Below are 71300 nucleotides of genomic sequence, written 5' to 3' on the forward strand. Positions count from 1 at the left end.
AGTCAAACTACCGTGCTATGTGCCCTTACAGACACCCCAAGGGAGGAACGTTTGTTTCCTTGTCTCTTTGTGAAGCCCTGCAAAAACATAAGGTGTCTTGGGACACTGATCCTGCAACATGTACGTGCTGAAGTGCAGTCAGTAGATTTGTTGTAGTTATTACAAAGCATTATACGGTGAGCCCAGCCCACGGCAACTGCAGAGACAGGATTTTGGAAGCTACCGGTGAACTGGGACACCATCCGTGCCAGTTAAAAACAGCTAACAAGAACTTGGTACTGACTAGTAGGAAATTACTGGATTTTGTTTGACTACCTTCAGGCAAAAATATTTAACTCTCACACTAAGGAAATATGCAGATGTAAATATGTAAGAAGAATCACAGTAGAAACATGACCGTTCCTCAAAATTTTAAAAATAGAAATAAATATGCTGATGAATAGCTGGTAAAACTGTAACAGTACTCCAAATACTTAAGTGCCCTGGCAAAGTAAATCCCTGAATGTCTCCTTTTGATTACACAGGGGATTAGGTCACGACTACAGACACAGACCACCATGGAAGCAGAAACCTCTCGTTCCCTAAACAAAACGGCCGAGGAGATGCCGAACTCCTCCAGACACCCTTCGGCGAGGCCCAGCGGGTTCCCCTCTCCCCACCAGAGCCCGCGGCGGCGGGGCAGGCGCTGCTGCCAGCCCGGGGCTGGTGCACTGAGCCCGGGCGGGGCGCCGGGCAGCTCCCGGCGGGCAGCCCGCGTTCCACCGCCCCGAGAGAGGGACTAAGAGCTGCGGGGCCGACACCACCGCCGGTGCCGGGGGAAGCTCTCCGGTGCCCGCAGATAACGGGTGACGGGGCCGGCGGGCGCGCGCACGGCCCCGCCAACGCTGCCAACGCTCCCAGCGCCCCCCGCGCCTCCTCATTTGCATACTCTTACCTTTGTGCCCGGCAGCGGCCAATCAGCGGGCGCGGCGGCTGGCAGCGGGCGCCGCTCACCTGCTGCGGCCGCGCCCGCTCGCTGGCGGCGCCTCTCCGCCCCCCGCCTCTCGCCTCCCGCTGCGCGGTTCCCGGCGGCGGCAGCGGCGCGATGGTGTGCGGGGGCTTCGCCTGCTCCAAGAACTGCCTCTGCGCGCTCAACCTGCTCTACACGGTGCGTGGCCGCCGCGCTGAGGCGAGGCGGCGGGAGAGGCGGGGGCTGCCCCGGCGGGGTCCCCCGGCGGGGTCCCCTTCGCCCTGCGGGTTCTGCCGCAGGGTGGGGTGAGGAGGTGTCGGGGCTCAATCCGGCCTGAGGCGGCCGCCGCTCGGCGGGCTGGTGCTGAGGGGCCGGGGAGACGCCGCGCCGGGGCCGCCGCTCGGTCGCGGCCTCCGGCTGAGGCGGGGGGAAGGTGGCAGCGGTCAGGCCGGGCTTTGTCACGGCGGGGACGTGGCTCCCTGGGATCGAAATCCAGGGCGGTCGGGCAGCGGTGACACGGGCCGGGGTCTCATTTCCTGCGCCCCCCACAGCTGGGCCGCGGTGGGGGCGGCCCCGTGGCGAGGGGAGGCCCGGGCCGCCGCTGCCCTTTCTCCCCTGCCTGCAAATGTCGCTGCGCCAACCCAGGCGTGAGCGAGGGAGAGTTTATTTTGTTATTCCCCAACCAGGGAGTAGCACCGACTTAAGTGCAGATCGGTGAGTGACAAGTGCCGTGTCGGTGCGTTGGGCCCTACGGGGCCTGTACAAAGCACATTGGAGAGGGAGGGGGATGCGCTGGAGAGGCCCCGTGGTGAGGGGCTTCCCGGCTCTCTCCTGGGACCGACCAGCGGGTTACAAAGTCTGGCTCCTTCGGGGTGGTGGGAACATGTGTGTGGGGAAAACTAGGAATATACTAAACTGAAATAATGGAATTTCTGGGAGCTCCGTGCAGGTGCCTGCTTTTGTTCAGGCAAGTTGGAGGACCTGTTTTCAACAGAGAACAGCAAAATCTCCACTTGTGGTACAGCTGTGGGTTTTTCTTTTCGTTATTTATTTTAAAATGACACAGAAATAGAAAGAAACAGGGCTACATGTAATGACTTCTCACAGCACATCCGGAGAGGTAGTATGTCTTCTAATGTTTCATGTTAACAACTGTGCTTGGGAATGACTTTCAGCAGACTGAAACTGGAGTCAGCCAGATCTAGTAGGCAGTTGTATCAGTGCTTTTCTGAAAGCACTGTCTGATCTCATACCGAAGGCAAGACAGGAGGCTTCTAGCTGGCGGTTACTGTACCTGATGGTGACCACTAGGACAGAGTGCAGATGGATATAGAAGCCGCCTGCGTTAAAGCCAGAGTTGATCGTTATTATATTCTTCGGACCATGAAGTGACCCTCGTTCCCTTGGAAAAGAGCAGAACAAAAACCTTAATACAGGAGAGGCTGTGCTATTATATTATGCATGTACTCCCTTGGAGGAGCTTGTGGAGTATGACCCTGAGAAGTCTCTGTAGCATGCCTGGGGAGCCCAGCCTGCTCACTGTGAAAGTCACCCAGGATCACAGTGATACCATGGTTTGCCCATGCTAGCCCCAGCCAGAATAGAGGGGAGCAGGTAAGCGTTGCCCTTGGCATCTGTAGCTGGAGGTAAGTTTAGCATATACGGATTCTCATGATTAAGATAACTTAGAATCATAGAGTAGCCCAGTTTGGAAGAAACCTCACAAGATTATCTGGTCCAGCCTTTCATGGGGTTGCCTCATCCTGGTGGAGGGGTTATACCTTGATTGCCCCATCCTGATTTCTCTTTTCCATAAATCAGAGATTAATGCAAGACGTTGTTATTATCTCTTGTGTGACAGAAGAGTGAGAGAAATGTGGATCTTTCTAACATAATACAAACACAAATATTTTGATGTCGTGTGGACAGCAGATGTCCTTTTTTTTTTTTCCTGAAGGTACCAGCACTTAGTCCTACAGCCATATATTAACCAGATCTAAGGGGTCTGGTTGGTGTCTTGGGTGTATTTACCCTCAGCAAGGGTGGATTGATCTTTGAGACCTTTGTAGTTCTCTTTGTGATACCTGTACAAGGCACCCATGATCCTAGTCTTGTGTATCCTTGAGCAGAATTTACTTTGTGGGTGTCAACTTGCTATTCTTTCATCTGACCTATGCAGAACATAAGTTTTTGCTGAAGGGAAAGAGTGACTTCTTTGAATTATAGTAACTGCAATATCCAATTGCTATCGCTTGTGTTGCTTATTAGTTATAAGCAAGTTACAGGACTAATGCTTTTAAATTCTGAGTTGCAGAAATAACATTTAAGGTGTTGTGTTGGCCTGCTGGAGTTCATCCAGCAAAATGTGTGGACTTCTGTGTTCCTCAGTTAGACAGAAACCTGACAATACAACACATAGGTTGCAACAGCACAATGAACGATGGACTTATTTTTTCCCAGCTGGAAAAAAAAACGCAGAAGACAACCAGAGCAAGAACTTAATCATCATCTTTTTTTAACAATGTTAATTCAGAGTAATAATTAGTGGGGAGCAGTGAAGGTAAAAAGGGATATTAGCTTAAGTAGATAACACTTCTTGATTGTTTTTTGAGCTAGCATTGATGTTTCTGTATCCTGTGCTTGGGATGTTAAGCCTCAGAACTGTATATTGGGGGTTATAGTTTATATTCTGCTTTTCTTTAAAACACTCCTGGTATAGGATATTTGAGCTTCATTTTGTTTGTTTGGTTGTTGTAATGATGTCTTCTTTTACTTTTTATGTTAGTGCACCAAGAAAAATATATGTCCTGGCAGTAATAAATCAGTTACTGCTATAAGGCAAGAAACCAGAAACCCACTAACCTAATTGCTCACTTAACGTTCTTTTCAGATGGCATCTTCCTGACGACTTTCGGTTCTTCTCTGAACTAAGTTAATGTCCTTAGGCCATGGTTCTATTTTAAAATTTATTTTATATGAGTAATTCTGGCATCTGTGCTGCGTCATGCTACCTTCAATCTGGTTCCTTATGGGTATTGTAAAAGTAGAGGAAATTAATTGACTGTTTGTTGAGTCAGTGTGTATATAATGATGTGTATTGCTAGAATAAAGTCTTACATGGAAGAGCTGTCTGCATACAAGGACATTTAAAATATTAGTTTTGGTTATCTGACCAATTTTGTTGTTATTTATTCGATCATATTAACATTTCCCATCAAATGACAAATCCCTGCAAACTGTTTAAAAAGCCTGTCCACAGAGTTCAGCCAAATTCAAGGATGTGTATGTAAAGCAAGACTTCTAATCTTGCAGGTATAAGAACCCTAGATGCTGGCTCCACCAATATTTTCTCACTTGAACCAGACAAGGATTTCCTTAGGTAGACAGCGTTCTTTCCAAGCAAGTCTCGAGTAATTGTGTCAGTGTGAACAGTTGATATCTTATTTCAAATCAGATTCTCAGAAAGGAAAGGGAAATCCCTAAGTCATAGCTCGTGATGAAACATTGGAGTGGTAGCTAGGTTGCAAGATTAAATATTTAAATGAAAAAAAAAACCCAAACAAGCGACAGTTCATTTGCATGGTGTTTGCTGGTTTTGTCAATTATTGCTACAGCAGCAAACATGAACTGTTTGTTCTCAGTATGTAAACATCTTGCCTTTGTTTTGATAAGCAGGCTTTCAGTTTTTCTTACACTGGAGTGGCCACTTGATTCGAAATAAAACATATGGTACCTTTACCATTAAAAGTGTGTATTTTTTAGTAGTACAGAGGTCATTCCATAACAGCATCCATCTTTCCTCTTAACAGTAAAGAGTACTTTTATAAAAATAATTTACTTTTTTTTATAATGCTTTGCTCTCTGAACTTTTTTTTCTAGACTGCCTGTTAAGTGCCCTGGTTTTGGTATCACTTTCCAAAGCATTGTATTTGAAAGGTGTTGTGGTTTTTTTGTTGTTGGGATTTGGGGTTTTTAATTTGGTCGTTTGGTTTTTTTCCTTCCCTATTGCTGCCTGTTGTTTTCTGGGTGCAGTTTTTATTGGAAGTGCAATTAGTTCATTTCTGCTGTCTTTATTGAAATTGCTTTTCCTGTATTATGGAAGTATGCACAGATGAGGATTCTCAGATTTGGGCAGGACATATTTGGCACAGTAGGGTTTTTAATAGCGTTTGTCTTAATTGCAGCATTCCTGATGCAGAAGTGTGAGCATGTTGCATCTTTGTGCAGATCTGCCAGATCCATCTCTGTTCTCTCTGCATAGGGGAAACCTGGTGTCTGAGGCACAGGCAACATCTGGATTTTCCTAGGAAAAGGGAATGTGACTGTTTTCCATGTTTTCTGATAGTTCCTGACCACAGTAATAGCCATGTGGAGCCAGGTAGTAGCAGACAGGAATTATAGAAACACAGTTCTTGCCTCATGTGCCAGTCAATTTCACAGTGGTGAATAAACCTGCGATCTCGGAGTTTAATTCCATTTTGGTTTGTATAAGCTTGTTTTCAGCTGTAAGAAGTGACCAGTAAGTATCCTGCTGTGTGCTGAGCCTGATGGTCTGTGGTCAGCGTTCGGGAGAACGGTGTCAGGAGTCTGCCCCAGCACCAGCCTGTGCTGGGATGGTCTATCTCATCCTCCTACCTGGATGCTCAGCAGAGGGAGCAGGTTGCCCTGGAGCCATTTCTGTCTTTCCCAAGGACATTTTTAAGGCGGCAGTATAAGCTGTGCTATCTGGTATTGATGTATAAATAAAACCGTGGTACAGAAGGTCGTAGGTATGTGGCAGGAAAGGTTAATGTTGGTCATGTCAATTTAGTCTCAGGGATTTTTGTTTTCATTGGCTTTTTTTGGAAGGATTCTATGCTCATGCTGGAGAATACTGAAGAGTGACCACAGCAAAAATATATATTTTAAGACTTTTTGTCAGTGCTTGGGAATGCCCTCAGCTATACTGTGTGCCAGTTTATAGCCAAAGTGACTGTAGTTTGTGGTAGCAGGTCAGAATTGAGACATGTACAGGGTCTTTAGACCACATATGAGCTTGTTTTGGGTTTTTTTCACTTGTCTGGCACAGAGTGCATAGTGGTGTTGGAGCCTGGAAGGCAGACTGCCTTTGGTGACAAAACTGGAGAATGATAGGACACAGAAGAAGGAGGCTATATGGAGCATGGTATGTTTTGATACCACTGATGTTTGCAGCCATCCTAGTGGTGCAGGTGGACACTTTAAAACCAGCACAATTATCGAGAAGCCCTTTGAATGCCCTGTAGTAGCTTTGTAGCTTAAATTACTAGTTGTGCTCTTACTGCTCCTTTTTTTCATGTTGAGGGAGATATGTGTGTGGAAGAAGCATCTATGTTCCTGAGAACGTTTCACAACTTCTTAAAGAACAATGAACAAACAAGCAAAAGTAAACATTGCAGAAGATAATTGTTCCTGCTACACAGCAGAAAGCTTGCATTTCCAAGGAGCAGGGAGTACAAAACGGGTTAAATCTCACTGCCATTTTAACGTGAAAGAAGCTTGTTACACGGTCAAAACCAATTTGTTCGTAATTATTTGGCCAGTAACATGAAGAACTCTGAACTAGACCGTCAAACTGAAAGAACTGGCTTTCATGATAAGAGACAAGAATTCTGCCTTTCACATAAATTGCTTGTTCTACGTCATGTGTCTCACAGCTGTTCAGTAACCAGACTACTCCTCATTTAACTAAGTTGCCTAAACATGCAAGATTTTGCTGTTAGAAATCCTTTGTAGGTACCCAGAGCTTTCCTTACTCCTCAGCTTTTACTGTACTTTCAGTAAAGCCGAAGAAGTACTGTAAGGTGATGAAGTTGCTTACAACTCGGCTAGCTTACAGCTGTGATGGAAATCAATTTAGCTTAGGCTTAGCTTGCTAAATATGTACCACTTTGTACTGCCTGCTGTTTTAATGTGTTTTTGGATCAAGTGCAGGGGACCAGAAGAATTGTCTTCTAGATTCTCTATGTTTGTGCAGAAATGATTGGCCAAGTTGAAGGGGAGGCTGGTAGAAATGTCTGCCTTCAAAATGCATACCATTTGAGGTTTAAACTTGAAAGCCCTCTTAAAAGAAATGGAATATGAACTTACATGTGGGGAGAGAGAAAGAGGTTAGGGAGGATGTGTTGCTTCATGTGTGTAATCTGTCTGGTTTGAGTTCCTGTTCCATATCCAGCCTGACGGCTATTCTGTAGATATTTCCGTTGCTGATACCAGTGTAGATGCTATATAATCGCTTTACACGGGAATGGTGAGGCTGTATCTCTTGAAATTTAAGTTCTGAAGTCCATTGTTTACTAAACTCCTCTTTGGGCTGAGGCTACAAGAAAACAGTGGGAACACTGGCTTCTGCACATGACTTCCTTCCTAGTGAGCACTCCAAGCTAGCTGAAATGCCGAAAAGTTGCTAATTAATCAGAACAGCAGGTTTGCTTGTGGCTTGCTATTGAAGGAAGGAGGAAATGGGTTTGACATTTGAATTGTTTCTCAGTGGCGTTATTGAGAGAAATAATATGTCAGAATCTTGGTTTCTTTTTGTAAAGTAGACTTTAAGCTTGTGCATAGTACACAAGGGGTAATTATGAAGAGTAATGCAGTTTTCCAGTACAGGAGTGAGGGAAATGAGCAGCTATGTGCACAGGAGAACTTCAATTTAAAGAATAGACCAAATTAGTGGGTTTTTGTTGTGTTTTGTTTGTTTGTTTGTTTGTTTTAGGTGGAGTAGTAATTTATGCAGCAGTAAGGGGAAAGAAAACCCCGACAAGTATGGTAAAAGCTAATGGTTTAATCATGTTAATCAGAAGTTAACTGGAGAATAGGGCAATCAAACTTCTGATGACTTTACCTCCGTGACAAAGAAATTCTCCTTTGTCTAGAAATTGTTATTTTTGAAACATCTCTGGAGTTCAAATGTGTGTGCATGTGTATATATGTATAAAAATACAATGGAGGTAACTTAAAATGGAGTCTGATCCATTCCACTGGTCTTGAGTTTAACAGTCCCTAAAATCCTTCCTATAGAGATGCTGATATTGGAGTAAGATTTTTGTCTATTGGCAGTATGCTTGATTTTTCTTTTTTTTTCTGTTTTCCTCCATAGAAAAAGCACTTGATCTTATAGTGAAAACTACTGCTCTTCACTTAGAATTTGTGCTACCTATAGATTTGTTCCAGTAAAACATTTACTTAATTTCAAATTGACGAGTTTATATTTTGGATTATGCTAAGCCTGTGTTTGTGTGTGTGCTTTTTAACTAAAACTGCCAGAGTTTGTATTGGTGGAGAATATAGTATATAGTAAATACAGATACTAAATTTAACTCACTGCCCCTGGCTCTGTTGCTTTTCTGGTTTGTGGACAGTATGTGCTTTTAGCATCTTCCTGTGAGACAGATTTCTCCAGCCTGAGATTGTAATAAATTGTTTTACTCTCAATGCCTGTTGACTTTCCATGTAAACGCATCTCAAGTGAACAGGACCTTTAAAATCACTTCTGAGAACAAGACTTGTGTTTTTGAAGCTGTGTAAGTACTCTTGAGGAATCATTCATTGCTCTTTTGTTGAGAGAGCTTCTTACTGCTTGTAAGAAGGTGTTTTCTTGATATGGGGTTTAGGAGCTGGTTATAGTCTCTCTTTAATGAGGTAGATGATACAGAGGAGTCCTTGGTAAGTGCTAAATCTGTCCTTTATCTGCCTGTTAAAGCTTGGTGTGGAGAGTCGCAAAGTTTCCATGGTGGAAGAGCTGGCTGTGATGTGTGGGAGTGTTGGTTGGAAGGGACTTCCGGGACTCATCTGTCCAGGCTTCTGCTCATAGCAGATTTATGAATAACACTCATTTGCCAGCTGTGGCTTTGTCTGCTGAGTTGTGAAGACCTTGAGAACAAAGGTTATCGCCTCTTTGCGTATGGCACCAAACCACCTAGCAGATGTTTTTCCTGATGTCCAGTGTAAACTCCAAATCCATTGCTTGTGGTTGTTGCCTCTTGTTTTGTGCTCGGTCAGTACTGCAAAGAGTTTGCTTCTGTTGTTTTTCTAATGCGCCTTCAGCTTCAGTTGCTATTAGATTATCCCTAGGCTGCCTCTTCGTCAGATTAAACAAACCCAGCTCCATCACCTGTTTCTCAAACATCATCCTCAAGGTTCCAAGCCATTTTGGTGACTCTTTACAGGTTCTCAAATTTCTTTTCAGCCTGGGGGGCTTGAAATAGGACACAGTATTTGAGCAGCAGTCTCATCAGCATTGAGTTTCCCATGATTGCACTCCTCTTGGCTTTCCCTGTTTGCAATAAGAGCCGACTCCTGGCTTATACTCAACTTGGCAACCCGTGTGATCCCCAGGTCTATCTCAGGCTGTTGTTCAACCAGTCCATTCCCAGGCTCCACTGAAGCACCCCAGGAGCAGAATTTTGCACTTCGTGAGCTTCCTGTTGGCTTATTCCTCAAGCTTATCAAGGTCCATCTGAGTTGAATCTCTATTTGGAGAGTCAATCACTCTTCCTTGTCTGGTATCACCCACAAATTTTCTGAGGATTCATTCTGTCTTATCACCCATGTTTTTGATGAAGATACTGTACAATATTTGTGCCAGTATCGGCTTTTTTGAAGGTCTGTATCTGCTACCAGCTGGATGCTAAGATGTGGATTACTACCCTTAAGCTCGGCAGTCCAGCCTATTGTCATTCAGTCTAACAGGCCATTTCTTCAACCAAAGCCTTTCCAGCTTACTAATGAGACTACTGTGCGAAACTGGATCCATCCTAATCACTGAAAACTGGACTGTGACTTCGTATGTTTCTGGTGGATTTACCAAGCAAATATTTGAAGCGTTAGTAGCCAAGGCTAGCTTTATATAAGTAAACTCCTGTAGGTAACATTGAGTTTCACATGTACTTCAGTCCTCTAGGGATGACGCTGTTTTATCTGGGGGAGTTCTGATGCTGTTAAATGTGGTTTCAGTAAAATAAAACGGGACATTCAGAAGCTCCACAGAGAGTCCTTTTTCCTTTATTTAACAGAAATAGGTGGCTTTTTAAATAAGTAAATAAAGCTTGTATGTTTAGAATGTATATATTACTCATTTAGAAGTAGTTAGGGTCACGAAGTAATTTTGTTTCAGGTACATTTTACAAAGTCTTAGCAACTTCACTTATAGAAATATTGCATCTAAATCCTTTTGTTTCAAAACACTGGAATAAGCACTGTTGAGTAGTCATTTCTGGTGGCTGAACAGTGCCTGACTCTAGGAGCCTTGCATTGTTTTACGGACTTGTAAAACCTCTTCCCAAAACAGCTTAAGTTACTTTTTCCTGTTGGTAGTGGTGTGTGTTTACCTTAGTTTTTCACGTTATGGCACTATAAAACTATATATCTACATATATAGTTTTATTGCTCAACATTCAGATAGTCCAAGCCAAACCTGAAAATGAAGAAATAACCATAATTTCATCTTTCGGTGAACATGCAGAGGAATCAGGAACTAAATACTAAATCTGTTTCTGGTATGGTTTGTAAACCTGCAGTTTTGAAACACGAAGTCAGTGTTCCACAATTTTAAGTGTCCAGAATTGGAGTAGCCAATAGTTATTTTGATCCAAATCATGTATCTGCCTGGGTGGATATAGCATTTTCACATAGCTTGGCAACCAGAGCCCAGTAGCATGGATTTGTGATCATACTGAACTTGCAGATGCTTTAAGGAATTAGAAAATGAACGACTTTGTCATGTGAAAGAAGAGAAAATACAGCCTTAGTATTGTGGTGGTAAAGCTTGAAAATGACACTGGCTCTAAAACTAGAATGTGATCAAAAGAGAAACTAAACTATTTTATGTTACTTTATTTTTCAAAGCCAGTCACCTGTTTCCTGAACATCTAAGGTTCAACAATGGGTTCAAAAGCCGGAGACATTTCTTTTTCCACTTGAAAACCATAGCAGTTCTAGATTCAGTATGTGGCTGTTTCTACCAGAAAAGCTTTTTGGACCAGGTGGCCACAGTAATAACTTTTAGTGTCATACACACTAATTTCTTGTATATGTCATCAGAATAATGGAAGCTGAGATGAGAACTGCAAGAAGTAACTGGTACCCTGCAGCTGGTGCACTGCATTTATCCAGTAGGTGTTTTAAACACAGATTTTTTTTTAGGTCTCTTCTTCTGATTGTGAGACTTCAAGAATAAAACTCATTTCATCTAATTGTTTTAGACCTCTTAGGAAATGAGCAAAGAGCTGAACAAATACACATTTTGATGTCCTGGAGGCAGATTGGTGAAAATAAAGATTTGCAGTCATAGCTCAGACAGGAGAAAAAATGTTTGTGAAAATCATTAGGAGCAAAGTTTCTTCTGCTTTTCTTCGTGAAATAAATTGAAATTTGGCATTGCCTTTGAGATTTTTTTATAACACTTTGACGAGCTGTGTAGTGGCAGTGTAAGTTCTGAGCTTAGAAGCTGATGCAGAGCATGAGACATCAGCCAGTGCTTTCTGATTGGAAATTGGGTTATGGGATTTCTTTTGTTGTTTGCTTCTGATGCTCATGTGGAAAAATAAAACTTCCCAGCGGTATGAGACAATGAAATAAAGTTAATGGGCCTAGATCAGAACAGGTAGGTCTTGCACTTAACTACCTGATTAGCAAGGCTAATTTTTAACATAAAACATCAGGAAGTTTATAGCCTTCTGCAGCATGCATTCAGAAAATCTGTCTGTGGCAGAGCCAAGGCTTTGTTTTATTTTTTTCTTTTCGCCTCCCTGTAATTCAGATTCATGATATCTTGGCCCTGTGTTTTGGTTTTAACTAAGCTTAAGGCTTTTTGTTTGAGAAACAAAGACAAACGTGAATTAATCCTAGAACTCTACTGGTATTGAACAATTCTTTGGGATTTTATAGTGTTCTTTTGTCTCTTCATGTGGTAAGAGAGAGGTGACGGTATGACAAATATCCTCCTTCATGCAGACTCTTAAATTTCTCCTGTGGATTACTGGCTTTTGGTAAAAACGTTTTTTCGAGGTGTGTTCTTGTGTGAACACAATGAAAAAAACACTGTGTTTGACCTCGATAAGCATGACTACTTGTTTTACTGGATTACTTGATGTTACCTTAGATTTCCTTGTTTCAAAAGCAGCGCTACTTAGTTCAGTCTTCTGAAAGGTATTTAATTTGAAAAAATGCACAAACATGTTTGATATTAAAACCAACAAAAATGCACGGCTCTAGGTTAAGTATACTCAAATTGGCGGATAAGTTGGGAATTTCCTCTTACCTTTAACTTCTTTCACCTTTCTGGATAAGCAGTAAAGTGTTGTGAGATACATCATTTGAATGGAAATTGGTGAACAACTCTTTAAGTGCTTGCTCTGCATTTGTTGTCAAATAAAGCCAGGAGGTTGGACTAGACTAAGCACTTACTGTTTCCTTTTTTTGTTCTGTTTTGGTTTTAATAATGATACAACTTCTGAGTATTTTTTGGTGAGGTCAGGGTTTTTTAAGGTTAAAACATGTATGTTGAATTGGTGTTATTTAACAGAGAACGTAATGGGTGATAAGTTATGCATAGGTCTAACTCTGTTTCAAACATGAGAGTGTTAAGCAACTGATGTGTTGGACATCTGGGTTGGCTTTGTCTGCTGCTTCCCTCCTGCTGTACTTCATTACAGATTTCTCTTCAGCTTTTCATGTTGGAATTTTTTTTTTTTTCTGTGCTTTTGGCATGGAAACAGGAAAGGCTGGAGCTTCCTGCCCACCTAACAATAAATCCCAGTAAACTAACTGGGACAGATTCTGCCTACTTTGACCTCAGTAAAGCATTTGACACGGTCTCCCACGGCATCCTCATAGCTAAATGAGGAAGTGTGGTCTGGACGATCGGGTAGTGAGGTGGACCGTGAACTGGCTGAAGGAAAGAAGCCAGAGAGTCGTGGTCAATGGGGCAGAGTCTGGTTGGAGGCCTGTACCTAGTGGAGTGCCTCAAGGGTCAGTTCTGGGGCCAGTATTATTCAATATATTCATCAACAACTTGGATGAGGGAATTGAGTGTACTATCAGCAAGTTTGCTGATGACACCAAACTGGGAGGAGTGGCTGACATGCCAGAAGGCCATCCAGCGAGACCTGGACAGGCTGGAGAGTTGGGCAGGGAAAAATTTAATGAAATATAACAAGGGCAAGTGTAGAGTCTTGCATCTGGGTAGGAACAACTCCAGGTTCCAGTATAAGTTGGGGCATGACCTATTAGAGAGCAGTGTAGGGGAAAGGGACCTGGGGGTCCTGGTGGACAGCAGGATGACCATGAGCCAGCACTGTGCCCTTGTGGCCAAGAAGGCCAATGGCATCCTGGGATGTATTAGAAGGGGGGTGATTATTAGGTTGAGAGAGGTTCTCCTTCCCCTCTACTCTGCCCTGGTGAGACCTCATCTGGAATATTGTGTCCAGTTCTGGGCCCCTCAGTTCAAGAAGGACAGGGAACTGCTGGAGAGAGTCCAGCGCAGGGCCACGAAGATGATTAAGGGAGTGGAGCGTCTCCCTTATGAGGAAAGGCTGAGGGAGCTGGGTCTCTTTAGCTTGGAGAAGAGGAGACTGAGGGGTGACCTCATTAATGTTTAGAAATATATAAAGGGTGTGTGTCACGAGGATGGAACCAGGCTCTTCTTGGTGACAACCAACAGTAAGACAAGGGGTAATGGGTTCAAGCTGGAACACAGGAGGTTCCACTTAAATTTGAGAAGAAACTTCTTCACAGTGAGGGTGACAGAACATTGGAACAGGCTGCCCAGGGGGGTTGTAGAGTCTCGTTCTCCGGAGACATTCAAAACCCGCCTGGACACATTCCTGTGCAGCCTCATCTAGGTGTTCCTGCTCCGGCAGGGGGATTGAACTAGATGATCTTCTGAGGTCCCTTCCAATCCCTAGCATTCTGTGATTCTGTGATACCTTCCCTGAATACCACCTTTAAAAGGAAGGAAACAGCGTAAGAGCATTTTGGGGATTGAAATAGGATTGACTTCATAGTACAGCTATTTTTCTTGCAGAAATACATACCAGAGACAGGGCACTTTTATTGTTTTCCTACATGAAGTCCTTGAGATACAAATCTAAAAAGTATTTTTGTGTGACCTTGTTAACTGTTGTGTTATATCATGAACTTTGTAGAAGCTTCTCTAATGAACTAATATAGCTGTATTCCTGATTACAGTAAGTTGGCAAAGTGCACTTTTTTACATGTTTAGAGCTGTGGAGCTGTACATCCTATTTTCTTTGAATACACTGCCCACATTTCAGAAGACATCTGGAATTTTCATTTTTCCATTCTGTGATTGAAGCCAATGATTTTTAGCTTATTTGTCAATTCTGCTTTAAGTGTCTCTAGTCAGTTGCAGATAACGTAATGTGGCTTGATTTGCAGGTAGATTAGGTTGTAACAGCTCCACATTAGCAGTGTTGGAGAATATATGTGCCTTAAAACATCTGGAACTGAAGTGATCTCCATAATTAAGTGGAGGATTAGGTTTTTTTAGAGTTGTGCTGCATCTCTTTGCACTGGAAAGAAAAACTGTACCTAATAACAACTTTACTGTAAAGAATGTAGCTGTATGTAGGTTGACCCTCTTTTGATATGCAGACTAACTTTTTGTTTTCTCTTCCCTGCAGCTGGTCAGTCTGCTGCTGATTGGAATTGCGGCATGGGGAATCGGCTTCGGCCTCATCTCTAGTTTCAGAGTTGTTGGAGTGGCAATTGCAGTAGGAATCTTCCTCTTCCTCATTGCCTTAGTCGGATTGATTGGTGCAGTGAAACATCATCAAGTGTTGCTGTTCTTTGTATCCTTCTAATGCGTTACTTGGATCACACTTTGTTCAAGCCATGTAAACAACCTGCTCTGTCAGCTGAGACGGATGTAGAAGGTGCTTCAGAAACAGAACAGAAATGCACAACCTTGTTTTGGTCAAGTGCAGTCTAAATTAAATTTCCTTCCCCTTTATTCCAGCTTCCTTTTTTTCCTCCCCTGTTTATGCTTTGAAGATGGAAGTATTTGCATCTCCTCTTTTAAAAAATAAAATATTCTGATTTTTTGAGAGCTTTTAGTGGTGGGTCACTGTCATAGGTGCTTCTTACTGCGTACCCAACCCTACACCAAGTTAGAGTATGTGAACTATTAATGTTTAGCAGTAGAGAAAGGTGATACTTCCAGATAGCGAGCTGATTGCAGCTGGCAGGGGAATGCACTGTGGGTAGTACAGGCTGTCAAGAAGCAGCACTTCCTTTCATACCTTGTCTCTACTGGTACACCCAGTCTAGAAATGAGCACAGGCCTTCTCAGTGCGCTTTGCTGCCCCTTTATGCTCACTGACACTGTAAGCAGTGTGTGGTGCTGTCTTGCATAACAAAATTGATCAGTTCGGATGAGAAAAGAGATTCATCAGATAAAAGTCTTTATTTTTCTAGTTGTGGTCTATTAGTAAGTAGTGACCTCCACTTTACAAACAGTTCAATTGTGTGAGATAAATATCTGCTTCTGAACACAGCAGCCAAATCATGAAGACTTTCAAAATGGGATATTTTGTATCAAAGTTTGTTCTTTTTGATTTATTCTGTTTTCAGATGCATTAGTCCCAAAGTGTGTGAGGATATGTTCCAAAAGCAACTCTCACTTATTTTTTAATCTAGGCTAAAGTTGTCTTACAAGGCTATGTCATTGAAGAAAAAAAATCTGAATGTGCAATACCCAGAAAAATATTTTCTTTGCTTCTGAAGTGAAGTATCTTGAAATGAGGACACGAGTCCCTAAAGCTGGAGAAATTGACTTAAGATTTTTCTTTCTCAAAGCCGCTTTTATTAATCTCTCTGCTCATGTTAACTTGCTAGGCAAGAAACATGTTACAAAAGCAAAATTTGAGAGTATACCCTTAACTAATGTTTCCAGTACATGATTATTCTTTTGCTAGTCTTTATTGTCCAGCTTTCTGTCTCCTGTGCCTGTTTGGCACTAAACAAGGAACAGCAGGTAAGAAATGTTTCCTGACTTCACAGTTAATCTATAGCATAATACTATAAATGTATGTACACACACATGAATATTTTCCACAAAATGAGGAGAGCATATTTTAAGAAAATCAGCATTATCCTTTTAAATAAGGACTAGACCTTAGGCAGTGCTTGGTTCTGGTAGCTAGAAAGAAATACATCTGGGTCCTAAAATGACTTTCAGCTGTGTTTTATTTTGCTTTTAAGCTTCCTGTCTGCGTTTATGGTCACGAGTGTAGCAGCATGATATCTTGACTATATCATGTGTTCAGCAGTTCCAAATAAGCTGGTGATATCTACAATAATCATAATATTAAAATGATAAAGCCTCTGAATTGTTCTGGTGTAGCTGAAAAGGCTGTAACTGCATGAGGAACAGAGGTGACCCTTAACTGAAAGTAAAACCAGCTTCCATGGGGTGTGGAGGCTAAACTGAATAAGAAGCAGGCAAGGGCACAGTGACTAAATAATCAGCTTTTATATGTAAGTGCACTTTTTGTTTAAAGTCTGAGCAGTCCCAGTTAGACGAATTGCGGGTCCCATTACTAGCGCTCTTGTTAGGTTTAGGAAAAAGAAAGGAAGAAAATGAATTATGACCATGAATGTGCTGCTGCCAGGTGCTGCTATTTCATTAGCTATACAGGCTGTTTGAACATTCAAGTCATACTTTAATATATTATTCTGTTAGACTTCAAGATCTGAAGATTTCAGGGAATTATCAATTTGGCCTAGTATATTGGTTTCAAATTTAAATGCAAAACAGTTCAAGTAATATAATATGTATTTGCTTATGCGTTCTAGAGTCAACTTCTAGAGGTGGGATGGAATAACACTAACAGCGCGAGAACAGATATTGAGAGAAACCTCAATTGTTGTGGATTCAGAGTTTTTGATCCGAATGAAGTCTGCTCCTCTGTAAGTTGATCACGCATGAAAGAACGTCATTGTGTTTGTTCAAATATATACAACTGTTTTCATAGTTGCAGAAATCAGAGTTTTTAAAGAAATGTGTAAGGTAGTTGTTATAGTGATGCTGAGCTCTCCAGGTAACTTATTGGAGACATAATCACACAGCACCCTGCAAAGATTGTACTCCATTGTCATTTTTATATACTTGCTTTTTTGGAGTGTTTTAAAACTGCTAGAGTTTTGTCCATGGCTGGCAGTCTTTTATAGAGATAACTAGATGCTTTCACTCAATGAAGTGTCATCAGAAAATGGAGTGCCATTCTGCTTATATATCTGCTGCAGGATTGTTTTAGAAGTCACCAGTGTCAACCATGTGCACCAATAATAGAAGAATATTCTGGAATGGTGCTGAGATTTGTTGGAGGCATAGGACTCTTCTTCAGTTTCACAGAGGTAAGAGGTTAGAAAATGTAGTGCTTTTTCCCCACTTTTAAGGCTTTGTTTTATGAAATAATTAATTTTAGAGGGTTTGTTACAGGAACTCTCAGTGCCATCTCAGGAGTCAAATAATTAATTGGGTCGTATTTTTCCAGGCTATCAGCTTGTTTAAGTCTGCCAAAAGGAGGGCTTGTCTTTATTCAGCACAGGGAGTTCTTACAACTTCATTATTTAGACTACAAACCACAACTAGATACCACATTAAAATGTGGTGCTCTAAAGTTCAAATTTTTGCAGTCTTTGGGGCTTTCTGGTTTTGGGATTTTTTTTTTCTTTTGTGCCTCCTGTAGTGCAAGGATACAGTTTCGTGATGAGTGAACTATGTTTTAAACATCACGTTAGAAAGGTGCTTGACTCTTTGCTTTAGTACCCAGATTATATATATACTTGCTTTATTGGTTGGTGGATGAAAGTCCTCGGAGCAGGTCTTTAGTAACCCCACAGTAGGGCACATGAAAATACTCCTGCTGCTTATTGCACTTTTCAGAAAGTCTGTAGATATTGCAGCAATAAAGGAGATATAGCGACTTCAACAGAATCACTCTGACATCTGCCCTCAGTTTCTCTACTAGAAATGTGAAGCTGCTGGGAGGGGGAAACATGGTTGGGGGAATGACAGGATTTGAAACTGTGCTAGAAGAATAACCTTATAGTTAAATGGTAGCTGTAAAATGAAACAATTTGGAGGGTGTGTTTAGCATTACACGAATAACAGGCTTGTGAATATTTATCATTTGGGGAGGGGGAAGTTTAATGCTAGATATGCATATGGAAAATATTTTGCACTGCGTTGCAGGTACAGTTTTGGCTTTTTTGCTTTGTTCTTCTCTCTGTGGCTAGGTATGAATTCTTGAAGGTGCATTGTTTTTTTTCTAATTAAGAAAACTGGTGTGTGGTTGTGCAGTTTTAGCAATAGTAAAATATCCTAAACTTTTGTAGTAGAGATTCATTGTCAGGATTTTATGTTTAAAACAAATTGTGTAAAAGTGATGGAACGTGAGGTTGGAGACCCTCTGCTTAAAGTCTTTGGTTTTTCTTTTCAGATTCTAGGAGTCTGGCTGACGTATAGATACAGGAACCAAAAGGATCCTCGTGCAAACCCTAGTGCATTTCTTTGATAAGTTTATAAAGGACTGAATCTTCTCTCTGCACCCTCTACTTCAAAATGCTGACTCTCTGTAGTTTGGTATTTCTCCATAATAGGGATTCTACATGTACCCAAAAGAAAACTTGATTTCCATAAGAAATTTGTAGTTTTCATATTTAATTTCGCAGTATTCTTCTAAGCATCTCTATCTTGAAGTAGACTGGTGCATTTGGTAGCTGGCCAGAGTCAAATTGCTGCTCCTAGCTGGTTAAATAACTGTTAAGATTTTGGTAATTGGTGTGTTGAACTCTATACAGTGAGTTTTATAGCACTACTGGCTTCTCTGGTGTCCAAAAAACCACTATGGTATTTTCTGCTGTATTCATTGATTACAAAAATTCACATGATTTCTCATAAAAATGCTAAAATTATATGGTGGATGGTTGGACGGTATGATTTGATTAGGATTTGAAATGAACTTGAGTCAGATTTTTTTGTCTTAGTAATGGTCTCCCACTTTCCTGTTAAGGTAAAAATAGAAGCTTTGTTGTTTTCTGTGGTGCACATAAGTATATGTTAATGACTACTGTAGTCTTCACCCCTCCCCTTCCCTGTTTGTTTTGGCTTTCTGGTAGCTTTAGAATTTTGTTGAGAAGAAAAATAATTATTTACTTTTTAATGAATATCTTCACTATGAGAACAATGAATGAGGAAAATCAGGAGAATGTAATCTGCAGCTGATTACACTTTGACTTGAAACTTTTGTTTTCTTTGACATGTGAATGAAGTTTGGGATTTGCACATCAGAATCAATAGTGGTCTGTCATCTTTAATGTAAGAAACTTGATGTCTGGAAAGTTGTTGTACAGCTATTTTCTCAGATGGTGTAAAATTATTGTTGTAATAACTCCGCAGTGTATATTCCTCTGTCATCCAGCTAACAGTCTTGATTTCATGAGAGATTGAAAAATGTGTGAAAAAGAAAGTTAAAAAAAAAAAATTAAAAAAAAACCAGTGGTGGTTTCCAGTAGTGGTTTTTGTTTTGTTTTGTTTTAGAAAAAATAAAAGAATTAAAGTTGGAATGGTGCATTATCCATGTAGTAAGTATTTTCTGAGCGGAAGGAAAGCAGGGTCCTTCTTCTAGCCTGTCATAGAAGCGGTGCATCAGCAGGAACATCAGCCATTGCGACACCCAGGGTGCATAATGTCCGCTTGTTTCTGATCCCACTGAACTGCAGACTTGCACTGTGTTCAGATGCTGCTTCTGGTGCGGTTGGCAGCTGCTGTAGCCTGAATACTGCTCCGCAGGAGGGAAGGGGGAAGAGTATTAAGGCCATTTGCCAAGTACACAGCAGCTGAGTGAGAGAGACAGTGAGGGCAGATAAAGTGGGTTCTCATAGTCTCCCTTTACCGGGGAGATGCCTCCTTGCTCCCGCAAAGGAGACAAAAAGAAGTTGACTTACGTGCCCCTCAGAAAGCCTGGTGTTCCTGAAGAAGGAATTGTCTCGAGGTTTTAAACGGGAAGAGTTGAACCTGAAGGCTCTCAAGAGTGCTCTCAAGAACTTGCTCAAGACATTTTCTCTTCAGGTGTAGCTGATTCTTCCACAGCTGCTGTCAGCGCCATCTCCTGGTGTTTCCTCTGAGTTACTGCTTCGTATGTCGAGAAGTATTGACAGCTGTTTCAAGCACACACTTGTACGTGCAGTGTAAGAGTCCACTCATGTACTGAAAGACCTTAAGAGCCTTCAGATTATTGCTGAAGTGTAATGTAAAAGTATGCAGCATTTTTTCACCCCCCCCCCCCCCAAGTGCTGTCCCGTTTAAGCAACTAACCAGCCGTTCTCAATACCTGTCAAGAGGACAGTGACCATCTCGTGACTGCCTTCAGCAAGAGTTAATTTTCCTAGTCTAGATGGGCTCTGTATTTTGTACCTCACTGTAATAAATTAAAGGAGAAGTCTTACGAAGAAAGTGTATGAAGCTTAAGATAATACCACATTGCTGTGTCAATTTTGACTTCTGTCCTAACTATTTTAGTACTCAGTTTTAGGTGGGTTGGGTCTCATAAATGTGGTAGGTGATACTGGAGTGTAAATGTGCATCACTGAGAAAATACTGAAAATGTTACCACTTCAGAAGTGTCATGTCTCAAAACATCTGAATTTATTTTAGTAGTCAAAAGACAGATCAATGGATTGTATGGCTCGATTAAAGTTTTTCTATCATATTGATACTACTTTGTCTCTTCAAGATTGTGATTAAAAAACCAAAACAAAACCCCAGCACAAACCTTGAAAATTCGCATCAGAGTGTGGATTCACTTTCATAACCTGATTCTTAAGGGGGACAATAAAACACATTGAGTCTGACTTTGGTTTTTGGGAGGAAGAGAGTCGTCTCCCTCGGGGGAGGGAGGCCTGACTTGCATGTCACTATACAAGAAATGCACTGTTCTGATGTGCTGAAATACAGCATTTTTAAGAATGATTTATGCCTATTCTTGGTGGGTTTTGTCTTCAAAGTTTTCTTTTTTCATTGCTTTGTCTTTTCTCTTGAGAAAATAAGTTTGTTCATATAAAGATTTTGTTGTTGTTTGGCTTCTAGAGAGACATTTTAATTTTTATATGATTGAGAACTGGGCTTAATTGTAACTGGATTTTCTAGAAGCTGTTTACAGCAACAGCGGAGTATCAAAATAACGAAGCCGTTTAACTTGGAGTACTCGTAATGCTTATATTAGATTTTTTTTGGACCTTAGTTACATTGAAATGCTTTCTTAAAGTTGGTTATTCTAGGAAAATGTAGAAAGCTGCCTTGACTCCCTTCAAGACATCTACACATTTTCATCACATATAAGTAACTGGCTATAAAATAATAAAATATAATTCTTCTAGCTCAATCTGAGAAAGTGAATCCAAATCATAACTAACATACTGATACCACCGTGCAGCATCTGCCTTGTTTCACATGAGAAGAACTATTACAAAAAAGAAAAAGCTTGCAAAACTTGAATTGATACCTGTAAAAATGTACGTTAAAGTCTATAGCTGATGAGTAGAAATGTGCTAGTGTTACTAGCTTGCATGATTATTTTAGGCCTAATTATTTAAAGATTGTATGAATGCTACTGGAATTCTGGAAACCCCATCCATCCTGTGTACTTCAGGTTACCGACTGTATGTACTTCAGCAATGATTTCCCAGGTTTTCCAAAGAAATTGGAAGAGGTTTTTAGGTATCTTAGCTTGGCTTGGTGCCTCTACAGGGCTAAATAATCTGCATTTAGAGGGGAGGATGAAAAAAGCAGAATTAATTTGACCATTTATGTATTAAGATTCTTGAAAATTTGGCTAAGGTGAAAAGCAAATGACAAGTGCCTTGAGTGCAAAAAATTAATTTCAGTTTCAAAAATAAATGTATTGATACTTGCAGGCTGAACTAGCTTGTGTATTTGTATCTATAGCACATAGACTACTAGACCCTTGTAGATTCTGCCTTATATCCACTTTACGATATGCATCAGTACATCTGCTTAAGCAAATGACGTTACTTGAGGAGTCTTAGAAAAACAGACTTGTAAAATGTGATGGCAAAGGCAGCTTCCCCCACTGCATCCTTTTTTCCCCCTCTCTCTTCTGGGTGCTGCAGTAGAATGGAACATCTTGCTGAACTGCTGAAGGAATACTCGGTTGCATGTCTGAGGCTGTTTCCAGGTGCCACATGAGGTTTTCTGGGTGGTAGGGTTTGCATAGCTTGCCAGAGACAGATTAGCGGGTTCTAATTTTGCTGAGAAGTTCCTTTGAGCTGAAACCCATGCTTCTCTTACCTGTCCTACCCTCCCAAGTGTGTTCCTCTCTTGTGGTCATCATCATGACTGGTAGTGCTAGTAATGGTAATAGTAGTGACAACAATGATGGCTGACATCATTGCCAAAAAGCTGAGGAGATAGTGGAGGTACAGTCCTGGGCAAAGTGTTTCTCACTGGTGGTGTGTACACCCATGTGTTCAGCTGCAGGGTTTCTTTTAGTTCTGAATTCTCTTATGCCTTTTGGGCTTGTAAATGAGCAATCACAAGCCGTAACACCATCACGAAACCAACCATATACTCAATATAATGTTACTTCTATTAATCATCTCAAGGCTTTTCTGAATTCCAATGTAAGCAGGAATCTTCTAAGGGCAACAATTTTTAGCTTTAAAAAATATTCTTCCAGTAGGTAAGATGATCCTCAGGTCACTTCAGAATGCAGCCAATTTAAAAGAAGAAACAAAAAACCCCCATGTAAACAATCCCATCCTCTAGTAGCAAGTACTTTTCTGTAAAAGCTGTGAAGAAAGGGCTGATAATGACAGCTCGACATAGGTTGGTGCTATGAGAAAATAAATGGAGATAAAGCAGGCCGAGCAATGCAGCGTTTAGCTGGCTGCTAGAACTGGAGATAAAAAGCTGCTTTCCTGTACTGGGCTTGGCTGGGTAGAGTTAATTTTCTTCAAAGTAGCTGGTGTGGTGCTGTGTTTGGATTGTGACCAGAACAGTGTTGGTAACACAGGGATGTTTCGCTGTCACTGAGTGGTGTTCACATGGAGTCAAGTGAGGAGGCTGGGGGTGCACGAGGAGCTGGGAGGGGGCACAGCTGGAACAGCTGACCCTGACTGACCCGAGGGTATCCCAGACCACACGTCGTCGTGCTCAGCAATAAAAGCTGGGGTAAGAAGGAGGAATAGGGGGACATTCGGAGTGATGGCGTTTGTCTTCCCAAGTTGCCATTATGCACAGTGGAGCTCTGCTCTCCTGGAGGTGGCTGAACACCCACCTGCCCATGGGGAGTAGTGAACAAATCCTTGTTTTGCTTTGCTGGTGTGCGCGGCTTTTGCTTTACTTATTAAACTGTCCTTATCTCAACCCACAAGTTTCTCACTCTTACCCTTCCAGTTCTCTCCCCCTTCCCTCTGGAGGGGAGTGAAGGAGCGGCTGTGTGGGGCTGAGCTGCTGGCTGGAGTTAACCCGCAACAGCCCTTTTCCTTCCAAAGGGCTTAAGTGTAAGATTGCAAGCTGTGGTCTCAAGTAACAGAGTGGGTTTAGTCTTTCTAATAATAGTAGATGATTATAAGGAAAAAACCAAACCAAAACACAAAAAAACCCCATAAACCCCACAACATGGCAATGTTTTGTATGTAAACACTGGAAATGGATTTATTTTTTAAAAAATCATTTTTACAGTTGGATCATACAATATTCTTCTGTATGCCTTAAATTAAAAGCCTCCAGCTTTTAAATATGCTGCCTAGTACAAAAGTGCTAATGTAAAACTGTAGTGTTCGTGTATATAAACCAGCACTACACGTTACTAAATATTGCTCTAAATAGTCTCTTCACCAGTTTCAATGAGTGGGGAAGAGGTGGAAGATCAGACTTCATAGTATTTAAGGGCTTCCTTCTTCCCCTTACAGTTCAGTCTTCAGGAGCTTCTGCGCTTTCTGCATATTTGAATACACTAGAAATGAAATATTCATACATGTTATTTATGTTGCATCTTCCTATTCCAGCAACTACAAATGTGGTAGAGAAAATGTCATTATTGTTAAAGCTTTTGCTCACGTGCCTATTGCTATACGGATTCTGATGCACTGTGCTCATCCAAGCACTTTCTGCACATCATCTGTTTAATTTTGAGCAGTGAGAACACAGATCTGTTAACACAAACACGCAGGCGTTCGCTGGGCAGAGGCCAGAGCTGTGCAGCGGTGAGGGAGGACGAACACACAACTCTTCCCTCCTCCCCGGAGCCTTCCTGACCTGAGCTGGCTGGGCTGGTGTGCGAGAGTTCTCACCGTTGCATACACTGAATACTGCTGAATTATGCACGTTCACACTGACGTGTGCTTTCTCTTAAAACAGATGGATTTTTAAGGCTCCAGGGCTCTGCCGTCATTCTCTTCACCTCACTGAGTTTAAGTCTAGCATCCTGTTCCATTTTAATCCTGGTTAACCATCTTTCAGCAAGTACTGATTGCGAGAAGCTGTAATGCCTGGTGTTATTCCTTGTTGCATGAAAAATGTAACTGATTTCAGAGTATTTCAGAATATGCTACTTACACAACGAAATGTCAGAGGGCTCATATGCATAGAGGCGGTTTGAGTATCTTCCAGTAATGTCTGCTCTCACAGTCAGGGAAGGATCTGGGGAAAAAAAAAAAAGGATGGGAGAAGTTGTAGAGGACAGGACTCATCTTCAAGCAGAGGGAAATAAAGCTTTCTGCACTGCTGCTTGCTTCCTAAATGTTTCTGCAAGGCAAGTCTGCTTTCACTAAAACAAAACAAAACAAAACAGATCGTTCTTCTACACAGCCACTGACATTTCAATTTTAAGTGTTCATGAAGAAGCGGATATGTTTATTCTGTTCAATGCTGATCAGCCTTGCACTCTGTGCCACTGCATAGAACCTCAATTAACTTTGCAAGCTAAGGCTGCTTTCAGGCTATTAATGTTTTAAAAAGTAAATAATAAAGGCAGAGATAATATGGCAGTTGCCTTGGTCTGTTGAAAATGATCATCACAACATAGATTTATCAAGGGATGTGTTAATGATACGCGTGTATGTAAGGTTATGTATCTGTTCTGGGAGAGGGAACACTGGGCTGCCCGCGTGGCCGCTAATAGGTGTTCAAAATGTAAATGCCTATGAGGGGGAGCGCAGGTGAGGGGAGCACGGAACTGAGTTCTGAGCATTGAAAATTGGCCCCTGAAGCCTCCAAGGTCACTGCTGTTCCTGTGATGTCTGAGACTGTGTTACAAATGGAAACCTGATGGGTTTGCGGTATTTTTAGGGATAGGAGGATGAGCAAGGCTGAGCCAGTGTCTACTCATTCCACTCATTAACGTCATTTTAATGCCACAATGGAAGAAATTACATCATTTGTGGCACCAGTGGGGGAGAAATGCTGGACCTGTCAAGCTAATGACCCATCCGGGTTTGCTTTGAAATTTCATCCAACAAAACCAACTAGAATTTTTTTGTTTCTTATGGAATACATTCCTGCTAGCAAGCCTGAGGATCTGAGATGCACGGCGCAGCAGGGGCCTCAATCTGAGATCTGCTTTGATGTGGGAGATACTCACCTATGAACAAAATCCGAGGGACGTACTGGCCGTCAGGGGAAAGATTCTTGTCTGTGGTTTCATACTTTAAAAAAAAAAAAAGATATAAGGTTCCCAGTGAGGATTGCAGGAGGGCATGTTACTTTTTTTTTTGGTCTTTTTACTTTGTGTTATGAAATAGAGCTTAAATAATACATTTTGCAGTTAAAAAATTCAGCCTGAGATGCAAAGTTTTAACAGCTGGAGTTGCAAATTGATAGCAACAATTAATGTTGTTCCTGAACTTTAAATTCCCTCATATTTTGAGGTTATGATAGCTACAGATGAAAAAGACTCATTACTAAATCTATTATGCTTCAGCACTAGCCATTTTTCTTAGCCAGTCCTGGCCGTTAAACCATCTAATTATAGCTAGAGAAGCCATAATTAAAGCAGAACTTTATTGCTTTCACTTAATGAAGTGTTACTGGGAAACTTACCACAAGGTTCAGGAGAACGAATTGTTCAGCCAGTTTCTGTATATCTTTACTTTCAGCAAAGGCCTTCTTGAGGGCTAGAGTGGAAACAAATGGGAATGGAAGTTAAAAATATGCCCCTGAAATATATTATCCTTGAAAAAGAAATTCAAACAAACTGACAGAACCAAAATGAGAATTCCCAGTTTACAATTGCAGCAACTGAAGATTTTAAGTTAATTCCACTGGAAGGTGATCAACTCATTTATACTCTGTGGTAAAGAGTAATTATAATGGTCCAAAGTGTCCCTTCTTCCTTCAGATGCTTGGTCTCAGACTTGTCTATGTAAGTTTGAATTTGAGCATTGGACCCTTCAAACCTCTTACTCTACTGTTGCAGTTTCTGGCTCCCGTTCTTAAGGCGCTGACCATAGGGTGCATAGGACCTCAGCCTGGTACATTTGAAAGGATTTTAACGCTTGTACAAAGATCCTTCTGTAGTTACCGAGCTATGGATGGTCACAAAGGTCCTGCCGTGTGGGTTGGCTCGTAGGAAGAAGGCCCCTCAGGTAAATTCAGAAACACTGGGGAAAGAGCCACCCCAGTTACCAGAAATCCCACAAAAGCTCAGTTTCAGCCTAGTCTTATTTAGTCCCTGGCCAGATTCACTCACAGTCATCAACAGTACTGAAAGCTGAATACGTCCTTGCCAGTACATCACTGGTTTTCACTACTCCTGGTCTTGCTCTTGGTTTTTGCCTGATTGTGACACGAACAAAACCCGGATTTGTTACAGGTCACGTTGCCTGTGTCTGTATCAGTTCTGTATCGTGTAAAACTGTATCACCATTTTTATTTTATTTCTGCACATGTGAAAATGCCTACGTGTGACAGCAACTTGTAGAACATGCCCTATGCTTGTGCCAGTTAGCATTTCACTGAGGCTTCCTTAGCATGCAGAATGGTGGCTGATTTGCTGATTTAATTTTATTTATTTTTTTTTTAAGCAGCATTTAGCCAGAAACCAAAAACTGGATTTTTTTTTTTTTTTTTTTAATCTTTCCCAGTGCCGAGGTGTTACCTTGGCTGTGCGGGCAGTCATCCAAGTGGTGGATAATCATCAGGGGCTTGTTGCTGGAAAAGAAGATTCCTTGTTAGGGGCGGGGTAGACGCTAGGGGGTGCTAGGGGGCGCCGGGGGGTGCGGAGGGGGGGTACCGGGGGGGTGCCGGGGGCGCGGTACCTGTGCTTGGCGCGGAAAAGGGCTTCCTCGTACGTCTGTGTCCAGATGAGCTGGTCTCCCCAGCCTGCGCGGAAAGGACAGGCGGCGCGTTATAAGCGGGGCAGGTGGCCACAGGTTCGCGTCCCTCCCCCTGCCGCTGCCGGGAAGGGCTTTGAACCGAGGTGCTGCCAGAGGGCTTTGAATCAGGAGTAAAGAGGGAGGGGGGCTAGGAAATACTAGAAAATTTATTTGTAGAATGAATTGCAAGAAAATGAATTTTTTAGAACAGCATAGAAATCAAAAGTTTAGCAGATTGCACTTTGGTTTTTTGTTTGGAGTGTATTCTTTTTTTTTTCTTTACCTCTGGAGAGTGTCTGAGGCAGTTTTGGTTTGACAGTAGTCTCCTTTGTCTCCTTCGTCTCCTTCTTGCCCGCATCCTTTGCTGCCAGAGCACAGGAGATGGCAACGAGCAGCAGGAACACAGACACGTAACTCTTCTCCATGGCTGCTCCTGGAACAGGTGGGAGAAGCTGCATGTTGTCCTGCCTGCCAGGCAGGTGCTTGCCTTGGGGCACACACAGCACATAAGGGCGGTAGAGGGGCAGGTCAAGTCGCAAGTATGCGGGAGGGTGAGTCAGGGCTGAAATGAACTGCTCCAGGCAGGGCCCTGGCCCTGGGGGAAGGTCCAGCAAGGATGAGGTTTGCTCAGCAAATCACGAAGGACCTGGCTGCTTTCTACAGCTCTCTTCGTGCCGTTCGTTAGGCTGTGGCCCTTCTAAGATGTGCACTTATGTGCTGGTTTCTCTCTCTTTACATATGTTTAATTTGCTCAGTAAAACAACTGAGTTTTGGCAATTCCAAAAGTACTTTCAAGTCCTAATAAGTTCCCAGTTGCACCTTGATCTCCCAGTGTTACCGCAATCAAGGACTTTAGCAGCCCAGGTGCTGAAAAATTAACTTGTCTCAGCTCTTTTCCATTTTGCAGCGGGAGCAACTCAAATCAGAAGTCAAAATGTTAAGCTAGGCTTTATAGTTAGCCATTGGCATAGACACAGCTTAATGCTGTTGTTGAAACTTCTGATCCTGTCTTTTCCCTTAAAAGCACCATCTAATCCTTAAAACCAGTAGAATCTGTAATAAGAAGAGTGGGCAGGAGTTGTTGTGTGGAACAGCAAGAACTGAAATGCAGTTTACTAGTTCAAGCAACACAAAACAGAGGACTTTTCCTGAGCCGGACTCTGGAGCATGGAGATGGAGATTAGACATGTCAGATGGGAAGCTCCTCAGTGTTTCAGCTGGGATGCTTTCTTGAAGGGATAAAACACTTCAGCAACATGACCCTATGTTTTCTCAATTAATATTCTCCTAGAAACTAAAACACCAGTGTAATGGGTACAATTAGCGAATCTAAGATATTCCAAAAGCAATACAGAAAATTCAAAAGACTCATGCAAAAATTGTAACTGGCTGACATTATTTAAAGTTCAGACAATGAAAATGAAACTCCAGGGAAGCAGAAGCATTTTGCTGAGTATGAACTGCAGGAGGAGACATTAGCAGAATTTGCATCAGTGGTACATTGCTCTTTCCTACTGGGGTGCCCAATAGACCTCAAACATCCAAAGAGTCACTGTTTCAAAGGCAGGAGATACGACTTTTGCAGCCAGCTGCCTTTCTGCCCTAAGAAAAGTCTCCTTGGCGAGGAAGAAAATTGCATAAAGTTAAATTAAACCCAGTGGTTGCCTCAAGAGTTGTTTTGGCTCGACCTGTATAGTGGAAGTAATGCTTCCCCAAAAAGAAAAAAAAAAAAGAAGGAGATATGGAACAACCAGGAAAGCAAAGACGAGGCAAAGTTTATGCTGTTGCTGATGCAGAATGCAGAAAACAAATACAGAGGAACATTAAACCTACTCTTTAAAAACTTTGCCTCTGGAAGGCTATGTTCACTTTTGCTAAGTTTTCCACCCCCCAAAACAACACCTCCTCTCTCAACTCTTCAACCTGCAAAGCCAACATTTCTCTACGCGTTTTTTTTCCTGGCAAGCCGTCCTGAACTGTGCCTGCTTTGCCGCAGTCTTTTCTTTCCGCGGATCGGCCGTCCCACCCCGGGTAAGCCGGGCTCAGAGCTCCCCCAGGTACCCCCTGCAGCGGCGCCTCACCTGGTGTCCTGGCCCAGACGCCTGCCAGGGTGCGAACGTGATCCGGGCTGCAGTGTGAACGCTGCGCTTCCTACTGCCTATTTATGCACCTTCACACACCCCAACTCCGCCCACCAGCTTTGAATTAGATTACTACTTCCAAAGAGCTAAACTTTCCAGTTTTTTTCCCCACCGAAACATTCAGGGTTAAATTTGTAATTAAGTAACATTACAGATTCCTCTTGGAGACTGCATCTAAAGCTCGGAGGTGTTTCTGTAGACTTTTGAGACATCTTTTGAAAGGTGATTTTAAAATGTTGGCAAAGATCCAAGTCCAGGTAAGCTTAAGTCAAGAATCCTGATTTGCCCAAAGAGTGATTTGTCTTTTTTTCATTGGCTGGAAAATCAATACGAGTCGCTGTTCTTTTAGTCCTCTGAAGAAGTTAGGTTGATGACTCAGAATTTTAGATGTTAATTAGATAATTAACTATGCACATTATACAGATATCTGTGTACACATGCACAGGTAACAGCACATAGGAAAATTGTAATAACGCCTAAAAGAAAGTTTGTAAAGATCTCCACAAAAATGTATTTGGAAGATATAACAATAAACAGTGTTCATAAGTGGAGGTCTAAATAAACCTTTTTTTTTTTTTTTCAAATTACAGGTTTTATTGGTTGTGTGAACATTCATTTTAGACTACAACATGAAAATCAACCATTTTAGGTTTCAGATACATGCATAATACAGTACAACACTTAGAAAAGTGAGACCTTTCAGGTGGCTGGAAGGCCATCCCTACTGTTGCACTGCCTGCAGATGGTCCCTCCTCAGAGCTCAGTGTGATCCTGTCCTCAGCAATATATGCTGAAACTACAGCATGTTCTCCTTGGTGCATGCCTCATATATTTCAGTGAGATTAAAATCACATGTCTGTGGGCAGTGAACACTCAACATTACTCAGTTGGGTAGATGGTATCCATCAGATATGGATTTTCCTGTTTGAAATTCACAGTGCTCTCTGATGGCTGCTAACAGGGCCCATTTGTTTTTTATGAATATACTTAAGAGAATATGGTACTTTTTTAAAAAGAGTGCATATGCATCTCTGCTCCTTCTCTAGCACTTCTCCCTGAAGATTCAGAGATGTATTTTGTTAGCTTCTATGTTACGTATCCAAATCACATGCATTCAGATTTTCTTCTATTAATAACACATATCCTAAATAAGTTTCCAAGATCCATATTTGTACATGTGAGCACTCACTTTGGACGATCAGGTTACATTCTTAGTCCACTTCAGTGTAGATGTGGGAGTCAAACATTAGGTACCCATTTCAGAAATCTTGGTCTCAGCTAATAATTGTAATTTAACACACTCTTGCTGTCTGTCTTCCCAGGTCACACCTAATAGCATTTGGTAGCTTTAAAGCCTGCAACGTAAGTTCTAGTTGCTTTCTGGTTATGTGAAGCCCTAATGAGCAGGTAGGCTCCTACTCACACACTTTTCTAAAAAAAAAAAAAGGGTTTTGTCTAAAAATGCATTCCCAAAACTAAGCCCTCACCCACTCCTTCGCTCCCACTTTAGATCGATTTCCATTTACCTACAGTTTATTGGTAATATTTTTCAAATTGGATGGCAGAAGAGATTGTTAGGATTTAAAATACGACATTCTGACCCTTTAATCTCTGCTTTCAAAAGAACCTGCCAATCCATCAGGATTTTGATATCTCTGAGGACATATATACATTTATAATACAGATCACCACCACTTGGCATAAATTGACAAGCTGAAATGCAAGCATGGAGCATCCCTTACCCAGCTTCAGATAAATGTGGGGATTTATAATGTAATCTGTTCTTATATTGTACTCTGTTTTGAGATGTGAAATACTGGGATGTCTGGAAGGCATTGCTGACGTGTTTTAAAATCAGTAAGTCGTTTGAACACCCATAGTAAATATACTCGCTCTTGTATTTTTAATGCCCTTTTTCACAACAGTAAGGAAAACTATCATGATGTTGCACCAAGGAGTTGCAAGGTTTTCAGCTTAGGTAGGGCTTCATTGCTCAGCTTGCCTTTGGTAAGAGAAAGCCTCATCCTGACAACATTTAGATTTAACTTTGAAATATTTTGTTCAGTCCTGCAGGGCGGCGGTGGATCAGCGAAGAGGGATTCTTTGATGAGAGGGATTGGGAAGCTGGGGTTCTACCAGTCTGTGGAGAAGACAGTTTACCTGGTCTCCTTAAGTGGGGAAGTCAGCTATGATCAGCAAGGCTTCATGCCCGAAAGTCTTGTACTTAACCAAATGCATTTTAATTAACCAAAATAACTAGCTGTGCTTAAAACCAGAAATTTTGCTGTGCTCCAAGATTAAAGCCAATGACTCTTCCCCTGTCTGAGCAAGTGATATTCAATTTTCAGTATTGCTCGAAACCTGTAAGACAGCAGTTTCTTATTTTTACTATACTGTAATAGATGAGGATAGTGGGAAGACCTTTGTGTTTTGGACAGCTTGGTATCAAATGGAGAGTTTTTAGTTAACCCCTTTTTGTTAATATAACTTGTTTATAAATCTTGCCTGCCTTACTCCTTGGATGATAAACTACTACAGGCAAGTAGCTGAGCCACGATACCTGCAATTCAGTGAGTCTCCTGGAGCTGCCACCTTGCTGTGATCTCTCTGTGTGCCTCCTTGTATTCATTGTTCTTATTTCAAATTTATGTTTGGTTATCTGTAGCCCAGACCCTCCCACTTTTCCTGATGTTTTACCTGAAAGATCAGAAGACTTTGGCTTCTAGTGAGTATCAGTGAGATGATGCCAGCTCTGACTCCCACAACTGGTCCCTAAGTAGTCAAGGAGGTGATCCTCTTTATTCACTTTATTCTTACAAATTTACTGGAAAGCTTGCAAAAATGAAGAATTCCATCCCGGTCAGGTTTTTTTGTTTGGTTGTTTTTTTGCTTTTAATCTTTTTATTAATGCGCAGTAAAAACATCTGCTCAGAGAAATTCCAGCTGAACCCACTGACACAATTGCTTTCTTAGCACCACTGCTGCTTGTGCACTAATCTCACAGTATTTAATATTGCTTTTGCTTTTGGGCCAATATCCTGATCAGCATTTTTTTTTTTTAGGTGGGAGTAGGTTTTTTACTTTCCTCCCAGCCCTCCGTTCCCTGTGTGCGGTACTCTAAATTTTGTCTCACGTCACAACTGAGCTTCTCTACTAAAATTCAAGAGATTGGCTGGGCTTGTCTGATCTGTTGAAGTGGAAGATAAGGAACTATCTAACAGTAGCCTTCAACTACTTGAACAGATGCTACAGATGAAGGATCTGAACTATTTCATCAGTTTGAGGGCCATGAACTGTGTCTTGGGACATCAGGAAGATCATCTTGATGGGCAGGATAGTGCAGCAGTGGCACAAGTTACCCAGAAAGGTGGTGAGACAAGTCTGCTGCCAGGTTTCTAAGAGCTGGTTCAATAAAGTTTAAAGTTGGAATCTTAGTATCATTATTCGGTGATCATGCAGGGGGACAGTGTTGTTCATCCTGTGTCTGACATTCAGCTATTTAAACTTCATAACATGAGCTTTGAAGTAACACAGAAGTCTGTTCCATCTGGTTCATGCTATGAGGTAGTTCCTGATGCAGACCACTGAATGTGCTTCTGAAGGCTTCTCGCTGCAACCCTTGTCTCTAAATATTGATGTAATTCCTTTTCTTACGCAGTATCTTAATGATGTACTATAGACCACTGGTTTGTCTTTCCATTGAACAAAGTCATTCTGTTTCAGAACGCCTCAAGCATCATATTTTACTTAGTTTTTTACTTTTATGTTGCCTCTATTCTGTGCCTCTATTCTCTATGCTATGCTGATATTCTGTTTCTTAAAATAATCTTTGATTTGCCAATATAACAAAAGCAGTAGGGACACACACCTTTAAAAAGTCTTAACCAAGGTCACCTTTAAAAATCCCTGTAGAGCTACAAATCCTGACGTAGTCCCAGGACAGAATTCTTCTCTTTTTGCATTCCCTGATTGTGTGAGTATAAAGTTCTGCTGGATTTTCAGTAAAGCCTGCAAAAATAGCCCATCTCACAGGGATGAGAATCTTTCCTTCTATTTCTTTGAAGAATAACATTTTACTGCTAATAATCTCTTAGCATGCATCACCAGTACACTATCCTGAGTTTCCACTCAGGTGTTTCACTTCCAAATTAAAATATTCTGTTATTTTGTGATTCTATGTACAGCATATGCGAAAGAAAAGTTAAATAGTACAAAGGTGAATTTACAATGGAGTGCAGACATATCCCTCTTTCAACTACAGCTGACCTGTTGCCACACAAAAGCTAAATTAATGGAAAGATGCCATACTGTGGTCACAGGTTAGGATATTATTGCTGGAAGAGTAATGAATGGTTATTAATTTTTACCCATGAGGTGCTCGTGTTTTGCCACCATGTGGGTCATACACTGTGCAAATACAGTTGTAATATCCCTATCAGAATAGTTAGCTGGCTATTTAAGCTGGTTAGCATGACTTAAGGCAACGTGTACCTAAAGTCTTGTTTAAACGTTATGGCCTGGAAGTGGAAAGCACACTCCCACAGGCGGTGACACTAAACAAGCAGGATCAGTCACAGGGAGCTGATAGGAGGATGGGTGTTCCCTCTCTCCTGCTGGCCCAGTTCCAGCTGGTGGCATGATGATAACGTGGCTCTATGATCGCATTCAAATGCACAATGCTCCTTAAAAAAACCTGCATATTTTGTAGCTGGTGTAAGCAATGCTACCCCAAATCTTGTGAAATACTTATTCTATAGTGGTCTAAGGGTTGACATAGAATACAGCTGTGCTTGACATAGAGACTGAGAATTTGGGATGGGGCAAGCAGCTCTCATTTCCCCTCCCTCCTCATGAGGTCATTCTGGCAGCTGAGAATGGCTGAAATAGAAGTGAGCTCAGGCAATGTGTTCTTGCATCCAGCTGTTCCCGGTATCCAGCCCTACCACTTGGAGATCCCCTGGGAGGGACGGAATTCCCACATAGTCAAGTCACAGGTGGTCTAATCTCTACATACCAATAAAATTGGGTGGCAATGATGGAGATAAGGCCATGATGTGAAAATAGAGCACTTAAAGCTTTGTGAGGAGTCATATATATGTAAAATTGCACATACCAAAGTTGCTATGGCAATGGTCTGTTAGGATCCACTTAATGCTTTTAACATCTGCAAAAAAAAAATGAAATAAGGTGTCATTACTTGCATTCTGTTGAAAGACACTGTCACTACCCTACTTTGACACTCTGAGAGTTGAATGCGTTGAGTCATTACAAACACCAGTAAGCTGGGGCTTCAGCTCCTGTTCTCCTATTTCATATTGTGCAGCTGCCTGAGCTGCAGAGCAAACAGGCAGCTGGTGGAGAGCTGCCTGCAACCAGCAGCCTGCTGCATTCTGCAGGTGTTGCTGGGCAGAAATAACCTGGGGGCAACTGGTAGCACCCACCTGCTTTCTGGCATGGATGGAAGGGGGATATAAATCAGCAACACAGTAGGAGTGGGGGAAATGTCCATCTATGCTTGGTTAGGGTGAAGCTCTAGTGTCTGTTACTTTGGTGTGTTGGCTGGTGGTGCTGAGATCCAAGTTGCTAAGTCAACGCTCAGTACTGTTCCCTCCACTGACTGTAAGTTTTAAATGCCAAATATCTTACTGAAAAGCAAAAAAAAACCACCCCAAACCAAAAAACCAACCAAACAAAAAAACCACACAAAAAACCTCAAAGAAACAAACAAACGAAACTCCAGGAAGACTGAAGGTAATAAATAACAGAGTCGGGTAAATGATGTCAGTTACCTGAAGAGAAGTAAATAATCTAGGCTGTACTTTTCAGTAATGCTCAACTATGTGGGTGCCTTGTTCCAACAGACCATAGGCTGGGGGGACTGTAATAGGCTTTTTTGTTTGTTCTCATCCTGCTGCAGTGTCTGTGTGCATTATTTCTTTTATCTGTGAGCCAAAAATAATGAGTATTACTATTCATCAAAGGTTTGTATGACAGGAGGTACTTTCACTGGTCTCGTATGATGATCAAATAATAACCCGCAAACAGCTGATAGGCTCCACCATCTGTTCTAGCTCCCTGTACTTTCTATTTTAAAATCCTGAAAGGAATAGGCAGAGATGTCTTCTAAAAGTCAAAAATTACCTGCAGCTTTAAATGAGTTTGACATGAACACTTGAATGTTGCAGATATCACAGAATCATAGAATCATTTTGGTTGAAAGATCATCAAGTCCGACCGTTAACCTGTCAAGTTCTCAATGCTTGTGTACACGTAAAGCTGTGCTCTATGGTTGGGAGTCATGACCTTCGGCATGGCCTCCTGTAAAATCTTTTTCTTTTCCTGTCTTTTACCAGAAAATGACAGTCCAACAGACAGTGGGTCCAACTAATGATACCTTCACTGTTGTTTTATTAGAGGTGCTCATTATACTCAGATTTCTTCTTTCTGCTGACCAATAAGATTGTAGCACCTGTACTTCCTTGCAAACTTCCTGGTTGGTGTGTGCAATATCAGCATCTAGTTTGCTTGACTTCATCTCTCATGTACGTGTTCTGTAGAACGAGTCTCACTTTCTCCTCTTACTATCCTGGCTCAGCCCAAAAAAATAAATAACATTCTTGTAACTGGTTAATTAAAGTAGAGTCATCATAAAAGCCTAAGAACTGGTGTAAGCAATAGTAAGCTGCATCTTGAACTAGGAGACCGTCCTTTTGGTGATTGACACTGCTATGTCAATGAACTTTAAGCATGAGTACACCATAAGAATAGGAATTTTCTGACTGTCTCTCTGAGGCAGTCAGATCGGTTTTGAAATAAAACCATGCCATTTCTTCTGTTAAATACAGGAAATGTAGGAACATAAAACTCCTAATGCAAATAGCTCTACCTTTTAACTATTTCAGTTGTAGGCTGTAAGAATTTCTGGAAGCTGCCATATTGTTTGAATCTATCTGTATGAGCTTGAACTGCCAGAACCTGTGCTGTGAAAATGTGTTGTGCTACATATGTTGTGACGTGCTCCAGTGAAGTGACGTGACCATTTGCTGCATGTGCTGCATTTGGCTAGCAGAGCTCAGGTCTGAATTACTCACAGTCTTTTTAGTTCATTACAATTTGGGAAATGAGGAAAAAAAGAGTGTAATTTAACACATTTTTCAAGGTAACTGACATGGGCCTTGGGAGAGTAAAAATACTTAAAGATGTTCATGTTAAAATATTAAAGAAGTTCATGATAAATTATTAAAGATGTTCATTTTAGGGAAGAAGTGTTAAATTCACCTAAGTGTGGTGAAAATGAAACCAGTGCTTTGTGTTTACAGACAATTTAAATTGAAGAGAAAAGGTATTCCAGATGTTTTATTTTTTGCTGCACAATTACAAGGTTTTCTTCCTGTCACTAGTGTCGCTCGCATAAAGCAGAATGACGCCTTTTGCTCTGCAGCACCATCAAGGTGAATCTATCAGCAAGGGCCCCTCCAGGAAAGTCACACAGTTTTGCCTTCCTGAGAGCACGCCGTGTTGCCATGTTTTTTTCCTGTTGCCTGTTTGGTGAGCAAACAAACCTGTGAGTTCATTCAGTGATCAAGTCCATACTAAGCAGAGAGGCTTAAGCTTCCAACTTCTCTATGCAACTCTCTTTATCTTAACACAGTTTCTAAAAATTGTTAGGTTAAAACCAAGCTCTGTTCTTGACCAGTTGTCAAAAGATCATTTTTGCAAAGCGATGCTACTGTGATGGTCTGTTAGGGAACCTGAGCCTGAAAATGCCTCAGTTTTTACAGGTCAGCTCTTGCCAAGCACATCTCAAACTGAACACCCCTTTTTTTTTCTGACTACATCAGCTGGTATAATAAATCAATTCACCTCTCCTTGCAAACTGGTGTTTATAGAAATATTGCTTGATAAGGTGCTTTGGTTGGCAGTGGAAGATACATACGTGGCAGGAGATGAATTCTGTAAAACCTTCTCGCCAGTTGCAGGAAAACGCTGCTCTCCAATTTTCTTTGTTTGACTGAATTCTGCCCGGTGAGCGTGTCTCACCCAGGACAACTCGCAGAGCCGGCGAGCAGGAATCTCTAATAGCAGCAGCCCTGGGTGTTGGCTCTCTGCTCTGTGGCACCATGGTAATTTGGGAGTGGTTTTGTTTAATTAATAACCAAAATACTCTACTTGCTACCTTTACTTTTATTAGGAAAGAGGGGAGAGAGAGAGCCTGTGCCTGTGGCTTATTGCAGTAAAGAGGTTTAAATGTTATGGCAGGTAAACAGCAAAGACTTTTGTCTGTCTGTGAAGGAGGATATCCTTTTCCTTCCTCTTTGTGTGTTTTATGCAGGATGATATTGAATTCTGAACGTACTGGAGAGGGCATCCTAACGCAGGAATGTAGTTCTCTGTCAGCAAATCAGATGGCTAAAAGTTAATGCTGGATTTATTGTGCTGGTTAAAGAATAGCTTGCAGCTAAGTTGTACAAAGAATGTGGCTGCAGTTTTACTAAGAGGAAGTCAATTGGATATAAAACTAAATGCAAATAAAAGCTCCACCCTACAATTTTATTTTTTTGTTATACTGTTCTCCATTTTTAAGATTGCCTTATTCTCCCATTCATGCTAAGTCAATATTAAAAATATAAATGAAAGACCCAGCAACATTTCTTTCCCCATTATCTGCAGGTGCCAGTGTTGATATTTTGGACAATAAATGCATATTTGGAGGATGTAATCATAGCAGTAGTTCTTTATTTTAGTGAAAATACCCCCCAAAATGTGGCCTATTTATAGCTTCTGACCCTGTACAAATTCCAAGTAACAGTGCAGTCAGATTCAGGGCACTTTCATTCATTCATTTTTCCTTTCATTCAAACTTTTGCAGAGGGGTCAAAACCATGACTTGCTTAGGCAACATTTTTGAAAGGAGTTGAGATCCAGAGAGTTATTTGCTGACAATCAAGCACCTTTAAAAAAACCCACTCGCAAAAAAAATTCCAGTGAAGCTTTCCACTACTTACTTCACATGGTAGAGCTCCAGTTTGAAGAAGGGCAGCTTTACAGTGGTATCACTAAAATGTTTTGGGAAATGCTATTGTTTTTGTGCCTAATATTTGAGTGCCTGATCAAATAAGAGGATTTATGTTGTGTCAAGTTCTCATTTTGGAAAAAAATAATGATTTATATAATGATTTATTTGGGAATGAAAAGTAAGACTTTTTCAAAATTTCTCATTTAAAAAATGTTTAGAAAAAGTAATTATTTTGGCTTCAGTTCCAAAAATGAAATCGTGTTGCAGAGAATTGCCTGTGCTGCTCCTAATTCATAGAGATCCAGTAAGAGTTGGCAGTGTGAAGAATTCTTTAAGTGAAAGCATGATTCAGTTACAAAGTCAGTGTTTTAGAAAGGATCTAACCAGGTGGACAGTCTGGTGGAATATTGATTAGATGAAATAGGTTAAACCATAGGAAGATAAGGGGAAAAGTGTGGCATGACAGATGTAATCAGTAGTTCTTCCCAGGAGTCTTCCACTCTTAGCAGAAAACAGGATAGTAGAATTTTGCCTTGCGGAGTAAACCAGAGAATTTAAGTGCTTCTTCAAGTGCAGTGTGGCTTTTGAAAACATTAGAACAAAATACTCAAATTTTTGAAATTGTGATTCATAGAACCTGCAACTCTGGGACAAAACATCACTGAAATTTGAGTGATTTTGGACTCAACACTTGGGTCCACAACCCAGTTTTGTATCTGGTTCCTGTTGTTACTGAATTTACTCAGGACCCTCTACTCAGTTGTCCTCATGTTCTTGCTAATTAGAAATGGTTTTGTTTAAAATGTGCTAGGTGTTTAGCAATGCACAATGGCTACAGCTTTTGCCTTTCTGGAGGAGTTGGTTTTGAATATGAACCTGGGTCATTCTAGAATTCTTGATGGGCATCTCAATATGATACCTGCAACTTGGGTCCATTTTTTCTTTAAAAGACCTCTACCATTAATGCTTCCAAATAGGAAAGCAAGTAACTGACAATTTTAAGCATATCACAGAATCCCAGAATGGTTGGGGTTGGAAGTGACCTCTGGATATCATCTAGTCCAACCTCCTATGCTTCAGTCTGTTGTCCCTCATCCTATCATTGGGCAACACTGAAACGAGTCTGGTCCCATCTAAAAAAAAATGATCAATTCAGTTATGAAACTTGTACTATTATAATAACAAAAAGAGAAGTAGTATAAATGGAGATGTGAGAGCATAGAGGGGTTGTGAGGTTGATGGTGTCACCTTTGCCAGAGGTACTGGAGCAGAGCGATGTTGTAAATGCACACAGCAGTGAGTGAATCACCAGCTCACAGCATAGCTACATGAATGTTCGGAAAATCTTTTGCTCTTGAGTGGAAAATTTTAGCTTATATAATATGATACTATGAAATATTTTAATCTCCTAAGGAATAAAATTAGCCTATGCAGCACTGTGGTTATTTGGGAGACAGCAGTGATCATACTGTCATTTTGACAGATGGAGTGCCTCAGGTTCATAATTACAGGTGATCAGTTAAATGCTTAGCCAGGTGCCTTCATTTCTACACCATCCCTTTCTCTCAGTCACTGGAGAGAAAACCCTTTCTTCTTGGGTGACCTTTGCTATATTGCCGAACACACCTTCCTTCACCAGCGCTATACGAAGAGATTAACTTCTGCTGGACATGGTTTTAAGGTTAAGCTAACTGAGGTCTGCCCATGTGTCACGCATAAATGCTTGGTTGTGTCTTGGTTCCTGTCCAGTTTCTGGGGGTAGGCTTTGAACTGAGGCACCGACTTTGGGCGAGATCTCAGCCTACTCCCTGAATGACCTGAGGGCATGATGATGCACATATATGTGATTATAACTCTTGATTTTAAAATAATATGGCAAGGCGATTTTTTGTTACTTGTCTCAATTTTTTTAATTCATTCCTTCATTTTTAATCTTTCCCAACTATGACAATGTCAAGTTTTAATAATCTTTGAAACAGTCTCTCTGTTGCACAGGATGTGAAAGTATAAATCACGCATGCAATGGAGCGCGCGTGTGTCCAGGCATCCTGAACTGGACATGCTGGCAGAAGTGCCCTGGAACAACTTTCCTCTTAATTCCTGCTTTTAGCTCACTTGCAAAGCTAATTGGATATAGTTCCTCTGTATAAGCTGTAGCCTGACTTGTATTTCTCCTTGGTTTAGTGACTGATCTCCTTCCAATCTATATATGTTTAATCAGGAGGTGACCTAGGTCAGATAATATCTCTGCTGCAAATGTTGTTCTACTTGCAGCATGTTTCGATAAGTGATAGCAAATCTGTTGAGAATTCCTGCCATGCAAATCCCTTTCAAAACACTTTTACTGAAGGAGAGAATACGTGTCAGACTGGGAATGGCTGCCTCCCTATTCCTTACTGCCTTGACGTTTTCAAGAACAGTTTCAGGATACAATATACCCGTGCTATATTTATCCATGAAGGTTTCCTCTTCTCAAGCTGCTACTAATTTAAGTTTCAAAGAACTTCCTTTGGTATTAAGCAATCATTTATAGGTTGGTTAGGTTTAAATAATTTGTCCTAAATCACATACTTTTCCTAAATCTTATTTACTTTAACTCCTGTTATCTTTCCTGTTTCTAATAAATGCAAATCTCAATATAGCATTAAAATATGCTCTACAAATTTCAAATTGCTGTGTCTGTCTGTTAAATCTACATTTTTTAAAGATCTGTCTATGTATGACTACACACATGCAGGCTCCAGAAAGGACAAGGGATCTTGCTGAAGCAGTGACACAGTAGATCGCCTTTTCAGTTAATATTTAGGAACAGGAAACAAGCTTCCTTCATGGTCATTTCAAACTTTTGATATCCATTAAGACTATTGTTTGCTGTTGCGAAATTGAAAAGCCTTGTGGACTTTTCTGCTTGGTTTGCGAAGAGCGATGCCAAGACTACACATCTGAGGGTCTTTACATCAGGGTCAACAACCAACACATAGCACGAACACCACTTGCCACCAGTGATACTACCTTGGAGAAGAAATGCCAAGCAGAGCCAATTCCTGTTCCCCTGTGGGTGAATCCATTCCAAACCAGGAAGTGATGCCTGGGAAGGGGGACTGTCAAGGTCAATGAATCTGCCCATTGACAAAGGACATGCTGTCTTCAGCAGATGGTCGTGCCTCTTGTTACGGTGCCTGGTATGATGTCCATGGCATGGTTGGTGCTAAGTGACATCACTGTGTCTCTGGTGAGGGAGAGGGCAGGGGCTCAGCTCTGCCAGCCCAGGCTGAGAAGTGCCTCGGTGCTGGCTCTGATTGTATTCCTGGTGCTTAGGAGCCCAGAAATGAGAGTGAAAACAACTGCACTAAGCTGCTGCACAGGGGGAAACATAGGGAGGTTTTCCACACGGCAGCCTGTTCAACAAAGCCCTTAAATATACCCACACGAGGGAATAGCTGTCATTCAGACTCTGGCTATTTGTTTCCTTCTTGCCTGGTTATTGCACATTAATATGCTGCCTTTTTTTTCCCTCTGTAATATTCTGGGCTTGAGGGAACATAGGAAACAGCATATTCTATGAAAGAAAATGGTAGGGAATGGTTTTTGAATGCTTGATCATTCTTGCCGTGTTGTTTGCCTACTCTTTTTGCTTTGTAAATGCTCAGTAAGACCTTTGGTCCCTAAGCCGGTCACGTTGAGTTCATTCCTCGCAGTGAGGCCTCGCTGCGCATTCAGTGAAGTTATTGTATCTGTGGAAAGGAGTTAAAGGACATAGGCTGCTTTGTGCAAACCAACCTGGGGGGAGGAATGTGTTCTGGAAATCAAGCTTCTGCGTCTTTGCCTGAGCCGTGCCTCTGCAGAGGGAGCGGCATCGCTGTGCGCTGGCTGTGCGGCTGAGCTCGCGGCTCTGCCTTGCTGTGTTTGCCCGGCTGGGCGGATGCTGGGAGACAAGCGGAAAGCAGATAGCGGCTCTGGCTGGTTTGCTTGTCATGCGTAGGATCCTTGACGAAACACGGGACTCGTCATGTAGCGAGAAGGGAAGAAACCTGCCCTGCGCATTCCGTGTCAAAAAGGGAGAGTGTGATGGTCCCCGGCAGCTCTTTCTGGCTGTTTCCTCGTTGGATGCAGCTCTGTGCTGGAGGTGAAAGCGAAGAATCAGGGTGGTGATACAGGCACTTACGATGTGAACTTCCTGTAGCACCAGAAAGAATGCTGCTGTCTCCCACAGAGCCTTCCACAAACCCTGTAGAAACAACTGCAACTACTCTTGACATGAGTAACCTTGAGCGACTGCTTAGCGGAGTCCACAGTGAACAGCTGCATTGTGAAGGGATTGGCTCACTTGTGTTCTCACTGGTGTTTCAGAAAAAGGGATCTTTAAATAAATGAAGGTAAATAGAATCAGTAACATAATAAACCAGGCAATGACAAAGAAGTGTTGAACAACAATCAAAACTCTCTGCAAGGACCAAAGGTTTGCTCTCACGGATATGTGCCCATTTCTGGGTTACTTTATTTTTCAGGTGACTTTATAATACAGAAAAAGACAAAGTGCTGTTTTAGTGAAAAAACCCTGTATCATACCTATAATTTAAACTAGAAATTAATGTGTTGTAGTATTTTTTTATTGTGAAAATTCCTTTGGTTTACGAATAATACTTAGATTATCTGTCCTGGTGATAAAATAATATTCTACTCACTTTTGAAAAAAAATCAGCTGGAGAAGTATTTCCTTATTTGCACTTCTTGGTGTAGAAACTGGCACTCTTACCTTCTTTGATTCATTTACCAGCTCAACTAATCTAAGTGGCACTTCTTTGGTCATGACTGTAACTCCCTTCTCTTGGGAAGGCCCAAGACGTAGGCACAGCCTGTCTACATCAGAAAGCTCATGATCTGGTGATACGAGAGTACAAATGCGTAATTGCTGTTAACGGGCAGAACAGATTCTCAAGCTCGTTCCCTGCAAATATGTGCTGGAAGTTGGTTGCTTAAAATAACTTAGACCAGCATCTTTGATGGAAAAAAAAAAAAAAAATCACTTTGCAGGTATAGAGTGACAGGTATGACCCTCCATCCCCCTGGCAGCCACTGACAGCTGACTCCTCCTTCTCTCCTAGAGAATGACAGCCTCAGGGTTTTAGTCCCTGTCTTGATTCTGGCTCACATTTAGGAAAATATATTTTGAGGTATACAGGGGAATTTCTTAGTGAATAGCTTGTTCACTCTTCCTCTGCTGTGTTCCAGATTCAGTCTTACCTTTGACATTGCTTTATTTCACATTTTTCCTCTTAAATCAAAGCAGAATGCAAATTTTGTGCCGTGAGACAAGGTAACAGTGATCGGGAGGACTGAGATACATGTGGCCTTTTTAAAAACAGGTTAACAAATATATCATTCTTATGTTCCTTGGCATCCAATGTTTTGCAGTAAACTAATGGTTTAGTAGCATGCGTTACTTTATCATGCCACCTATAGACTCTCTTGCTGTCTTACCCAACTAAACTACTCATATAAGTTATACTCATATAAATTACCACTCATTTACATCAGTTTGTGCCTAAAATTAGAAAAGAAATATGTACTTGGGTTCAGAATCTACTGTTGCCTAGCATTGTGACTTTGGCTGTGTAAGCTGTCCTTTCTATTAAACAAGCTAGGCTCTAAATGCTGTTCTATTCTAGTTGCATGAATACTAGCTCATATAGGAAATGAGTCTGAAAATTTTCTGTAATCATTGCACACTAATCACTTTAGTAACTGCAAGAATATTTGAGATATATTTTGTACTCCTAAGAGGTGCATAAAGTAGTGATTAAAGCTGACATATACCAGGAGGATACATCCTGTCCGTATCAAGCTTTTTATAAGACGAGATTATAACCACCCCCACAATTGAACTGCAGAAACACACTTAGAATGTGTTTGATGTTTCATGCACAGGAAGTTTATATCCTTCCTATAGGCAATAAAACTAATAATTAAAAATGCAACCACCTGTTACAGGAGAGACAGTGTGTTACAAGTATGTGCTTAAATTGTATTATACCACTAGAGATGTAGGTAAGTCACACAGAGTGATAGGTCCACATGTGCTTGTGTACACTCACCTTCAGGTAAAAACAGGCAATTCAGTGCATCTCTTCTAATTCAGGCACTTTATTCTAACAGTTATTCTGATTTGAGAGTAATACTGCTAACATAAGAGGAAAAAGCTTGTAAGAAAACTTCAAGATTTGATTGGTACCTGGCTACACACTGAAGGCCAAGGCTCTGCTCTGATGTGATCACTGTTCTCTAAACAGAAGTTAGCTCCATATGTGGTAGATGCAGTGACATCCCTTGGCTCCTCCTATAGCCCGCCTCAAGCTGTAGTGGATACCCTACCTCTAAACATAAGCGTTTCACCTTAATTTGGATAAGGCCAACTATTGTTTAGCTACTTGATAAACTTCTGATAAGATCGTAACAACCAAGGGATTATGATTATTGTTTAACCATGTGTCAAAATAAGCCGAGAAGTACAATAATAGTACAGTAGCTACCATAGTTTCCCTCCATCTAAGCAGAGCCAGTATTGTCTACAGGAAAACTGCATTTTACTTGCATAGTAAGGTAATCATTCACAGACAGAACCACGTGACGGGGTGTAATAGCCAGAAAGGAGAAATGTGTTCTCATCAGCTTAAATGCTACTGTTGTGGCCAAATTCTGCCTCCCATTACAATCCTGGACAGGCCAAAGTCTCTTCTGAAGTGCAGGGCTGTGATCTGCTATTTGCCTTGTTTCTTCCTCACAAGATCCTGAGCTCCACAATGCCATGGTCACTGTAGCCAAGACTGTCTCCGACCTTCACATCCTTGACCAGGTCCTCCTTATTTGTAAGAACGATGTCCAGCAGAGTGTCTCCTCTCATCAGCTCCTTGATCCCCTGTGTCAGGAAGCTATCCTCCACGCCCTCCAGAAACGTCCTGCATTGCTTGTGCCCTGGTGTATTGTCCCTTCAGTAAAGATCAGCGTGGTTCAAGTCCTCCTCCCATGAAGGCCAGAGAAGAGTTAACAACAATCTTAAAAAGCAGTAAACTTTACTTCCTCCTCTCCCCCACCATCAGCACACAAAGCAATCTACACTTCTATAAGTAAAATACTCTTAAAAGTATATTTTTTATTCTAGGTTTCATCCGTGAGTTTTGCCAATATATTCAGAATCTATGCATACAAACACAGAAGTTCTTTATTTTTCCCTGTACTGTTTTAAATCATCGTGATTATTTTCATGGAAGATTTTACTTGTTTTTCAACTTTGCTGTTTCAAAGTATGGTTATCAGCCTGACATCTTTTTGGCAAATTGCCCCTATAGTTACTATGTAGTTTGAACTTTTCGTGATATATCAGCATTCCACCACAAACCTATTGAGTCTACATGACTGAAACATACACATAGAGTAATGCCAAAGTATTTACTGGCACTGGCAATATTTGGCTGTTGTCAGCCTTGGAACAACAGTTTCTTTTTTAAATTAATTTGAACTTTACCTGTAGACATGGTAGCTACTGTAAGACCTTTAGCACTGTGGAATTATCTGTTTACCACAAGTATTTCTGCAATTTACTCTTTCTCAAAGACATTGTTATTTCTGGGTTTGTTTATGGCTCAGTAGAGCATGTTATGAAACTATATAGCACAGGAAGAATTGTCGTTAGCTTTCTTGGTGAGTCATTCTTTCTCTAACCAAAGGACACGTATCCCTTAATTTGTTTCAGAGCAAGAAGGAAAGGCTTTATATTTTAAGGCTTATGCATTGGTTATAAAATTACAGATGCTCTCTTTCATTTATCTTAGTGCATACCTTTTTGCCCTTAACTTCAAGAAGTCAAACAACCGAAAGAATACATTTCACCGTCAGAAAGTGGCAGCATTAGTTTGTTCGTGCTTATTTTCATTCACATCAGCTGCATAAATGCCCTTTTAGTTCCTTGCTTTTAGTTCCTACATGCTTTTTGTGTGATCTTAACCTGCCTATGTTTTAGCTCCTTCTCTATAAAAATATGGTAAACTAAACATCCTTAGCTCCTGTGACTCTCTTCAGAAAAAATAACTAAAGAATCTGTCTGTCTCTTTAATGCTACTCCCATATCACAGGCAACCTTCAGGCAGCATACCTGCCTGTTGCTTAATGCTTAAGCTGTCGGGTCCTTTGTGCTCCAGAGATGCCCTAAAGCTATGCCTGGAGTTGTGCAAGTTCAGCTCACCATCTGTGCAGTCAACGTGTTTGGTCAGGAAAGGCAGCCTTGAGGTATCCCCAGTAGTCATACTCAATGGCGTTAATATACTGAACACCATATACACACTTCAGATATGTTCACATTTGCACTGTTACCTCCTAGAAATATCATATGAAAAAATACTTATTCATTTAGTAAATCCCAGTGAGACATCAATAAAGTTGTTTCTTGGCTTTTCTAAAAAACAAACAAGCAAATCCCAAAGTTTTCTTTTTCCTTAAAGTAGTTGTTCCACATCTCATATCTTTAGTCCAAGAATGCAGAACAACCTGTAATATGTTTTCACTGGAGTGTGGCTCCCTCTGTATTAATGTGTTTGGTTAGCAAATAAGAAAGGGTGTTTTTCCAAGGAAGGAAAGATAGAGTTTCCAGGCTCAGGGTAACTGCTGCTCTGAACCTCTGAATTCCCTTTTGGGAACTCATTATGGGATTTAGGAATTTTTGTCTTTTTTGTCAAGGTTGAGAGTATACAAATTAGTGAGAACTAAAGCCACTGAGGCAATGAGGGAATATTTCTTTCAATTAGGATGAGAGTGCTCCTCAGTGGGAATATATATGCATGTGAAAATATTTGCTAACAGTAGCATATATTGAATGTGGAGTGTTCCTCCAAGCGAAGCAGTGCAGGTCTGGGAGATGGTGAGCTCTTGTTCTGCTCTTACGATGATCTGATACAATTGCTCCAGAGCTGTGTAAAATCACAGCTCCCCCCTGCTTGTAGACTTGAAGCAAAAGATACCTTAGCAGTTTGTGGCTCTTTTTCTCCCGATCCTGTACAATACACCTCACCTTAGGGTGTAGCTTCTTCTCCAGGCAGTCACTGTCCTATTCCCTGTATGTGAATGTAAGCAATGAAGCTGGTGGTTTGTATATATATCTGTGAACTCAGGTCTCCTCAGCTGGCTGAGTGCTAAATAGCAGGGTGGGTTCGTGTGTGCCAACCTTTTACAAACAATTCCTTGGGAACGTGCAGTCAGGGTGTGCAAAGCAGTAATGGGTGATCCCCAATGTGCACAGAAATGTAGCAGAAGACACAGTTGATATTTTTGAAGTATTTTAGGCTCTTTCCTGAAGCAATATCCAAGACTAAGCACCAAAAAAAAGACCCCTAGGGAGTGTTGTCTCATGAGTGTTATAACCTTGAAAAATTATTGCATATGTTTACTTTTCTTTTTCTCACGTCACACGTAGACATGTACAAAGAGTGACTTGGTGAACATCTGTTCAAGAACAGTTGGAGTTGGAATTACAGAGAAATTTCAAAATGCAGTTCCTGATATAGCAGTGTGAACTAAAGGATGACTGCTGTCTTTGGTTTCTTTCTTATTATGCAAAGATAGGGAGACCTGTTGTTTTCGTGTGCCTTCTCTTATTCTGAAGAGATCAGCAAATATCTGATACCTCTTAAAAATGGCCTGCTGAGATAGATCCACTTTTAGTGACTAGTGGATAAATTACTTTACAATATACAGTAGCAACCCAAGATGATAAGTGATGAATAGCATGAGCACCTCAAACAGCAAGGAAAAAGTATGAATATATAGATTGCAAATGCTAGCGATTTTCTGGTGGAAGAATAAATATTCCTCCCCTTCTGATGGGTGTTTTTGGACTTTCTAATTGCCATGGAGACTTTTTGTTTCCACCTGACTCATCCTGTGGATCTGTGCATCTATTTGAATAAAATAAGAACCAAAAGTAATCAGATGAGTGACCTGGCCAGTCCTACGGAGGACACCTCAGCATTTGGAAATTTCTCCATGTCAGCATTTGGCAAGAACACGTAGCACATGAAACAATCCAAAGTCTATCAGCCTTATTCTGCAAGACCAAGTTACTTTTGCATTTTAAGTGCTGAGGTGTCCCACAGGCAGGCTCTCACCTCCATGGTACACAAAGGTATGGTGGCTTTCTTTTGTTTTGGTCAAGCGCAAATATTTGCACACAGGAAAAAGCTTTCGCTCTGCAGACCAATACATCAGCCATCTGCCTAGAAAAGCCAACGCCTTTCTGCGCTGAGACGGATACGTAGGGCAGGATCCTGTTCTGTCAGTTCTCAGGTTCCTGTGCCTCACCTCACTGACGTTAAGTCCACGTTTGTTTGACTGCCCTTGGTCTGATTACAACAGATAAGTCCAGACAGTAAAGCAGGTATGGATATGTGAACAAGTGGTAATAAAATTTGCTTCCTGGAATGTGTCATGTTTGTAGCTAAGGCAGAATTCTGAGAAGTCTTTTATAGAAAACATGGGCACTGCAGGTGGTGCTATATTATGTTGATGTTAATATAAGCATCCATACACATAGTAGAGAGATTATGAGTTCTATAAAAGTACACAGTCTATACAGGTAAGTTTTCTCAGCTACTCACTCTCATATTGTGTCTGAATTTATTCTGTGTAAAGCAACCGCTGCTCTTGCATTCTCATTTTCAGCATTTTATTCTCTTCCTTTAGCTCTAACGCAAGTAGTGGGTGTCAAATAAACCTGGCTGGTTTAGTCCAAATTAACCAAGGAACAAAAGGAACAGTTTCCCACTCTTCCTTAAGAGAGGGAAGTAAAGAGTGTGAATAAAAATCTGCCCACTAATATGAAGAATAAAGCTGTGTGGCACACAAGCAGGCAAGAAGGGAAAAAAAGAGGGAGTAGTGTCTCATGCCATTAATTTCAGGGGAAAAAAAGGAAAGAATCTTATTTCGTCTGCCAATGCACAGGCTACAGACACGTCATCTTATCCTGAGAAATGAGACTTTAATCTGTGATCTGAGTTTCTGTTCCATCGGGAGAGATATTACCTGGCAAAATACCATTCAAGGAGGAGAAGGCAGAGAGATAGTAGCAGCTGTAAAATTAAGGATGAATGCTGAACTAAGCTGTGAATGGAAAATATGTGTGCAACATACAGCATGGTTTTTACCTGAATATCTAGCTCCACCAAAAGGACTGGATATGAATTTTTAAGAATCACAAAGATTTAGTCCCATTACTCAAAGCTATGCCTGAGAACAGATTTCAGTGTGATACCTATGGGGTTTTGAGAAGGCAAAGAAGGCGGCGAAATCCCCTTTAGTCACTTTGCAAAGTCGATCTCATCAGACGCGGAATAATTCTTGTGCCTGTGACGTTTCTGCAAAATGTCTGCTGTCTGCTTGGGTGAGTAGTTTGTCAAAGCTGTCAAAAACTACAATGGAAAATACTGTTCTATATTACAGATGCAACCAGCATCGGTAATACCTTTGGAATTAATCCAGATTTTCTTCAAATGTTAAAATAACATGCATTGCAATATAGATATAAAGGCTAACTTTCATTCAAAAATGAAGTCAGTGATCATTGTATTCTGAAAATTTTGTGATTTATAATACAGTAGTTTATTTAATTTAATTCACACAGTTTATTTCCTGTCTGCTGGCTCAATATCAAATGCACAAAATAAGGAGAAAACAGTAGACTTCTAGGCTCAGGGCTTGCATTACTTATTTCTTCCACAATCCCAATAAGTGATAATTCTACAATTTATTTTCTGCTGCAGCTCTGACCTCAGTCAGACTATGGAGTTTAGCATTCCTGAGCCCAGGCAAATTCTAGACTGTGATCTTGAATCACGAACCTTTTGGGATTTCAGCTTTGTAGATTCTTGACAGCTGTCTCTTTACTTGTGAATGGATCCACTAAAAGAAGTGACACAAATGTAATCCCTAAACATGCTAATGTTTGTGTAAAATAACTGTTAATATAAAACTTTCAGATCAAGCAAGCTAAAATTCATCTCCTCATAGTTGAGTAGAATGTAGGATATATACAGGAATTCAGTGTTTTTATAACGACTAAGATGTATTTGATTTGAATATCTAGTCTTTTAACTCGGTACCCTATCTGCTGCATCCTAGATGCTGAGAGGGAAGCATGACAATACTATCAATTTTAATATAAACCTGCAGCAGCCAAAGTACATATATACAAGTACGTATCTTATTAGCAGTTGTTATCAGCAGTGAAGAATTGATAAACTTGATTTTGACTGAGTGAGAGTAGCCAATATGCACCATCTCCAGCTAAACCAGAGCCAAGACTATTCATCAGGATTTCTTGAGACAGTAAATTCGCTGGGGGCAGCCACAGGCATGAGATGTGGGTTGAGTTTGGTAATCACATCTCAGAGCAACTACAGTGTGTCCTTGGATCTAGGAATAACTCTTGCACATTAGCTATTCATTTGCTGTGAGGGCCACCCTTCATCTCTACAACCCTGACAGTTTAAATTTTAAAAGTGATGTAAGACCCTGTTGCTGTGAATTATGTTGCTTTTGCAATTCTGCTCCAGCCAGTTAAATAAGTAGGTCTTGTTTCTATTAATGGAAAGTAGTGACTTACATTTCTAGCTGACAATTGTCTAAAAGCAGTTATAAAACCAGCTAAGCAATTCCACTGGCTTGAGACTGCTGACTTCACAGGATGGTTGAGGATGGAAGTGATCTCAGGAGGTCACCTGGTCCAACCCCTTGCTCAAGCAGGGCCACCTAGAGCCAGTTCCCCAAGACTGTGTCCCAACAGCTTTTGATTATCTCCAAGGATGAAGACTCCACCACCTCCCTGGACAACCTGTGCCAATGCTCAGTCACCCTCACCATAATAGTGTGTTTCCTTATGTTGAGAAGGAACCTCCTGTGTTTCAATTTGTGTCCATTGTCTCTGGTCCAGTCACTGGGTACCACTGAAAAGAGCCAGGCTTTGTCCTCTTTTCACTCTCTCTTCAGGTATTTATATACATTAATAAGATCCCCTCTGAGCTTTCTCTTATGGAATCGCACTGATGTGACAGGAGACTGTGTTTGTGACTTCCCTCTCTTTAGTATAGAAATGTATTAACATTTCAGTGTCAAGAGTGAGAGCCATCAGCACACAAAGGACATCATCCCTTGTTTTGGGCTGTATATATGTGCATGTATCTACTTAACAGGAAAGCAGAATTAAAGTGCTCATCCAGTGTATTATCCCAGACGATCCCTCAGGATATTTATGCTCTTCAGCATTTGCATGTGTGAGGATGCCCATCTCCTCCCGAAAGCATGATGGAATATCTGGACTGACTAGAGTAATCTGTGAAAGTAGTATTATACGGCAGACACTGTCATCTTTGCAATTAATGTAATAGTAGTAGTAGTTGGCGAGGAAACAAGAATACCATGAACAAAGATGTAATTACTGGAGTTAAAGGGAGAACAACAGGTTTGTTTTGAAGCTGCTTTCCAGATCTGAAATGGAAGGATTTTGTTTCACACTGGAATGAAAGCATAGCCATGCAAACACTTCCACAAGCGTAACCTTCCCTCAAATATCCATCCAGAGCCTGAAACTTTTGTCTTCTTAATCTGTAGTAGGTGAAACAGGCTTTGGCTAATAGTATAACTATCCCATATTTGATTTCCTGCCCGAGTTAGAGCAGAGGTTGTTTCAAGCCAATGTCTTGCATGATCCTATCTGATGTTGAAAGTGAATGCGAGGAGGTAAAATACTTCCCTGCAATATAACAGCAAAGACCCCCCATTTTCCATCTAATCTTTTGGTGAAATTTTAAATCTACCATATTCAAGCATTTCCTGTTTTGTGCTGTGCTTCTCCCCAAAGTAAATTGCCTCTTGACTCTACTTTGAAAGTGCTGCCATGGCCATCCTGTGTCATCTCTGGCAGCTACTCACATCCCCTCTCCTGAACATCCCTGGCATGCTCAAAAGAGGGTATGCCCACAGACTGGGAAATGTTGCCAAATCTGGCATAGAAACAGACATAAATGAATAGAGCTAAACACAACTCAAAGGAATGTGGTAACCAGTTTAATGTTTCTAGCATTTTCACATAGGTTAAAAAACCATTTAACTGACTATGAAAACAATAGACTGCTAATCACTAATACAAGATTTTTTTTTTCTCCTAGTGTACAGGTCATTTATCACCACTCTGTTGGAATATACTCTTATATCCAAATTTTACATAGTTATGAAGAAAGACGTAGATAGGCACAATATAACTAGTTCATGACAAATTAATACTAGGTATTGTAAATTAGCAAAGCTGTCCTGCAAAGATCGTTCCTTCATCTTTTATATCTGTATTTAGATAACATCATAGGATGTACAAATCCCCTCACTAAGCTGCCACTGTCATGAAAAAGAGGGAATGACCTAGGATGAGCTTCACATGACTTCAGTGCCAATTCAATGAGAAGAACTGGGACAGACCTGCTGATTTTTCTCATACCAGGCTTTACAAGCATTACTTAGCCTCAGGTGTGGAGTTCGGAGACCATCTCCTTCCATCTCTCTTGCTTCATTGTATCTTTATAATAGCAAAACTTGTAGCTGCTATTTGATGGTTATCACCTGAGACCACATGCTCAGTGTGAAATGTCTGTTCTGTTTCAGCTATCAGAATGATAGTTAAAGAATTATGCAGAAGAAAGCTAAGCCCAGATCGCTGATTTTTTTTTCTATATAAGCTATTCCAAAATCTATAGAAAGGGCCTTCCTGTCTGATTTGCCAGCAAAGTTTATTTTCCTTTATTGAGAAATAAGTGCATAAATCAGAGTTACATTAGTGACTTGCAAGCTTCTTGCAATTAAAAAAAAAAAAATTAGGAGCTGAGATAGAGCTGTTAACTTATATAACAAATTGCAAATAGACATAAAAAAGATTGGTTATAACTCTTGGTCAGAAGTCACAGCTGACTTAACAACATCATAGTCGGATTGACAAAACACAACTCAGAGTTGCTGCACCTTAAACTATCACTTTCAGTTATTCAAATAACTAATTTCAAAGTGTTTAATAGATTTCTCCTCTTGTTTTTCAAATGGACGTGATAGTCCTTCTGTGTGAGTTCAAAATGCTAGTAGAGACAGAGCGGTTAACTAAAATATTTTTAAATGTTAGGTTTCCTGGTGCAGCTTCACCTCGTAGAGGCTATGGTCATTTCACTGTTACTGGTTACAGCTCTGTCTGAATGAGGCGTAGTGCTTTCTTCATGTTCTCTATTACTGAAAGAAAAATAAGTAAGAACTGTAAAAAGTACATTTGTACAATTTAAAAGCCCACCTAGTTTGATTTGTAAATTGTTCACACTGAAATTAATTTATGGTCACACATTATATTTTAGGGCTTTTTATTGTGAAAATTCTCGCATTCATACCAAAGCAGGAAGTAAAAAGTTTCTTGAATCAACATGTTTAACTTAAAGGGGTTTGACGAGGCCCCTTTCAACTCACTCACTTCTCAACAGCAAGCCTGATAATCAGATGTGAAGTGCATATTTGTGGTGAGATACTGCATTGGTGTCAGATAGATCCCATAGAGAAAGGACTAGCTCAACCTGCAAAATCACATTCCTTTCTGAAATATGAGTGCTAGGTGGTACCCAGGTAACCATCAGCATTTCTCTTCTGATTCCCTCCCACCACTGGCTGTTTACATTGCACAGTTGGATACCTTTGACTTTCACCTTTCTCCAACAAACTGCTCAGATCTTGATCCTGAAAGTTATCACCTGTGATCTTTCAACTTGTCTTACCTGAGTAGTCCTAATAAATTCAATGGGACAATAGGTGTGCTTAAGTGTTTTGCTAGAACAGGTTAGACCATTATAATTTTTCACAAATGCTCACACACAGTCCTTATTCATTACTTTGAGATCTTAATGGGTTCACAAGCACAAATGGTTGGGATAGGGTGTATCTGGCTGCTTACAACGTGAAAAGCAAAGTAACACTATGAAGACGGCACTTACAGAATGGTATGTCTTGTGGTTCGTAAGTGTAAAGCCGGTTGGAGTATCTTCCTGTGATATCAGCTCTTACTGTGAGAGATGGGTCTGAAAAAATAACTGTATTAAGCACTGCTTTCCATTCCCACAGCAGCTGATGGTGATGTGAGAGGTGATACTTTGACAGCCCTCTTTCTGAACTGTTCTGATTTCATCAATGAGGTAATTACGAGACTGTTACGCTATGTTCCAACCAACAGCTCTAGAGAAATCCTGAACAAAAGCTATTTCTCTATTTCATATTATGCAGCTATTTTAAAGTGATAGCTTACGCATGCACATACTGTTTTACAAGTTCTGGAGTGACATCAGAGAAGGGCATTTTGACTGGATGCACACACAGTGAGGGTCATGCATACATAACGAAATACTGGTGTGACCTACCTAGAGCCTTCAGAATGAAAATCTTGTGATTCTTAATATTTCCACCGTAGGAGCAAGTTGTTGTGGACATGTCTTCTCCCAGGTACCCTTCAAACTTTTTGGTAACTAACTGACTCCTGTTACTACATTGCTCCTCTGAGTGTGGGCTTCATCTCACCTACTATGGATGCTACCACAGAGCTGGTCACTCTAGACTCCCTGTACAGTCAATGAAAAGGAACAGGCACTCTAGGGCATGATTCATTCAATCTATTCCAGAAGTTATCTTCATGATGGGGTAAATAATTCCTAAGATGGCACTGACTATTGACTTGCTCTGTGGTCATGTCCACACTGTAGACACCTACATTCAGTCAGATATCTGACTGTTTTCAGTGAACTTTTGCCTTATAACAGCACTAGCAAAATCCCAGATGCTAATGGACACTTAAGCATCTTGCTCCCAAGAACTAATTAGGTACTGTCCAGAACATATCTGTAACCTGAGGGTGAAAGCCTGTGATAGAGGGAGAACCGAACTCAGATATGCCAAGATTCAGACTAATGCCATGGTAATAATAAACTCTGAGCTTTTTTGTTTTTTGAAAAATGAATTATTTTGATGTCTCCAAAGGAGGACACTGGCATAGATTCAGATATCACATCTTTGAAGATACATAAATATTGTACATACCTACAAACATGATTCGAGGCACGTATTGTCCATCAGGTGACAGGTTTTTATCTGTGGTTTCATGCTGGCAGAGAAATTAAAGCTAATTATTAAAATATTTATGTAAATTTTGGTGAAGTAGTACCACCTGTGAATAGTCTTGTACCAGAGGACAAAACCAAAAAGGTACTACTTGTGTGTTTATACACATGCACAGATTCCTGTACTTACATGGTACTGAAATGCCAGAGACATTTAACTAAAATGACATGAAAAAGCGAGACAAAGAAAGAGAAAACAAAAGCCAAAAAAAGATACAAGTCAAATCTCCCCAAACCCTTCATACCATGAGGTTCAACATAACGAAGTTATTTTGGGCCATTTCCTGTATCTCTTCATTTTCTGCAAAAGCTTTCTTCAGTGCTAGAAAAGACACGGTCATTTTCAAGTCCGTCTCAAATACTGCTTTTCCTTTTGCATTTAGGAACCACGTTGGCCGGAGACTGGCCACATTGTTCCTGTCTCTGCTGATTCACATTCCTGAGGAGACACTTAAGGGCTCTATCACTGCTTTTTGTTTTTTTGACCCATGTCAGTACAACCTCCCGGCTATGAAAATGGAAGCTCTCTTCTGTTATTTATGAAGCTTGTCTCAATGGATACCATGTCTCAGCTTGACAAAAGTGCATTATTCTCAGAAAATTCTTGTTAGATTGATTTCAGCAGCCCTGTCCTCATCTCCTTCTCTAGTTACCGGTTCAGGAGAGCCAAACAATATTAAATCTGTTCAATGAGTCAGTAGCAAATCTGTGTCTCTTAATTTAAACTGACGAGTGCTACATTAGGGATAGCAGGAGAGCAGAACTGAGTTTTTTTCGTGTTCTTTGCTGGATAGTTTCATAGTGGAGTTTTTGTAAATAATAGTAATAAATTCTTAGCTTTTCAAATGTGTTTTCATTTACCTATTTCTTTAAATTTTCAGTAAGTGTAAGGTAAATATGTAGATAAGTGCAGATTCTTATAAAAATATTCACGAAATTTTAATGCTCAAAAAAAATCAAAATTACCTTGGCAGTATTGACAGTCTTCCAAATGATGAATTACCATCAGTGGCTTGTTACTTTATTAATAATAATAAAGCATGTAGTTAGATTACTTGACAAGTATTTACCTACAGTATTTGACAAGTATTTACCTACAAGTATTTACCTACAGTAAAACCATACAGGCACTCTGTAAAGAATTACATTTTCAAGCAAGGGAAAAGAACATAAATCCTTCATAAAATAAAGAAATAGAGAAATAGAGTTTCTCTATCTAAATAGGTTTTCTAAAGTAAAAAATTCCAGAAGAAAGAAAAAACTGAGTCATCATAATCTCATTCCTGGCTAGCATATAATCAAACTGAAGAGATTTTTAATATTGCCTAAGTGTGAAGTTCTCCATGAGTAAGAAAATAAAAATAACCTGTATGAACTGAAATAAAATAATTTTAATAAAATTTGGTTTATTGTCAAATACTTTCCATGAAAAGTTTCATGTTTTTTAAGCTTTTTTGAACAAATACACAGTAATTTTTTTTCTGTAAATAGTTTGGTAAAAGTATCAAAATTTTATGGTTTTGGATGTCAAAACGTAAACCAATTCTGTTTATTGGTTCCTGTGTTTTTTTAAACTACTCTTATTGTTCAGTAAATCAGTTACTAATGCTTGATCTACTATCACTGTCAAGAGTTGTTCAGTTCCTAGGCATTTGTACACAGGGCACATGAAATTAGTTGCCTTTTATTTTAAAAATAATTTGCCTTCAATTTAACAATAGCTTATGCCACATTATTATGATCAAAAATGAACTGTAACAGAGATTTAAATTAATACTGTTATGAATTCTCAAATGTATTTTCGGCTGAATCCCAGAGAAGATTCAAATTGGAACTTTAATTTCTACCAGCACAGTGAGAAACCACGAGTACATCGTGTTCATATGCCAACTGATAAAGTGTTGGTAAAACATCAGAGGCAGTAGATCACCATGCAAGAGCAAATGTAACTGATTTCCAGCTGTTGATTAAGGAAGTAATTGGAGGAAGCATGGCATATTTATCTATTAAAAAAGTGTTTTAAAAATCATCATATCTATTTATCATTGCTTATTCAAATGACAACGCTGCTGTTGTGACAAAGAAACAACAGTGTTAAACGCAGAGTTTTCTATCAGCCCATAACATTGCTTCAGAGTGACAAGACCCTTGCAACAACTGTTATTTATAGACACTAAATCTGTTTTATTTAACTGGGTGGTCTGCAGATTAGCTGCCACTGTGTTTCTCTGTTTTGTTTCATTAAAGCATATTCAGGCATGACTGTCTGATTAACAATTTTGCCTTTTAATCTCTTACCTTTTTTTTGCTTGATAAAGCCCTTCTTCGTAAGTTTGTACCCAGGTAATTTCATCTCCCCATCCTAGAAATATAACAAAAGGACTAACTGGTGTCCAGGTAAGTAATTCATAACAAATTACATTTTTTATATTTATCAAGGGTTGTACATGAATAGGATTTGTTTTTCAGTCATGTTTCCCAAACATTGTGGATATACTAATTCTACATCTCCCAAAAGGCGCTCTGGAAGATTAAAAAAAAAACCCAAACCAACCCCCCAAAAGCCTCAGCTGGTTGAATATCCAGTTCAAGGCCTCTAGCAAACCTGTTAGTTCTTTCCCTTTCTCAGAGGTCACTAAATCAGCACCCAAATCATTTATATCTTTATACTGTCTGCTCCATATTTAATGTAGACTCTGGGGCTTAAAGAGAAAGTTGGCTTATAAAGTTAGAAAAATAAAACATGACAGTTCAAATAAGATCAACTTTAATATGAACATTGTTAGAATATTCCTGAGTTTTAAGCTTAACTCTTTCAAACCCTGGTGTTGCAAGTACTTATAATTTAATAAAAGAATGCCTGTTAAACAAAAATCTCCACCTAAAAAACTTCTAATGAATCATCGGCTTCATAGCTCATCCATAGCTGGTGATACACTGATCTCAAAAAGTAAATTGTCCAGTTGGTTTCTTGCTTTCGGATCCCAAAGATGCCAGCCCCTGTGTGGTAGATCCCTGCCTCCCAGTCAGTGTTACTCCATTCATGACGGCCCCCATGGGAATTGTAGAACAGCTTCTGGATCTGGACCGGGTTAAGGCTCGGTTTCTTCTGTGCCGTCCGGACAGTGCTTGGACCAGCCCTGGCTATGCAGAGATTTGCTGTTAGCTTTCTCACAGGACAATCACTTGTGACGCTACCAGGTCATATCTTCTTTCAGGAGAGTGCCTTTGATTACAGATCTGTCTGTTTGACGGTGGGATTCTGGCGTGTTGGCCAGTGTGTCCCCAGCCCTGGCTGAAGTCAGCTGCTGACGTAGGTAACTGCACAGAGCGGTCACCTACGGTCATTAAGCAGTAAGTTTAAGTGTCCCCCTTTGATCTGTGAAAATTACAGGTAAAGCACTCAAGGCATCCCAAAAGGCCTGAAATCAGAATTAGAAAACTGACGCCTTCTGTGACATTTTTTTTTTTTTTTTTCCCCCAAAATTGGCAGAACTGAAGGGATTTTGTTATCTTCTTATGCATTTTAACTTAGTGGGAAGAATGAATCCCAATGTAGGCAAGAGAGGCAATAGATACCAGATGTATTATAACCCTTCTCCAGGGATAACACTTACAAGAAGTGATTTGCAATTTTTCTTTGGTTAGTCCAGATGTTGCATGATTTTGCCCAGTGCTCCCTGAGCAATGAGGTTCAGATGGGACCTCTGTGACAGGTGGGCCTTTGCCAGTGGTTTGTATAGGAAGGTCTCAGGGGTGAGCTATGGGGTCTACAGGCTTGGCACAGCTTGCAGAAGAGGCCAGGGAGGGAGTTCGACATGTTTTGGAATGAATAGGCCAGAAAGGAGAGGGAAGATGGAGAAGAGGAAAAGACCTCGGTAACTTATTTCTCAGTTTGTATTTCTAAGGATTGATCAGGCATAGATAACTTAAAATAGATTCTTTAGTTAACATCCAGGTGGAAAATTATGCACCACAAGGAAAGGAATTATTCACTGCAAAGCATGACTCTGCCTATCTGATGAAAAGCAAAAAAAAAAAAAAAAAGTCATGCTGAAAAAGCCACCGGTAGCTCAAACTGTTGTTTTGTGTATAAAAATGCGTTTGTAGAAAAAAATTTCCATAGCAACTGAAGTTAGTAATCTGTGTTTCAGTAATTAACAAGTTACCATAACAAAATATCTTTTAACTGATATATGAAACAATATTGTTTCACTGATGGTCTGACCCTGATTGGAGAGACTCAGTTTAGGTTGTTGGCTTCTGCTAGGTCTCTCTGGGTTATATAAATTATGCAGGTTATATGGGACCCTCAGCCATATCCTTAAGAACAAACTGATGGAGTGAAACAACACGAAATAAGAAGATGCACTACTTAGAGCGTCACTTAAGGATAGGGAAACAAACCCCAGTAAGTATATATGTGTATATATATATATATATAGATATATGCTTTCAGGAAGTTCCTAAATTAAAACATTTGCTGACCTGTGTGGGAAGATGAGGAGATAACATAAAGTAAATATACAGTACCTCTTGACAGTGTTTGAGGTATTCTTTTTTCCTTTTTGATTGCCATTGCAAGGTTGGAAGAGACTGCAATTAGCAGGAGGGACAAAGCCAATGTTGAATGCAGCATTGTTTCTTTGAGAAGATCCCTTTCAACCCAGCAAGGAAACTGGAAAACAAAGCAACAGCTTTAGTCACATGGATTCATCACCTGCTGCACTGTAAATCACTGTGTTAGTAGTATCCTAACGATCTATACTACAGAAGTAGTTTTGGTTATTTCTATAAATGCCTTTGGAGAAGAATGCAAAATGGAAGTGCTTAATTTTATCATGCAGTACTGCTTTCAGCTGCCAAAATTGGGCTGCAGGGACAGTTCTCACAACAGTATGATCAGGGCAACAAAGTTCATTTCAGTTCATTTCTGGTCACCCACCATTTTTTTCTTATGAACTAGTACAACATTGTAATACTGGATCATGAAAATGTCAAGACAGTGCTACTATTTGTTCTTTTGGTTAGTTTTTTAATTTCAGTGAAAGGTAGCAGGATGGGTTCTTTTTCAAGGATAGTAGTTTTTTTGGTCAAATGATGTCTCATGATATCCTCCTCAATAAAACAGGAAAATTGACAAGTATTTATCTCCATATATAATACATTTTAATCAGGAAATCCCTCTTGAATGTTGAAATTGCCATCACTTTTTTAGCCTGCACTCTGTGAGCCTGGATGCTAAAGACTGAGATAAATGTACAAGAAATTTCCAGCTGCTTCTCACAATGAAAACTCAGAAAAATTCCCCATTATTCATGGCATCTTAAAACTGATTTTCAGCTCAAGTCCTGCTTAATAAGACAATCCATTTGTGCTTCTGGCTACTTCCAGTATTCTGAAGATGTTTCCTTCTCTTCCTGACAAAGATTATTACAAGAAATTCAGTAATTTCTGGTCTTGATAAAAGTTGGAGAAAAAAGTGATGACTGAGGAAAGGCATTACAAAGCCAAAATTTTTAACTGATAAGTCTTCTTTCTGCCCAGTACAATCATCTTTAGGCATGAAAGCTCAGATATGCAGGTGGATATCTGTTGATTTAAACTAAGTGAAAAAATATAATACATGTAGCCTAGGATACCAACCTAGTCTGTTTATCAGTTCTCTCTGGAGATTCCACTTTTCAGAGGCTGAACTTTAAGCATTACCAGGATGACCTGTTGAGAAAATGCTTAGACTTAAAAAAAAAAAAAAAAAAAAAATCCCCCGAACCGCTTGTGCCTATATTGACAAAAAAGTTTCAAACTTGAATTTTAAAGTGATGTCCAATATGGTATTATAGCCCTGAGCACCGGCAAAAGAAGATGCTTTGTATTTCTTAGGACAGAGAGGCATCAAAAGTGCAGCAGCTTTTATTCTTACTTCAGTAAGTTCCTCAACATTACTAACATTCCTGTTAAACAGTTCAATTTCTGGTGAACAAATTCAATACCACTTCTAGTAGCTGGCAATCTCAATGCAACAAAACCACTCTTTTCACATGACTGGAGAAATATTTGCACATTAAAATGTGCAAAATTTTAGAAAAAACCAAAGTATTATAGTAAGATTTCCGCATTTCTGAAAGTTGCTAAAATAATTAATATATCCATTATAATATTTTTCTCCTCAGCCTTGTGCACAACGGTTCCCTTTCACCACACATGGCATCACACCTCTAGTGTTGTTCTTTGTTTCACATACTTTCCTCTTTAGGTTTGTTCTTGTTAACTACTATTGATTGCATTTTATAAGGGAGTCTCCTTTGGAGATTATTAATTATGCACATTAATTTGATGATTGGAGATTATGGATATTTAATAAGAAAAGATGAAGTTTTCCAGTGTTTCTAACTTCTAGTTAAGTCTGGGGGATGAGGATTTTTTGGTGACAAAAATTCCATTCAAATTTTCCCCATGTCTGTGCAGACCACTAACTTTAGTCAGCAAAAGCAGATTATTACATCCTACTACTACATTCCTGACAAATTAGTATTTGTAGCAACTCTATGTGAAAGTTAATAACTATATTTAGTATAAGTTTACCTATTAGACGTTAACAATAAAATCTAGCATTTATATTAACAAGTTAGAATGCTATTTAGACATAGTTATGGCTTTGAAATCACACCAGATAATGTCTCTATAAAGCATGGAATGGAATGCATGGTATGGAATGCATGAATTGGGTCTTTCTTTCATGATGTATTAATGAAAAAATCAAAGTATAAATCTCTTCAAGTCACAGGATAAATTATCTGAAGATTAAATAATTGATCATCATCCTATTGAAAACCAACAGGGTTTTGGAAGGATAATTTATGGAGCTGTAGCTGGAGGCAGCTTAAATATTCTGAATCTTTTATGTTACATGATCCAGTGCTAGTTAATTGATTAAGAGGAAAAGTGACAGCCAACACCATATAAATTACCTTCATCTCTCTGCCAGAACAAATGTTTTGTTAACTAATCTCTAGGCAGCTATCATTTGTCTTTTTCATCTAACTAGGTTTGTAATGCATTTGTCAACTGAACCTTATTACTATATTAAAGGAAAGTTAAGAATAAGAAATATTTGCTTACCAGCAGCAACCAATTCTTCTGATGGAAGGTTCTTTTTCTTAAACTGGTTACTCAAACATCAGTGCGGTTTAAGCATAGAACACCTGGGCTGCCCAGGTCTCTGTGTAGCAACAACAGCACATTCCCCTGGGAAAAACTGAGAGGAACCTTTTAGCTGAAAACCAAGTTCATGGGTTTCCACCCTCCCCCTTCCTTTTCTGCTGTCTCTCCAACGTTCGCTTTTGTGAGTTCCCATGCTTATACACTGAATCCTTGGACTTCTCTTCATCTTGGCTTGTATCAGGTGTCTTGTGTGAGGACTGGAAATAAATAGTGGCTTATGTGTGTCTGCTACTTCCCCCTCATACAATTTGAATCTGGCTTATATCCAGTGAAAAAAGAAACCACCAATGAAAGCTGGAACTGTAGGTGCTTTTGTTCCCAGTGAATGACTGGGTTCACTGGTGCTTGAAGATAGGTATGAACCTAATAGGAAAACACAAGGGTTACTTTGTGTAGAGGAATGTAATTAACAAATAAAAGGAACTTTTTTTTTCTTTTTTTGACGAGGAAATAAAAATCCTTGTTTAAAGAATATGGTTTAAAGCATCTGATTATTGCTTCTCTGAGCTGTAGTTTAAAAATGGTCTGATTCTTTGGACATAATGCTTGATATAATTTTGACTTAACTTGACTAATACAGGAAAAGTCCTTTATTCATCATCTTTGCACAAAGAAGGAATTAGCTGGATTGCCTCTTCCCTCCTTCTTGCATAGCTTTTGCAAGGGAATCAGAAGCAATCCTCTTTTGGTTCTTTGTCTCCCATATATTTGGTCATATGGACTGTATGGTTACACTTTTTCCTCTTCCTTTTCATGTAAAGTCTGACTTCTTATTTGTCTTTGATGCTTTAATCTACTGTTGTTTGTTGCCACTGACATGTATATGATTAATGATGTACGATTCTTGTATTATGTGTTATCAAATATTTTTCGTATCCAAAAGTGAAAAACAAGAATTTCTGTGGTTTTGGTGCTGAGTTATCTTTAACATTTTTAAGGGAGATTTCAAACTTACATTTCCAGTTAAAATAGTACAGTAACTATACTTAAATCCATGATACACTTAGCTCCTGAAATGGCTGAAAAAGCAAGGAATGTAGTTTGGTTACAAAGTAAATGCAGACAGATATTTAAATCAAAGCATTTTGCATTTGCTTTTGCATTTGCAAAGCATATTGCATTTCTTAATTTAAATTTTAAGTAAATTAAAAAGACTACCTGAAGTAAAACCAAGGACGACTTAAAGAACCTCCCTCCATCCAAACTTTGGGTTTTCATGTAAATATTCCAGGCACTGAAGCTGCAGTTCTTCTAACTCTTCAACTAATTACGGATCATTAAGTAATTAGAAATACAGAAATTTTCCAAGTATATTGAGGTGTATTTCTGGTCAACCTTAAGATGTTGTGTTCTTCAACCCTGAGATATTATGTTCTTTACTGCACAGGTTCCTTATCGTAAGGAGTAAATGGGTAGACATACAATGAAATAGACTAAAATTAGTGCTGAGCTACCTGTGAACGGCCTTATTTGACATGACAATGTTCAGCAATTTATTTTCTGTGCTCTAGAATCTTCTGTGTTCTAATCTTCTCTTGAAGATTAGAATTTCAGCCTTTGTCAGTCTGGCCATGGAGAGGTTGGCAGTTCTGGTCAAATAGACCTTGTCAAGGTTTAATACTGGAAAAAAAGTCTGTAGTATATGAAAAACATTGGAGAATAACTGACACTTGGAGTCACATGCCCTTGCTTTCGTGTGAGTCACGCAGCAGCAGATTTAAGTAGGTATGAGGCCATATGTGAGATGTGAAACTGACATTTAAATTTTGCAATACCTAGTCCTCCACAAATGCTAATTGAAAAAAAAAAAAAACATCCTCACTGTATTGATCAGTTCTCTGATCTCACCTTTTCTGTGTTTGTTCTGGCACAAGGCAAGGGATATCCTGATATAAGGAACAACAAGCTGATCAGGGTGTAACAGGACAACCTCATGTGACATCTACCCTCACTTATGCATAAGTTTAAATTAAAGTGAACATGGACCAACTGCATAAGAGAAATACAACTTATTCATATAAAATCTTATTGAGTCAAAGCCTAGACGAAATACTTACCTGGCTAAGGTGCACCAAATCTTCAGTGCCAAAAGTAATACCATGGTGATACCTCAGCAGACAGAAAAGTCAGTCTTCAAACTGAAGTATCTTGCTGCAGTCTGCAGCATGAGTCAGTGACCGAGGATGAGCATTGCTGCTGGTCTAAACAGCCTTTCCTAACCCCAACCTGCAGAGATCCCTAGGTCTGGGTAGTGCGATTTACCATGTCTTTTGCAGTAGTTTTTGCACAGGTATGGCTTTTGCATGATCCAGTTGCAACGGTGTAATGATCTATTCTGCATCTACTGAGCTGTAATAACCATCTGCTTTGCAGGCCAAGAGCATGAGTGCAGGCAACGCTGGGCTCAGTTAACATGAGAACCACATTAGATTGGTTAACCCATGGGAACTTATCTATTTGGACCCTTAAGCTGAGTACAAATCTGAATTTGCTGAGTGCACAATATGAGAATAAAAGATAAAAGAGAAAAGTTAGCATCTGAGAGAATTTCTAGGGAAAAAAGTCCCGCAGTGACACATATTTAGTCTGTGTGGTTTCTCATGGGCTATGGCTGCTCCTCATGAGGTTAAGTGTGAAATCCCCTGAATTGCAGCAGGCTCATTAGAAGAAACCCCTATTACATATAAAATGAAGTATATTCAATTCCAGTGAAAAGGAGGTTTTTTTGCTTTTGACTGTTAAAGATCTCCTTCTTCAGTACTTGCAGAATTGAAACTCCCGTCTGATGCCTCCTCCCTGCTCCTCCTGTCTCTTTAGGTCCCATGGGGACTGGCATCTTTCTGTGCTCAGGGGAAGGTTTGAAGAAGATGATGATGTGAAGCACGTCTCTACTACAGTAATAAAAAGGAATATTAAGACCCTTTAAGAATCTGGTTTCTGTTTTAGCATTTAGACACTTTGGTCTATCAGAAAAATGATCCTAATTTTGTAAGCATTATAGCCTCAGAAGTTGATCTAGAAGGAGCCTTGCTGACCATGCTGTCTGCTGCTGCAGGTGAGCTGGTCTTGCTGCAGGAATCCAGGGGAGGTTTCCAGCTCAATCACATTAAACTGAATGTATTTCTTCAGCAGATGAAAACAAATGGCTGGACTTTTTGTTTTGTAAGCCTGCAAGTGTCAGCTCCCTCCTTTATGAGAGCAAGACAACAGGTTCTGGGTTTAAAAAGAGAAGCAAAAATACTCTAGTATCAGTGATGGAGGAAATAAAAGGCAAGGAAGGATTCAGATTTCAGTGATGAGTTACTCCTATATAAAAGATTTCCTTCTTTTCCTTGTGAGTTGTTCTACAAAGGTCCTAGCATCAGGATGGGTGTGAATTTTTGATAAGGCTGTTGCTTGTTTTTGCTTGGACCACATTGTTCTGAAAGCTGGGAGTGAAATGTCTGCCCCATGGAAGTTCTTTGCTTTTTGTTGGGATGGTGCCGGAACTTTCCCCTGGATTTTTAAAGATGACTTGTTCTAGGCATTGTCTTTCAGGAGGTGTCTGAGCAACTTGCAAACCTGCTAGTAAACGGAGACACTCAACTCTAACCTTGGTGCACTATGGAAGTCTCTACTCAGAGTATAGCATGTGTCCAGTCACTCTTTATTTCATTGGTACCCTGGAGTGGTATGGTAGAGCATTGGTGTACATTACGCCCTCCTGAAATAGTACACCCTGTGCAAGTCATAAAGCTCCTGGAATCCTGACCACCTCTCTCATACCCAGCTTTGGGCAGGCAGGAACTGAGGTCCATTGGCTGAACTTCCCGCAGCAGAAGCTCACTTACCTATGTGGCTCAGCTGTGGTCCTCCATGGTGAAGCATATCCACCTTGGGAAAGTAGCAATGACTAAAGCTGTCCTTGTTCTTCACTCTACCCAGTGAACTATGCTGTAGGGAACACCTCTCCTGCCTTGGAGAGGCAAGATACCAGTGAAGATCAGGCAAGATATCTGGGTTATAAGGTGAATTATCAAGCTAAACTACCTTCACAAAAAACAAACCAAAAAACACCAGGGCAAAGACTCGCAGAGGGTAAATACCATTGCTTATTTCACTGCATCAGTAAATAAGATGGTATGAAAATTAGTTTGTAATATACACTTACTTTTATCCTTACAATTTTAATTGCACAGGCATGTGTGTGAAAAGACTTATCATGAGTTAAGTGATGATGGACAACACTGTCAATTTTTGATTTTTTTTTTTTACTTCAGAAAGTTGGCATCTTTCTGCTGCAATGTATTAATGAGGATATTAATCAGGCCCCAACGTTAAGTAGATTTTTCTTTCTTTTTGAACCTGCTAAAGATAACTGTCATACAAACAAGTGTAACTCAAGTGCATGTTGGACTAAGCAGAGATTGTCAGCCTTATAAAAAGAAAATCTTGAAAACACCAGAAGTCTTTTGTTTGTAGGAAAAGTCCCTTGACAGTCAGAATGGTTAATTTTCTCTGGCACAATGTAGGTGTAAAAATAAGTAGTTTTATTTCACCCTGGCATACTGAAAGCTTTTCTTGCCCTGTTATAATTCTTCTGTTAAAAGTCTGATTTACTTCTGACTCATTAAGTCGTAAAATTGAGGTGAGCTGTGTTCATTCAGATTAAAAACTAGTGATCACAACGAGTTTTAAAGACTTTACCTCACTAGGCTGCTTCAGTACAGACACATCAGCAGCCCTCGGTGGCAGCGGGAACATGGCTGTGGCCTCCAAAGGCTCTGGGGGAGGCAATGAAGGGGCTGTGGGGCTGTGCCAGAGGTGTCTGCTGGTGAGGGCTGGGCTGCTGTTCCCGCTCACTCAGCAGGAGGGCTGCCATGCATTTTAACTGTTGGATTAAATTAAAATAAGATAAAATAAGATAAAATAAAACAAAACAAAAAACAAACCAAACCAAACCAAACCAAACCAAAATAAAATAAAATAAAATAAAATACAATACAATAAAATACAATAAAATAAAGTAGAAAGAGAAGGGAAAGAAAGAAGTTGGTCATGGATATCAATCCACAGAGCAGCAGACCTGAGGGCAGGGAAACCCAGCTTCACCAGAGGCTGTAGGCACTGCAGCTAATTGCCTTTGCTTTGGCAGTGAAGTTCCTGAGGCAGCCCAGGCTTTGCCCCCTGCAGCAGCCCTGGCAGGGCTGAGCAGCTTTGTATGGGCTTCTGGGTGAGCTCAGCTTGTGCCGAGGTCTGGGAAAGGGCTGTATCAAGCAGACCGGTTCTCATAATGGTTGTGTCCCCCAGGTCTGGTCCCCAGATACATAAGTGCCAGGATGACAGTGGAGGATATGCTTTCAGCCTGCATGTGTAAGTTTCCTTGAGCAAGCAACTTTTAAATGCCAAATCCCTCTGTGCATTTAATCCTATGTTACTGATACTATCTTTAGGAAACTTTTTGTACCAATATGATAATAAATTAATTCTCAGTTATACAGATTTTTTTCAGTTCACCATGGAAAAATAAGAGGTGGCAGTTACCAGAGTGGCATATGTGGCTGCATGAATCCTGGTGCACTTGCTCAATTATTATAATGTCTTTCTAGGATTTGATATTATAATATTTGGTGTCCACATATTTCCTTTCAATCTGCTTGACCCTTTCAAATTATACACAAACCTGACCACTGTATCTCTAATGATGTACAAGACTTGGCAGTGAAATCCAGGTGCATCTGCAGGACAGAGGACTAAATCCTGAAGAGAAAGCTGTCTTGTAACTCCACAGTTCGGAACAGTGTATTTGTGAATATAAATATGGTTCTAAAATGAGAAGTCCATTCAGGAGAACACAAATAGGCAGCTCATAATAGTCATAGAATGTCCTGAGTTGGAAGGGACCCACAAGGATCATCGAGTCCAGCTCCTGTCCCTGCATATGACAACCCCACAGTTCACACCATGTGTCTGAGGGCATTGTCCAGTCTCTTCTTGAACACTGTCAGGGTTGGGCCGTTGACACCTCCCTGGAGAGCCTGTTCCAGTGCTCCACCACCCTCTGGGTGAAGAACCTTTTCCTAATGTCCAACCTAAACCTCCCCGGGCACATCTTCCTGCCATACTCCCAGGTTCTGTCATTGGTCACCAGAGAGAAGAGATCAGCACCTGCCCCTCCTCCTCCCCTTGTGAGGAAGCTGTAGACCATGATGAGGTCTCCCCTCAGTCTCCTCTTCTTCAGACTGAACAAAACAAGTGACTTTAGCAGCTCCTCATACAGCTTCCCCTCCAAACCCTTCACCAACTTCGAAGACCTCTTCTGGACACCGTCCAGTAGCTTAATATCTTTTTTTATACTGTGGGGCCCAGAACTGCACCCAGTGCTCCAGGTGAGGCCGCACCAGTGCAGAGCAGAGCGGGACAATCACCTCCCTTGCTTGGCTGGCGATGCTGTGCTGGGTGCACCTCAGGGCACGATTGGCCCTCTTGTCCTTGAAACTGGTCATTAGGATTAAAATATGTTGATGGCAAGAAGCTGGGGAGTCCTTGGTTCTGTCTTAGCTAAAGATGGTACCTCCAGCTAGTGCTCACTAGCAACAAGACTGATCATAGTGGGCTGATTTGGAGAATTAAACTCTTGCTGTTGATCTCCTGCTCCAGAAAGGGAGGTTGCTGATGAAGTTCTTAACTCTGTCCAACTCTGCCTTAGCTCATCTGTGAGGAAGGGTTGAGATCACAACTGCTGTGACAGCTGTAATTCAGTGTCATTCCTGCAACATATATTGATAACTCTGCAAGACTTTCATGCATGCCCAAAGTGCCTTTGCATATCAATACAAAATTAATTAGGAGATTACACAAACATGATACTCAAACAAATTTTACACTAAACAATATGAGAAAGCTACACAGAGCACATATTTTCGTGGATGAGAGGTACTTCTGGGTCCTAACACAGCTAATTGATGCGCAGTGGGTCTGGACCTCAGGGCACAATCAAGCAGCACGTAGTACCAGAGCTGAGAACTACGCTTCAGGCTTAGAGTGCTGAGCACTGGCTTTCACTGCCAAACAGAAAAATCAATAAATGGAAAAACCCTGCAAGTGTTTGTTGAGTTTAGGTTTTGACTGACAGCCAAAAATCATTACTAGAAAATCTCTGGTTCATTTCAATAAAGCTATTTACAGAAATCTAGATATGACGTGTGTGGGCTTTTCAAAATGGTCACCATTGTGGAAATGTTGCTACTGGTATTACAAGCTGATTCACAACAGATGCCTTTTTTTTTTTCCTTCCTGAAAACAGAATTCTAGGTAACGCTCGAGTGACAAACTAATCCAGTGTTGCCTGAACCCTAGTGGTTTGCTTCCATTGGGCCACTACGCTTTTTTAGCTTTGTGTGCCTGTAACTACATTGTTATGGAACATAGGCATAATGATATAACTGGAAAAACATTTGCTGATTTAGTTTTTACAGGGGTTTATAGTGGCTGCAAACCATATTGTCTGCTTCCCAAGACAATGTCTATGCTTTCACTTCTAGGCCTTCATCTTATTCCAGTACTGTCACCTCTAAACCCCACCAGTGTTTTCTCTGCATTTTTGGGACACCCTGGCTCCTCCAGCCTTAAACTGCCCTGCGGTTCAGCCTCTAGAAAACTTGGTTCCAGGCTTAATTGGCACCTCGCTGTCAGCTGCTCTGGAACTCTGTGCCTCTGTGAGTCAGTACTATCCATTGACTTCCACTTCCCAATGAGATTATTTTCCTGCCCTCCAGGCTTCTCAGATTTCCCAGTCACTTTTATAGATATAAAGCTTTGAAGACTGTCAGGGAAAAAATGTGGTTTATTATTTTTCATGAATTTTGCTGAGATTTACAGAATAAATGTGTTTTGGTAAATAAAAGGAAACCAACACTGGATGTTGTTGGCTCCTCCCTTCAGTCCAAAAGTACAAACTGTTCTGGACAGTACGTTTGTTTAATGCCACGTGAGCTCTGACAGGCAGGGCTTGCCCTTCTACCAGCAGATCATCCTGTGACACTATGGTTCTAGCCATGCAGTTTTCAAACAATCCTCTAGGTTTCTGCTAAAGAAAAACCACGTTATTTAGATCCAGGCATCTCTCCCTCTGAATATGGGTGCAGAACAATAGCAAGGGGAAGCCCTGGAAGCCATTCTGGCCTCCCAAGCACCTCAGGGCACATACTGCCAGCCAGGAGGAGATGTACAGTGCACTCCTGACTGCTGCAAAAGAGCACAAAGGGTTGCCCCCTGCCTGTTTTTAGTTCGCCATCTCAGAAGAGTTCCTTGGGAACAGGTTTCCAAAGAGACCTGGTACAGGTACCGCTCCCAAAGCTGTTTTCTGTTTGCAGTATTTAATTAGA

General features: G+C 40.5%; 3 protein-coding genes across 3 annotated transcripts; 1 reads left to right on the plus strand and 2 right to left on the minus strand.

The window, feature by feature from the left end:
• The first annotated feature begins 998 nt into the window (after positions 1 to 998).
• Positions 999 to 21906, plus strand: TSPAN13 (tetraspanin 13). Its single transcript, XM_065628410.1, has 6 exons — positions 999 to 1147; positions 14611 to 14778; positions 15882 to 15962; positions 16784 to 16897; positions 17234 to 17344; positions 18433 to 21906. The coding sequence occupies exons 1-6, from the start codon at positions 1085 to 1087 to the stop codon at positions 18505 to 18507; spliced, it is 612 nt and encodes a 203-aa protein (XP_065484482.1). The 5' UTR covers positions 999 to 1084; the 3' UTR covers positions 18508 to 21906.
• Positions 21907 to 23920: 2014 nt separating this feature from the next.
• Positions 23921 to 27753, minus strand: AGR2 (anterior gradient 2, protein disulphide isomerase family member). The gene is made up of 7 exons (XM_065629439.1): positions 27612 to 27753; positions 27272 to 27335; positions 27112 to 27164; positions 26055 to 26128; positions 25597 to 25660; positions 24573 to 24656; positions 23921 to 23970 (listed from the first exon to the last, which is right to left on the minus strand). The coding sequence occupies exons 1-7, from the start codon at positions 27751 to 27753 to the stop codon at positions 23921 to 23923; spliced, it is 531 nt and encodes a 176-aa protein (XP_065485511.1).
• A 25988-nt stretch (positions 27754 to 53741) lies between these two features.
• Positions 53742 to 60349, minus strand: AGR3 (anterior gradient 3, protein disulphide isomerase family member). Its single transcript, XM_065629832.1, has 7 exons — positions 60244 to 60349; positions 58009 to 58072; positions 56677 to 56729; positions 55956 to 56032; positions 55631 to 55694; positions 54538 to 54621; positions 53742 to 53791 (listed from the first exon to the last, which is right to left on the minus strand). The coding sequence occupies exons 1-7, from the start codon at positions 60347 to 60349 to the stop codon at positions 53742 to 53744; spliced, it is 498 nt and encodes a 165-aa protein (XP_065485904.1).
• Between the last annotated feature and the right edge of the window lie 10951 nt (positions 60350 to 71300).

The sequence above is a fragment of the Caloenas nicobarica genome, chromosome 2 (genome assembly GCF_036013445.1).
Source record: "Caloenas nicobarica isolate bCalNic1 chromosome 2, bCalNic1.hap1, whole genome shotgun sequence".
NCBI lineage: Eukaryota > Metazoa > Chordata > Aves > Columbiformes > Columbidae > Caloenas > Caloenas nicobarica.

Excerpts from the sequence above, each read along its gene's own strand:
- TSPAN13 (XM_065628410.1), top strand. The coding sequence starts at position 1,085 with ATGGTGTGCGGGGGCTTCGCCTGCTCCAAGAACTGCCTCTGCGCGCTC. Across the intron at positions 1,148-14,610 it reads CGCTCAACCTGCTCTACACG|CTGGTCAGTCTGCTGCTGAT; the intron begins GTGCGTGGCCGC and ends TCTTCCCTGCAG. Across the intron at positions 15,963-16,783 it reads CACTAAACAAGGAACAGCAG|AGTCAACTTCTAGAGGTGGG; the intron begins GTAAGAAATGTT and ends TATGCGTTCTAG.
- AGR2 (XM_065629439.1), bottom strand. The coding sequence starts at position 27,753 with ATGGAGAAGAGTTACGTGTCTGTGTTCCTGCTGCTCGTTGCCATCTCC. Across the intron at positions 24,657-25,596 it reads CCCTCGGATTTTGTTCATAG|ATCCTTCCCTGACTGTGAGA; the intron begins GTGAGTATCTCC and ends TTTTTTCCCCAG. Across the intron at positions 23,971-24,572 it reads GCCCTCTGACATTTCGTTGT|TGTATTCAAATATGCAGAAA; the intron begins GTAAGTAGCATA and ends TTTCATTTCTAG.
- AGR3 (XM_065629832.1), bottom strand. The coding sequence starts at position 60,349 with ATGCTGCATTCAACATTGGCTTTGTCCCTCCTGCTAATTGCAGTCTCT. Across the intron at positions 56,730-58,008 it reads CTTTATCAAGCAAAAAAAAG|TAACAAGCCACTGATGGTAA; the intron begins GTAAGAGATTAA and ends TTATTAATAAAG. Across the intron at positions 55,695-55,955 it reads TCGTTATGTTGAACCTCATG|CATGAAACCACAGATAAAAA; the intron begins GTATGAAGGGTT and ends TTTCTCTGCCAG.